Below are 72,089 nucleotides of genomic sequence, written 5' to 3' on the forward strand. Positions count from 1 at the left end.
GTATTTCTATGAGTAATTGTAAGGCTCTGATACCATCTGTCATAAACTTAGCTGGTTTTGCCTAAGTCGTGCGATACCCTTGTGTGTCCGTCCGTAAATGTCAGCCTCCTCGAAACCTCCTATGGCCCCTTAGGACATACAAAAGAAAAAAATAGGTTAGAGAAAACATCTCACTCGAGATCCACAAGCAATCGTTTCAAAAAACACTTTATAGCCAATGCAAATTACAAACAGACTGTACAAGCTCTAAACGATTGCACAACAAAGGGTCCAAAATGATCCACTACAGATCGAAAGAAAATACGATTGCTAAGCCTACTACCAACCCTTGACATGTTGTGCAAAGCATAAACAACTCAAAAATCATATACATACATAAGCATTACGTCGAACACCTCATTTACAATTTTGTCCGTGATATCATAATGGCTTGCTCTTCGTGATCTTCTAAGGTGGGTTGGAGAATAAGCGTAGTGTAACTTTTGGCTTATGTGAAACACAACATAGCACAAGCTCCATATTTCTGTTCCCCAAGTTTGCTTGTGGTTGTCTTTTTCGGATGATACTTCTCTGGTTTTCTGACTTTTAGTTCAGGCTGCAGGAACATGTAGTCTGGCACTGGTATTTCCTATTGTGGATCAGGGCCAAGCAAGATGCTGCAGGAACATGTAGTCTGGCACTGGTATTTCCCATTGTAGATCAGGGCCAAGCAAGATGTTGTCATTGTAGTTGATGATGATGATGATATTAGTGATGTTGACGACAATACCCACATTTCTGCTGGCTGGAGAATTTTGTCTTGTAACATGCATAATGCATTGATCTCATGTTGATGCAGTTGGAGTAACCTACAACATATTTTTATCTGCTATCTGCGAGATCAGGATTTGAGATTACAAATCAGTTTCTCTATAAACTTTGTACTTTAATCATCTTCAGTCTTTGGGGTCATCCTTTTAAGTCGCACGTCGAATCTGCAGCTTTGTTTGCTTCAATCTAGAACTCGTTGCCCTTAGTTTGGAGGACAAAATGACTGTACTACGAACACTTAGTGCTATTAAAGTATTGTTTGTCCACAGGAAAACTATTAGCAACATACTGTGAGATGATGGATGGATGGATGGTAACCAATTTGACCTAAACAGAGTGGCGAGGAAGGAAAGAAAAAAATCTTAAAGAGCACAAATAGTTGGGAAGACTATGGTTTCATCTTTGTTGTACAACATACACCAATGGAAGAACACGGTATACAACATCAGTTCTTACAATGAGGCAAGAAGACCACTGCAAAATGTACATCAAAATTCTATTTTGCTCTAATCATAGATAAAGTAAAAGAAAAATCTGTAATAAAACAAGAGTGGCAAATATTTCATGTTGATAAATTGCAGTTCAAACAAACTTCACATTTCTGCATTCTGATTGATCCACGAAAAAGACAGCCTTCTCCGAACAAGCAAGGAATATAATCTAATGCTGTCATGGTGTAATTCTATTCCAACATGCAGAACAACATAAACCCTAATGGAGAAAACCCTTGGCTAATTTTTTAGGTTCTAGCTTTCTAAACCTATCTGAGACTGCATGCCCTGACTGCAAATGCAGGCAAAAAATTGGTTAGCCTTATGTGAAAGGATGATTAAAAAATTCACAAAGATGATGATTCAGATGCATACCTCGGCCACTCAACCATTAAGAATTATGACAGAGGGAGCAAAGGGGTTAGATACTGTGGTTGCAATACTATCGATCACCTCTGTGGTTGATCTGAACTAGAGGCAGCTCCTGCAGGGGGCGGTGTCGACATGTTGCTCGCTGATCCATTCTCAGCAGGTGGACTGACACCCCATTTCCCTTCAGATTCCAGTGGCTCTAATACATGTACACCGCCATCTGTCAGACCCAAGGCAAATTGGTTTGGCTCTGAAGGATGTGCGGCAATCACGACTGGGTACACAGTTGTGCTGTCAAAGCAAGTAGGAAGTTATCAGAAATAGTGGATCATGTGGAAAACAGTTCAGCCTCAATCTGATGCAGAATCATATGCAGGTAAAACTGCAGATGGATTAAAAGAGCAGGCATCACACTTCTTAGCCACATGTTAACAGAGCATGCTTCATCATCGCTAGCAGTTCAAAATGAATCCAAAGTCAGAATCATCAACACCTGGACCAACTTTTTCGATCATCTTTATTAGTTTATCTTTTTTAAGCCTTTCCGAGAGAACACAGCCTTAGAAAAAAAAACTACAGAAATAGATAGATGGCAAAATGGCCAAAGGCAAACAAAATATAACATGGAGCACACTTTATACATAAATGTGTGTGTGGTGATTCTTGTTAAGGAGAAAATAACCAAGTCAATAAACAGGCTACATTTACAAATGATGAATACCTAAGATTGTGCACTTTGTGGCTTTTCTGCAGAGATTCATATCCACCAAACATCAACTTATAGCAAATGAAAAAAATAATTTTAACAAAAAATAATTTTTCACATACCTGACACTGGGAGGGAGATAAGCAGCAGGAAGGATCCGACATCTGAGCCTCAGGTTCATGGCATTGAATATACATACAGTGGCATCCAAGAAACTAACATATATCAACTGACTGTCACAAGACAATGTTGCATGAGATATGGGCGCAGAACCATCACGAGGAGCCCACTGAAAGATAAACCAAAAATTGTTATGGAGGTTAGCATAAACTTTCTCCCATATTCACAACCTGACATAAATACCTGCTTCATGCATTCTAGTTTAGTTGTCTCAAATATAGCAATCTGGGTCTCATGCACAACTAGGAAGTGTTTTTGATCTTGATGGAACTGCACACGTGTGTCTGAGATCGTTGATGGAGTATACCCAGAGGGAATTTGCAAAAATCTGCTTCTCTGTTTCTCCCATCCGTCAGTTCCCCACACACAAAGCTGCAACATAAAAAGGTACATTTGAAGAGGTTAGGCTGTGATAGAAAAATCATAGGTGAACTCATACCTCCATAAATAGAGCCCATCAAAGACAAGTTAAAAATTGACAAACTAGACATCAAATTATCTGCATCATGAAGAAAGGATCAGCCAATAACCTGAGCATCAGCTCCAGATGAAACCAGCACATTTAGAACATTTGAGAAGGCAAGGCCAGTAATTCTCTTTGAGTGGCCTCTAAGTTTACTCTTAACCTGCAAATGCATGAATTATATGAATAACATGCTTTCTCCATCAGACAGCATCACATGTTGCCTTAGTAGCAAAGTACCTCATCAACACGGACATTGTAGGTTTGAATTGTAGAATCATCCATTCCTATAGCAATTATATTATTGTCTTGAGGATGAAATGCAAGAAAAGTTGCTGCAGGTGGGGGGGGCATGAATGTCGTCATAGTCTGCATTGTACAACAATATTGGTCAATTTAAAATGTGAGCTAAGCTATTATACATCATGTAATCTTTACGTCTAACCTTAAATGTCATCATGTTGAATAGGGATATTTTCCCTCCTGAAGCTGACATGACGTAAGAATCATTCTTCGACAATGCAAAGCAGTGGACTGGTTCTTCAGGATTTGTGTCAGTTATATCATTAGTCATCAATATACCACTTGGTGGTTGCCACAGTTGAGGGGCAACACTTGCAGTTGCCTGTACAATGAAGCATTCATTTAGCAAAACTAACACCAGAATTTTGTATTTCAACTAGTTAAAAAGGTTCTGATAATTTATGGAGACATTTGTCATTTCCAGTACCTTTCCACTTGAATTGCGTTCATTTCGAGGCCACTTCCAGAGGAGATGAATTGCATTTGATGCTAAAGCCAAGATGGCAAAGCCAGAATTGGTGTAAATCAGTCTTGAAATCTGAAATGCAACATTCTATTCAGGACCTTGAACAAATATTTTTTCTAGCATGATTAGCAGAATACTTCGATTGTGAACTCCAAAGTTATAACAGAAGTCATCAGTCTAACATGTTTATTTGAGTGGTCTGAAAATTGTTGAGAAATGAAGAGCTACATAACCTCTTTACCAGTGATTTAAAAAGCGCTAGGCGCCAAAAGGCGCCAAGGTCCAAAAACGCCCGAGGCACTAGGCGCTCGCCCGAGCGAAGCGAGGCGCTAAAATATAAAAATATATAATATAATTAATAAATATAATTATTTAAAATTTTAAATAAAAATATGCTATCAAATTAAGAAAATCTAAGATACTTCCATGCAGGATCTTTTTTTTGATATCATTGGAGACTCTATTGAGATGCTCTCTACACTTGCCATTTATGTTGAAACCTAACAATAATTTCAAATAAATAAAAATTAATAATATTAAAATCAAATTAATATATTATTAATCTATTAATAAAAATTAATCATTTTAAAATTCAAATAAACTTAATATTAAGAGTATACTGAGCCTGACGGAGAAAGGAAGCAGTGGCGAGCGACGGCAACGGCAGCGACGAGCGGCGGCTGGAAAGGGAAAGGGAGCGGGAGGCGCGAGCAGCGGGCTCGCGGGAGTCGCGAGCAGAGGGAAGGCTCGCGGGAGGCGCGAGCAGAGGGAGGGCTCGCGATTGGGCTCGCGGGAGGCGCGAGCAACTGGAGGACTCGCGGGAGGCGCAAGCAGCGACAGCGACGAGCAGCGGCAGTGGGAGCGACGAGCAGCGAGATCGGGAGCGGCAGCGGCAGCGGGTTAGGGTTGGGTAAGGGTTATATCGGTTTAGTTGGTTCGATTGAACCAACTAATAACCGAACCGGGATCGAACCAGACCTAAAATCTTGGTTCGGTCGCCTTGGTTTACCTAGGCGCTCGCCCGAAGCGCCCAGCGCCTGGGCTCGGGCGAGCGCCCAGGCCAAACAGGCGCCGCCTGGGACATTAGCGAGGCGCTCGGGCCTCACCTCACCTCGCCCGAGCGCCTAGGCAAGCGCCTGAGCGCCTTTTTCAATCACTGCTCTTTACCATATTATCTTATATTCTTATTCAATACATGCAACATCAAGTCAGCACCTCTTTCACCAGACACTGAAATTCCAGACATAAGGGCACGTGGATGTTGAAAGAATTTTCCTTTACCCTAAAGTAGAGGGCTGCCAACCAATTTGTTGTTTAATACTTGTTTACCAAGACACTTCTTCTATAACCATCCAGTCTCTTTCTTACCCAGATTTATTTCCCATGTGGCACCACAAATATGATGCTTATAGATCTAATTACAGAAACTACTCTATGAGATAGGTATTTTTATATTTCACTTCCTAAAAATAAAAAATGATGCTCTGAAAACCATAAAGACATTTGAAATGACTTGGCTGTTCTCCTCTTAATAATGTTTTCTAAAAATCATGGATCTATGTTTTGACTGGACTAGTACAACCTTGGCTGTATGTACCAGTTCGATGACATGTTAGGCACGGACCATGGCACATGCCTCCCAATAGCATGAATGCCCAAATATTAAAAAAAATATGCTGCATGTGTTGGTACGCTGGCATGTAATGGACCCATACTGGTCCGAATTAATGGAATTGCAATTGGTCTAATACCCAAAACATCGAACCATGCTAGAAATATAACTCATTCATTATAGGTGTAGATTTGTCCTTGATTATAGGTTCTAGAATTAGTCTTTGCTATGACTATGGGCATGATCCTCAAGGAAAAAAAATAGTACACAAAAGACAGATCTTGAAAAGTAACTAACAACACATAAGTTCAGAAAAGTCCACAAAGCTTTAGCAACATTCTCCAAGCAAAGATAGACTTAATCGATAAAGCAAAAAGAATTGGAAATCCGAAAAGAGAAAACATGTGTTTCCATTTACAAAAGTCATAAAACCTAAACCTACAAAGCACCCAGCATAACCTGAATAAACACATTATAGCAACAGATAATCAAAGTTTTAATAAGACCATTAAACAAACCAGAATGTCACATCTCTGAGGATCACCTAGAACTATGTATATTTCACTGAAAGAGAGCTTCCATTTGATGTGACAACCATGAGATTTGTGGCAGTTGATAATTCAAAACTAGCAAAGGTAGTCCAGACAAAGTTGAAACAGAACATTATATCCTAAAGTTGCAGCAGTATTCAAAGACGACCACTATCAGTGCTAGACCAAGATTTTAGACCTTGAGGGTACTTCTTAGATCTTACTAGTCCAACTGGTATAATAATCCTTGAGATACATAGGACTCTACTACATGAGCGATAAAAACTGAAGAACACTCTTAAATCATATGGTATTCATAACAGAACTCAACTTAGGAGCTATCTAGACCAATATGACTAAAATAGCAACCTAAAGATCTCTACCATAACAACTAAAAATAAGGATTAAAATCATCATAAAAACATTAAAAAAATAGAGAATCCTGATATAAGCCCTACAGGACTCAACTTAGGAGCTATCTAGACCCAAACTTGACTTGGAAAGGGCTGAATAACCCCGATTTTGGTATCCATTCCTGCTATAAGGAAATTCACATTTCCACCCTCTTATATCTCGATTAGAAGTGGCATAGATGGGGCTTTTATTCCTATTCCAACAAGGATTGTGCTGAGTTTGTCTTTCTTGAGCTACAGAGCTTTCATCTCCTCCTAAGACTGTTAGGAACGAGTCGGCACTAAGAGGGGGGGGGGTGAATTATTGCAGCGGTAAAATCACGTCTTCAAAATCCTTCATACGGTTAAAACCGGTTTCGTAAAGATGTTAACTTTAAATTGTACGAAAACGTACTGAAGGAGGAATTCAGTTTGCAATAAAGATAAATAGCAAGAAGTAAATGCAAACCAGATTTTAGAGTGGTTCGGTCGTTGTGACCTACATCCACTTCGTCGATTCCTCTTCCGTCGAGGTCACCGGCATCCACTATCGATCTTCCTTTAATAGGTGAAGTTCAACCTCCTTCTTACACCCCTCTTCTTCTTTAATCGGGTTTAGGAGATACAAGCACTCACAGAATTCTAAACTTAGAATGGAGGAGGGAATTTCTCAAGAGGTTGCAGCAACGTTTTCTCACTTTTAAATTCTCTGTGCTTGTGTAAGTTAACCAGGGATGAGAGGGGTATTTATAGGCTTCAAGTTGATTCAAACTTGGAGCCTAAAAAGATCTCATCCCAGGTTACCTGGGTACTGACGGTACCATCGCCGTTCCTGGGTGGTACTACCGTCGCAGGATCTGGTACTGGGCGGTACCACCATCGAACAGGGGCGGTACCACCGCCCAGGAATCCTGGGGTGCTGTTCCCCAAGCAGTGCCACCACCGACCAGGGTTTCAGCACCCTTGTTGGGCCTTGAATCTGACCCAAACCAGTCCAACTTCGGGCCCAGTTAGCCCCTAATAGAGTTTATGGGATTACTTCCCAATCTCAACTCTAATTATGTGCTAACTACGATTCCTAAGACATATTTTAAGCAAGATAAGTCTGATTTCTTCCGGAGAGCTTTCGACGATCTTTCTAACGAACTTCCGACGATCTCTCGGCAAGCTCCTGACTTCCGGCAAGCTTCTTGGAGAGTTCCGATAGCTTCTTTAGCAAGCTCCTAAACTTCTCGGTTGGTTTCTACAGAACTTGGACGAAAGTCCGAACTTCCGACGAACTCTCGAACTCCCAACAAAATCGTGTTCTTGACTCCGGGACTTCATTTTGCTTTATGCCTTGCTATCGTAGTTAATCCTACACACACAAAAATACACTTCGATCTAGACAATTAATACTAAGCATTAATCATGTTGTCCGGCATGTCATTGGTCCCTCGACGCTTCGTCCAATTCTTCGATGCATCGTCCTCTCTTGCGGCCTATTGCCCAATCGATCAGTTGACTCCGCAACTCCAATATCTTTAACGCAATATCCGCTCTTTTTGGCACGATGCCTGAATCCATGGCCCAAAGCCTTCTGTCGATACGTCGACCGATCCTTCGACTCAACGTCCAATCTTCTGACACGTTTTCCTCCGGCCCAACATGATTCTTCCTGCTTTAATTGTCTCTCCTTGATCGAAGCATCCTGCGTCACTCAAAACGTATATTAAATCATAAACACTTATCAATTAGTTTCATCATCAAAATCTGAGATTCAACAATCTCCCTCTTTTTGATGATGACAACCAATTGATGACAGAGTTAACCTTAACTCCCGGAGTTTAAACAAACTCCCCCTATCAATATGCCATATTGATAGAACCTTGAATTCAAGCTGAATTCAAGTCGTTGCAAATTTCATCATGAATATTTGTAACACGTCATCATGCATAGCATGATCATACTTCTCCCCCTTTGTCGTCAACAAAAAGGAGAAGTTCCAACTATCAAGTGTTTGAGATGTAAGTTCAAATCATTAAATGAAAAACATAATATCAAGTTTTATCATCATACAATTTGTAAGCTAGAAAATTTAGCAAGTGTTACATCATGCAAGCTATCAAGTTTGAGATGTTCAAGAAAACAACTCTTGCTTTTTGAAATATAAGTTTTGTTTGATGTGCAAGTTCACTTTTTTTTTGCTTCTTGAGATAGCACTTCTTGGTGATATTCAAGATAGCAAGTTCTACATCATGCAAGCTAGTGAATCTTACAACATTTTAGAACATGCATAATCACCAAATCATCATAAATTTTAATGATGTGCAAAATTATAAATTTTGCAAGTTCGCATTTGTGCGTCTTGAGATTTGCAAGATAGCACTTCTTACTTCTCTTTTGATATAAGCAAGCTAGCAAGTTTGCTTCTTTTGCAATGTGCAAGTTTCCAAATTTTGCATCTTGAGCTAGCAATTTTTCTCCCCCTTTGTCATTATCAAAAAGAAGAGAAGAATACAGTTTTGTATCTCTTTTTCCCTTTACAATAATTTTCAAATCATGACAAAGGATGAATAATCAAAAAATCAAGTTATGAATGTCAAAACAATTTTTCATCATGAATATTTTATAATTGCATGCATCATCATCATAAGTTGAAGTATTGCATGCATAATATCGAATCATCATTCATAATTACATTAATGTTTCAATCATTATTTCAATATGTTTGTGCATCATTATGGTTTCAATTTACGACATGCACAATTTCAAAACTTTGCATATGGTGGTATCCTTACTTCATGCATGACATAAATAAATCAATCACCATGGGCATATCATACATGATATTCATGCATTCATGATACATCATTTTGGCAACAAATCATAGCATTTCAAATCATGATGATATCTAAATGTCAAATTATATTACATCCTATCATGTATGATCATAACTTCTCATTTGTTTGTATCAAAATAATATCAAGAGTGTTTTCATGCATAATTTCATATCATCACATGAAAAATATCAAGAAAATTTTGGTGATAAATAATGAGGACAAATTATGAATATCAAGAGACACCATGATTCATTTTAATAAATCTCCTCTTAAATAAATAATGAAAAGAATTATTAGGAGATCAAATGATATAATATCTTGATTCATGCATAAGAAATCTCAAGTTATAAATTTTAAAAAATCAAGATAAAGCTCATTCAAATTCAAATCATCAAAATTACTTTCAAGAGATTCAAAATGACATAACCAACATTATTAATCTCTTAGTGAAAAATCGATAAGATAGAGAAAAGAAATTTTCAAGAAAAATGCTTTTCTTTTTTTAGTTGTTTCAATTCATGTGATTTGTTTCATATAAGCATGCTCAAGTTTTTCATATGAAAACAATACATCATGGTTTAAAATCGAAAGAGTAAATCTCATAATAGAAATCATCAAGACCAATAAACCATAAATTACCCAAAAATCATCATTACTTCAAATCATCATGCATAATTTAAATATAAAATCATCAAGCATGATACTTACATTATTTCATATAAGCATGTCTTTCTTCATTTATGCTAAATCAAAACATGCAGCTTTCATTATGGTAAAAATCGATAGTCCATAAATCACTAAAATCATCATGCATAATTTCGAAATGTAAATTTATTAAGCATGATCATTATGTATCACTACTTTGGGCATGACATCGAAACATGGTTTCAAGTTTTCAAGGTATGCACAATTTCATATTAAGCATGATATCAAACCTCTTAACATTTTCATTAAGACATCAAGCATGATTTCAATCAAAATCGAAAATCATCAAGATACACATTATTTCTTTAAAACATCTAGCAGAATTTAAGTCTAACATTTTGTTCCTTTGTCATAACATATACAATTTTCATAATCATTACTAGAAGGACAAGCATGATTCCTATTTTATTTTTGTATTTTTCATTACATCATTAAACATGCAAATTTCAAGAAAAATAATTAAACTAAAGTAAAAATAACTCATTAAAAGCATCATGTAATTTCGAAATAAATTAAGGGAGTTTCGTTTACCTCGTCGTCAAAAGCCGTTAAGACGTAGTATGCCACCTTGCCTTTGTTGATTTTCTCATCATCTTCAGAGGAGCTCGATTTGTCCCAAGGAGCTTCCTTCTTCTTGCGTTCATAGCAAGTAGTTGCGTTCTTTTTGTTCTTTGATTTTTGTTTCATGAATTTTTTAAATTTCATGAGAAGTCTTATGCTCGAGTGGTCTTCGATTGTTCTTAGTCCGAAATCTTTCCTGTCCTTTGGAAGGTTGTTCTTGAATTCTTTAATGCACGTCATTTCATAGGTCATTAAAGACCCTATTAGTTCTTCAATCGGAAAGGTATTTAATTTTTTTGATTATTGAATTGTCGTTACTTTTGAATCCCAATTCTTATTAAGAGAACGTAAAATTTTGTTTACAAGTTCAAAATCCGAAAAACCTTCTACCAAGTGCTTTTAAACCATTGACTACATTCGTAAAACGGGTGTACATGTCTTCAATGGTTTCGCTTGATTTCATATGAAACAGTTCAAAATCGTGCATCAAAAAATTAACTTTAGAATCCTTAACACTACTTGTGCCTTCGTGTGTGGTTTCAAGAATGTGCCAAATATCGAAAGTCGTTTCGCACAAAGAAACCCGATTAAACTCAGTTTTATCTTAGGCACAAAATAAAGCATTCCTAGCTCTAACATTTAAAGAAAAAATCTTCTTCTCCAAATCATTCCAATCTTTTATTGGAAGAGAAGACCTTTTAAAACCGGATTTAACAATGTTCCATAAGTTTAAATCCAAAGAAAGCAAAATAACTCTCATTCGAGTTTTTCAATATGTGTAGTCCATCCCATTAAAAAAGGGAGGACGAATGAGAGAGTGACCCTCTTGAAAGCCGAAAAGAGTCATTTCTCTTTGGGTGTTAAACCAAATGAGAAAACGAGGCTCTGATACCAACTGTTAGGAACGAGTCGGCACTAAGAGGTGGGAGTGAATTAGTGCAACGGTAAAATCATGTCTTCAAAATCCTTCGTACGATTAAAACCGGTTTCGTAAAGATATTAACTTTAAATTGTACAGAAACGTAGTGAAGGAGGAATTCAGTTTGCAATAAAGATAAATAACAAGAAGTAAATGCAAACCATATTTTAGAGTGGTTCGGTCGTCGTGACCTACATCCACTTCGCCGATTCCTCTTCCGTCGAGGTCACTGGCATCCACTATCGATCTTCCTTTAATAGGCGAAGATCAACCTCCTTCTTACACCCCTCTTCTCCTTTTATCGGGTTTAGGAGACAACCCTTACAAGCACTCACTCCTCTATTACAGAATTCTAAGCTTAGAATGGAGGAGGGAATTTCTTAAGAGATTGCAGTAGCGTTTTCTCACTTTTAAATTCTTTGTGCTTGTGTAAGTTAACCAGGGATGAGAGGGGTATTTATAGGCTTCAAGTTGATTCAAACTTAGAGCCTAAAAAGGTCTCATCCCAGGTTTCAGCACTCTAGTTGGGCCTTGAATCCGGCCTAAACCAATCCAACTTCGGGCCCAGTTAGCCCCTAACAGAGTTGATGAGATTACCTCCCAATCTCAACTCTAATTATGTGCTAACTATGATTCCTAAGACATATTCGAAGCAAGAGAAGTCCGATTTCTTCCGGTGAGCTTTCGACGATCTTTCCGGCGAACTTCCGACGATCTCTCGACAATGTTCCGGCGGATTTCCGGCAAGCTCTTGGACTTCACGATGATCTTCTTGACGAGTTCCGACGAGCTTTTTTGGCAAGCTCCTGGACTTCTCGGTTAGTTCCGGTAGAACTTCCGACGAACGTCCGGACTTCCGATGAACTCTCGAACTCCCAACGAAATCACGTTCTTGACTTTGGGACTTCATTTTCCTTTATGTCTTGCTATCGTAGTTAATCCCGCACACACAAAAATACGCTTCGATCTAGACAATTAATACTAAGTATTAATCATGTTTTCCGGCATGTCATTGGTCCCATGACGCTTCGTTCGATTCTTCGGCGCATCGTCCTCTCTTGCGGCCTATTGCCCAATAGGTCAGTTGACTCCGCATCTCCGATATCCTTGACGCAATATCCGCTCTTCTTGGCCCGATGCCCGAATCTATGGCTCGAAGCCTTCTGTCGATACGTCGACCGATCCTTCGGCCCGACGTCCAATCTTCTGACATGTTTTCCTCCGACCCAACATGATTCTTCCTGCTGTAATTGTCTCTCCTTGATCAAAGCATCTTGCGTCACTCAAAACGCAGATTAAATCATAAACACTTATCAATTGGTTTTATTATCAAAATCCGAGATTCAACAAAGACAACCAGGGATCCTCCCAAGAGCTAGGTTATCCATATCCTAACAGCCTTCTTTAAGCAGTATTGGGCTGCACTAGAGTGCATATGGGCCAACAGGAGTTAATATGGGTTGCTTCAAGCTAAGTAATGTTGAATCCTGCATAATGCCTATGTAGGAGCACTACCAATCTCATGAATTTAATAATAGACAACTCGAGTGAACTTGGGCCAGAGGTAGCCAGGACAAAGTACAGGATTATTCGGTCCACGCTAAGCTGGGATCATTAAGTATGACCACTATGAATTCTCAGTGATGTCTTTAGCTTGATCAGAGTACAAACAGCAGTCACAGTAGAAGAATATGTTGACATCTTAATCACTATGTCATTAACTTATTTATACTAAAATGTTTTACAAGAGCCAGATCAACATGAATAGCATCTCAGGAACATTTTGAAAATTATGCAAAAAAGAGAAATCACATGCAATAGATAATACACAAAGCAAGCAAAAATTATGGCTCACAATAGATGATATTTTCAAACTATGTAACTGTTACATGTTCCTGGAAGACATAAAAATGGAGAGGGTGAAGTCAAAGTAAATTAGATGACCTGCTAATTCAGATATCATGAGATTTCCTAGATATATTAGAAGTTATTGAAGGCTTCTACAAGATGGCTGGCTATCTGATCTGAATGATCAAGAACAATGTAAGCATGAACTTTGCTAGAGAAAAAGATTGTGAAAGGATTTTGGAATTGAAAGCTAATAAAAACTAGCACATCAGATTTTTAGGAGGATTCATGGAATGACATAAAAAGGATGTCGCTAAGCATTTACCTTGTTTGCCTTTTAAAGTGAAGAATGGGTATCCAATGCAAGGAAGTTGCAGAATCTACCTATAAAGTGGGAGGAGTATGTTGTAATATATTTATTGTCAGATCACCTTGAACAAAAGATTGTAAGAGTATCATATAGTCAATTTCTCTGAATTAAATGTTTCCTTCCCATAAGAATTATTTCATGGTAAGTGCCTGAGGACTTATGTTGAAAAGATCATTGACCACAGTTAGAATAATTTGAGATGGCAGCTTTACTTATAATTTCAATGAAGGCTGGAGAAAGCTTGTGCCCATGGTTTGCTTTCTACAAGTTTTCATCTTAAATAGATGTATAAGATCGGAAAGGACTACTCCAACCATATGCAAGTAAAGCATGTGGCAGTTAAAGCCTAGATCCACATCATCAATAAAAACAAATTGATGGAAACATAGCAACATCAATAAAATGAAAAATTATTTTACTGATTGCCTCACATAGCAAACAAAGCAGTCAATTTTCAAGGATAACTTTAGAGGCTAAAAACATGCGCATTATAGATTGATCCACTACTAAAATTAAATCCTCTTGTTATTGAAAGCATGTGATACTCAAAATAGCCCATCAAAAACACTACCAAATATGTCATCTTAAATTTGTCCAACAGGTAGGCATTTTTTAACCTTATATATGACCAATTGAAATATTCAAAAATCTGCAGAACATGCCAGGTAACAAAAAGGACTAAGTGCACTTTGAACCATTCACAAGAGTTGCCTGAATAGATATAGTATTTCCATCAGTAGTCACAATATGAATAAATATAAAAGAACTTTCCCAGAGAAACTTTGACATAGAGATAAAACCTTGCTTGTTCTAAGATTATCCACAAGCCTTAAAGATCGACACTGAGTTGGTTCATTAAGTTCAGAAAGTATCCAGATCTTTGATTTGTCCATCGATTCATCAGCAATTTTAGGTTTTACATCCACCAAGTTTCTGCAATCACCGCTCTGTCAAAATCAGATACAAAGTTAGCACAGTCATAATGTATAATAAATTCACTAAAAAAAATAACGTAAAATAAATTCCTGATTAAACTGGGTGAAAACATAGAAGGCTTCATGAGATTAGAATGATGCTTTTAGAAGAAAATTGCATATTAAAGAACAATTCACACACCATTCCAGCTATCGCCATAGGTGGTAGAGCAGTTCTATCAGTTATTCCAGAAGTCGTTGCAACAGCAGCAGCAGACAATGGGCTTATTATCGGCTGTTTCAGATAGCATAGATAGCATCATATCATTTGCACTTTATGTCAAGAACAAGTAGTTTGACAGGAAAGGGCTACCTTTGTTACTGTCTCTGAAACAGTTCTGGAAGTATCAAAAGAATGATTTTCAAGTGTGCGCAACAGACGAAGCCCATCAGAATTTGCCAAAATTTTAATTCCATTATCATGTGTAGAGACAGCCAATAGTGTTCCCTCCTTGTTAAACCGTATCCTTGGACTTGCCTAAGGTTAGAAATTGAAGATTTATAAATAGAGCATATTCTAAGAGAGTTTTCTTTATGATGCCAGCAAAAATACAACGTACTGGTAGGCCACCATCAGCATCAATCGTTGTTAATAGACTAGTATTATCCATATCCCAGAACTTAATCAGAAATTCATCGCCAGCAGCCAAAAACCGATTTCGTGTGGTATCAAATTGCACAACACCTAGGGAACGTTTTCGAAATCCTTGGTATGTCCTCTTCACGGCTCCTTCACTTTCATTCCACTCCACAATGAACGTTTCCCCTTCTTTACTGGTCCCACATGAAAAGAGCCTACAGACAGCAAGAGGAAATTTTCAATGAGAAATACAGATCCCTAAAATATTTATTCTTCATTTTGCTAAAAAGCCACCAACTCTGAAATATACCTCGAACCATCAGCACTATAGGCCATTGTGGTACACCAATGTCCAGGAGCATCATAATCCACCCTCGATCCTAAATTGTCATACAACCATGCTTTTATTTTTCCATCTAATGCTGTTGAAAAGATGAACTGTATGATAAAAGAAAGAAAAAGATCAATAAGCTTTCAACGACTCATTAATAAAAACTTCCACAAAATATCAATATGCCGTGAAGACAATTTGACTTAAATTAAAGCCTAAATAGGTAAATTACCTGAATGTTCTCCTTGTGATGTGGGCAAACAGAATAAACAGGTGATTCATGCCCCTCAAAGGTGTAATGTTTTGTGCCACTAGTTGCATCCCACACCTAACGTATCACACAAATACACAAAAGCTTCAAGCAACAAGTGTATATAATTCAGAGGTCAGAATTCTTCATATACCAACCTTAATTGTTTTGTCATCTCCACAGGTTATAATTGAAAGCTGTTTATTAGGATGAGCAAATGCAACATCATTGACACCGCCAGTATGAGCATCAATCTGTGAAATGAATGTTGGAAGAAATATAAATAAAAATAAATAGAGCAAGAAGTGTATTTCAAGATGCATTGATTGCTTTATAACCTCCAAGTGCTGTCTGATATCATCAGCACCATGATAAGAAAATATTTGGACAATGTGCCTTGAATAAGCAACACCTACACAATGTTGAGGAAGGATTACTGTGACAAGTCCCTGATAGTCTTCTATTTTCTTGGTGCATGGAATTAGTATATAAGATACAAAACAAAAAATACTTGTTTTTACAAGCTTACCAAACAAGGAGCCATCTGGGCTCCATATGATGCGATTAACTGACACAGCAGGATCCTTAACCAAAGAAGCCTGAGTAGCATAGAGCCAAACTTAGATTCATTCTGCATCACAAAAGTAATAATGCACCAGAGGACCATATAGCAGTGCTTTGCATCAGTAAATGGAAAGCCAAACCTGAAGGGACATGGAGCAAGATCCAATTTCCCAAACCTTAAAGTTCTTAAGGATTAACCTCTCCCTAGAGCCTACATCCCATAATGCGATGTCACCCACATTTGTACCAACTACAAAACGACAACATGACAACAACACAAGAAAGACCAGCCTCAGCAAGTGATGGCAGATAAATAAAAGCTAATACCTGAGGAGAACAAGATAACATAAAAAAGGTCCTAAAAAGCACACCAAGAAGAATAGTCTGCTGGATTGGATGAAAATCCATGCTCATGGGGTTTGAGCCTTGACTCAGCGTTCGTGCAACCATCTTTGGCAAGTCCTCCAGGGTGTACATAGCCTGGTTATGATTTTGAGGATAGGAAACTGGCAGTATATTCACAGGCAGGTTTACCTGAATTAAGAAGTAACTATTAAAGAGAAACACCAAGCACCATTAAGCAGGATATAGAAGAAACGCCCAGCAGACCTCATCAGATATTCCAAGAGGCCTTGTTCGTTTTGGCACATGATCAGAATCTCCATACTCGATAGAAGGGTTGGCTGTCGGAGGAGTCCTCGGATGCTTCAAAATTGCAACTATCAACAGAGCAAAATAATTATACAAACAGTGGCATTCCACAATTTTCTTCTATCACTAGCCAGTATAATCCACATACTACCAGGATTTGTAGGTGCACTGAGTCCAATAGCTCCACCAGCAACAGCTGGAGGATTAGACATCCAGCCAGCAAGGGGCGTAGGAACTGGTGCTGGTGCAGGTTGAAAAGGCTGAAGAGGAATTATTGAACAATCGTGAGATATCTCATGAAAAACATGCATGCAAATTAAAGTTAGATAAATTACCCCATGAGCACCCAATGGAGGAAAACCTCCTGCTTTCGGCATGGATCCAAGCAGTGGACTGTTTGCTGGTGATGGTGCAAGTGCACCGTTTGGTTGTCCACATGAATGATCAACAAATAAAGTTTTAATGTCTGGATTTGGCCTAGGGTTTTTGCATAGCTGATGCTGCCAGTTTAAACTGCCAGATCATAGAATGATAAGAAAACTTTAATACTCATTAACAAACCCCATATAGTAAGATAATTGAAGCCAACTGAACCAATTTTCAAGAACAAATCAATTGAGATATAAATTAGAAACAAGCTTCTATATGCATCATGCCAAGTTCATGTCATTCACTAAATTTTTAGGATTAGCTTCCTACATGCACCTATGGCTATTTCAATAACATTGTTGTCCTCTAAGTATACTGAGAAAACAACGCTGCCATCTTACTCTCTGCTAAAGACCTTTACTCGCTGATGGAAAAAATTAAGAATATAAAGTTTGATACCGGGGAGGGTAAAATGCAGAATGGATTTCGAAAGGAAACCGATGCAACAGTTTCTCAGATAGAAAATGTCATAGCAGACAAAGAACGAACTCTTGAAGAAAAGTCGCAGTACAGTTATATTTGCTGGAATGAGTGTTCTAAATAGAAAAGGCATAAACTCACAATAAAACTTAAAGAAGATCGAAAAATAGTTCATCACCAAGTTAAAATCACAAAGGGATACAGAAATTCACCACCTCAAGGATTATAAACGAGGATACATAACAGAAATCAAAAGACTCACGACTCAAGGACGCATCCAAGAGATACAGAGTTTAAGGGAGTTCTCCAAGAGAGCTTCTGCCAAGATATTATCAATTTCTAAAGTTCTTTCTAAGTCCTAAACACCAAAATAAATACTAGTGCATGAAACAACCCTTCATGCATAGGGAATTTCGAAATTAAGTGTTTACATCTGCTAACCAACTCCTTTAATGCATTCCTTGGTCATGAAGACATGTTCACAGCTGCTAACCAACTCCTTTAATGCATTCCTTTGTCATGAAGAAAAGCATCTTGAAACAGCTTTAACTTTGTGCAGGGAATATGCTGATGAGCTGTCATATTTGAGTGGGCTGAGTTAAAGATTATGAGGCATCATTGTTGGCTGAAAAAATACCATATCATAATCAAGGTTCATATGATCAGATTGTAGTAAATTAGACACTCCCATGTCAATCTCCCCCGGTTGAAAAAGACTTGTTCTCAAGTCCTTGTTTGATTCATCAACATGATTATAAAAAGGACTTAAATCAGCCACATTAAATGTTTGGGATACTCCGTAATCTTCAGGTAGCTCAATTTCATAAGCATTTTTGTCAATTCTCTTAAGCACCTTGAAAGGACCATCAGCCTTTGGTTTTAGTTTTCCAAATTTGCCTGGTGGAAACCTCTCATTCTTTAGATGAATCCAGACCAAATCACCAGCATTAAACTCGGCATGTTTTCTGTGTTTGTTGGCAGCATGCATGTACCTCATTTTGCTTCTCAATGGTTGCTTTCACACCCTCATGCAGCTTCTTTATCTGCTTAGCTCTTTCATCAGCATCTCCAGTAAATTGTTTTGTTATAGAATGAGGGATTAAATCCAAAGGACTAGCAGGATTAGCACCATAAACAATCTCAAAAGGACTCTTACCGATACTATGATAGATAGAACGATTGTAGGCAAACTCAATTTGTGGAAGAATGAGATCTCATTGCTTAATATTCTTGCCAGCATAGCTTCTAAGCAAATTTCCCAAGCTTCTGTTCGTTACCTCAGTTTGCCCATCGGTTTGTGGATGATGCGAGCTGCTGAAATTCAAAGAAGTACCTAGCTTCCTCCAAAGAGTTCTCCAAAAATGACTAACAAATTTTGAATCTCGATCAGATACCATAGTTCTTGGAATACCATACAATTTAATAATCTCCTTAAAATACAAATTAGTAATATGAGATGCATCATTCGATTTATTGCAAGGAACAAAGTGAGACATTTTTGAAAATATATCAACAACAACCATGATAGAATCCTTGTTCCTTTGAGTTCTTGGCAATCCCAAAACGAAATCAAGACTCACTTCCTCTCATAGAGCATTTGGCATAGGCAATAGAGTGTACAATCCAGAATTTTAACTTCTTGTTTTTGCCAAATGACACACTCGACATTTCTTTACATATCTTTCCACATCTCTAAACATCTTAGGCCAATAGAAGTTTGATTGAATAAGAGCTAAAGTCTTATCTCTACCGAAATGTCCACCCAAAACACCACCATGAGCTTCAGCTAGAATTACTTGTCTCAAAGAACAAGATAGAACACATAAAGCATTAGCTCGAAAAAGAAAACCATCAAGGATAGAAAATTGTTGAAAGGAACCTGATTTGCAATTCTGCCATATTGAGCCGAAATCTACATCATTCTCATAGAGATCTTTGAACGTCTCAAATCCAACAACTTTGACTTCCATTGCGGATAATAAAGAATGTTTTCTGCTCAATGCGTCAGCAACCACATTTTGAACATCAGATTTGTGTTTAATTGTAAAGTTATAAGATTGCAAAAACTCTACCCAAGCTGCATGCCTCTTGTTTAGCTTGTGTTAATGATTTATGAACTTTAATGCTTCATGATCTGAATATAACACAAATTGCTTGGCAAGAAAGTACTGACTCCAATGAGATAAAACTCGATATATGGCATAGAACTCCTTATCATAGGTAGAATATTTCCTTCTTGTATCATTCAGCTTCTCACTAAAAAATGCAATCGGCTTTCCGTCTCGACTCAAAACAACACCAATTCCCACATTAAATGTATCACATTCAATCTCAAACAAATTGTCAAAATTTGGTAGAACTAAAATAGGAGCTTCGGTCACCTTTCTTTTTAAAAGCTCAAAAGCATCATTGGCCTCATTAGTCCAATTGAATTTATCATATTTCAAACATTCGGTGATTGGAGCGACAATAGAGCTAAAATTCTTGATGAATCTTCTGTAAAAAGAAGTTAAGCCATGGAAACTCCTCACATCATGCAATGAAGCGGGTGTTAGCCAACTGAGAATAGCTTCTACCTTACTTTGATCCATCATGATTCCATCTTTTGAAACAACATACCCCAAAAACACAACACTAGATTTAAAGAAATCACACTTCGTTAGATTAGCATAAAGCTTTTGCTGCCTCAAAATAAAAAAGATTTCTTTCAAATGATTCATATGCTCCTCTTCGCTCTTGTTATACACCAATATATCATCATAGTAAACTACAACAAATATTCCAATGTATGGCTTAAGTATGTGATTCATAAATCTCATGAAAGTGCTAGGAGCATTAGATAGCCCAAATGACATAACCAACCATTCATATAAGTCTTCTCTAGTTTTAAATGTTGTTTTTCACTCATCTCCTGGCCTCATTCTTATTTGGTGATAGCCACTCCTCAAATCAAATTTAGAGAAAATAGAAGCACCACATAATTGATCAAGTAAATCATCTAACCTTGGAATAGGAAAACGATAATCCATTGTGATTTTGTTGATAGTGCGACTGTTAATGCACATTCTCCAAGAACCATCCTTCTTAGGCATTAACAAGGCGGGAACTGCACAAGGACTCATGCTCTCCCGAATTAACCCATTTTTCACCAATTCATCAACTTGCCTTTGAAGTTCTTCATGCTCCTTAGGACTCATTCTGTACGCTGCCTTATTAGGTAGAATAGCCCCCGGAATAAGATCAATGTAATGTTGAATGTCTCACAAAGGTGGAAGGCCATGTGAAATCTCTTCCGGTATAACATCTTGAAATTCCTCTAGGATTGGTTGCATGATTTCCGGTGTCTCCTTATGTTGTTCGTTCTCCTCTACTACCATTAGGGCCAAAACATGACCACCCTTATCTAATTCACATTTGCATTCACCATAAGACATAAAAGCACTAACTTCCTTCTTTCGTGCACTGATTTCGGAAAGTTGTAATGGAGCTAAGATAATCTTCTTTTCATTCACCTTAAAAGAATAAGTATGTTTATAACCATCATACAACACCTTTCTATCATAATGTCAAGGTCTTCCCAACAACAAATGACAAACATCCATAGGAGCAACATCACACCACACTTCGTCTTTATAATACTTGCCAATAGAAAATGAAACTAAACATCTTTTTGTTACCTTGATGTCATTTTCTTTTTGCAACCAACATAATTGGTATGGATGTGGATGAGAGATTGTGTCCAACTTCAGCTTCTGCACCATCTCCAAAGAAACCACGTTCTCAAAACTATCGCTATCGATGATCACCAAGCACACCTTGTCAAGAGAAGTGCATTTTGTGTGAAACACGTTTTTTCGCACCCAACTTTTATCATCGGCCACATAAGACACTTGCAAGCTACGTTGCAATACAATAGACAAACCATGATCTGCATAAGTAACCTCTTCCTCATCTTCATCATATTTTGGTTCGTCGTCAGCTTTGTCTTCTCCTCCATCACTATGATCTTTAACCAAAGTTACAATCCTCCTATTTGGACAATCTGAAGCAATATGCCCAAAACCATGATATTTGAAGCATTTTCGACCACTTGGGGTAGAAGAATTAGGCATTTTTTTATTGCCAGCAGATCCTTCCCTTTTCTTGCACCTTCGATATCACCTTGCTTTGGACAGTAGGCTTGGAACTTCCTCCTTTTGTATAGCCTTCTTTTGAGCCGTACCAAGAACTCTTTTTAAACTTATGTTGCTTTTCAACTTTTAATGCCAGCTTGCTCACATCATTTAAAGACCAATATGACTGCAGTTGAATAATTTTAGCAATCTCATACTTCAGACCTCCTAAGAATCTTGCAATGGTTTGCTCTTCTGGTTCCACAAACTCTCCTTTTAACATTAGGTTACGAATTCTGCAATGTACTCTTCCACACTAAGATCTTTTTGTTTAAAATCATGGATTTTGAGAAAGATCTCTTGCCGATAATTGTCAGGTAAATATTTTCTCTTCATCTCCCTTTTCATTTTTTCCTAGTCACGATCTTACTCTTCCCCTCACGTTCTCTTTGTTTCTTCATATTTTCTCACCAAAAAGATGCATTCCGTCTAAGTTTTAGTGCCACAAGTTTGACCTTCTTTTGTTCTGGTGGTTCATGAAAATCGAAAATTCTTTCTACTATATTAAGCCAATCGATAAAGTCATCAACATTTATTTTACCTTCAAACTCTGGAATCTCCAATCTGGGGTTATATTTATTCTGTCACTCGTCTTGGACTCTATTTCTTGTCCGACATCTTCTCGACTCCCTTGGGAGAGGAGGTGTATCTTCATCAGAAGTATATTCATGGACATCATTTTCATGCTGGTTTTGTCTACTTTGAAGTTCTTCGATTATTTCATTCTTTTCTTGTAGACTACGCAACAATCTTCGTAGCTGCAACCTCAACGACTCGGCATCATCTTCATGGTCGTAACCTTCATCAACTATATCTTTTCCATTCCGCCTTGTCATGATCTCTAGCCTTTAGCTCTGATACCAAACTGATACCGGGGAGGGTAAAATGCAGAATGGATTTCGAAAGGAAGCCGATGCAACAGTTTCTCAGATAGAAAATATCATAGTAGACAAAGAACGAACTCTTGAAGAAAAGTCGCAGTACAGTTGTATTTGCTGGAATGAGTGTTTTGAATAGAAAAGGCACTAACTCACGATAAAACTTAAAGAAGATCGAAAAATAGTTCACCACCAAGTTAAAATCACAAAGGGATACAGAAATTCACCACCCCAAGGATTATAAACGAGGATACAGAACAGAAATCAAAAGACTCACCACTCAAGGACGCATCCAAAAGATACAGAGTTTAAGGGAGTTCTCCAAGAGAGCTTCTGCCAAGATATTATCAGTTTCTAAAGTTCTTTCTAAGTCCTAAACACAAAAATAAATACTAGTGCATGAAACAACCCTTCATGCATAGGGAATTTCGAAATTAAGTGTTTACATCTGCTAACAACTCCTTTAATGCATTCCTTGGTCATGAAGACATGTTCACAGCTGCTAACCAACTCTTTTAATGCATTCCTTTGTCATAAAGAAAAGCACCTTGAAACAGCTTTAACTTTGTGCAGGGAATATACTAATGAGCTGTCATATTTGAGTGGGCTGAGTTAAAGATTATGATGCATCATTGTTGGCTGAAAAAAATATCATATCATAATCAAGGTTCATATGATCAGATTGTAGTAAATTAGACACTCCCGTGTCAAAGTTTATAGCAACTTTCTCAAATCAACAAGATAATTTAGGTAACATTTACTCGAGCAAGCCTATTCTCCATGCACTAATCTATTGCCTAGTATTTCATGCCATATACATCAGACCTTCTTTCACTAGTTTATTTAGACCCAAGGTACGTGAGTCACCTCAGAGACAATTCATAACTTAACCAATTTATAGTAGCAAGTCTGTCTATAGTGTGCTTGTTCTTTATTCTGGATACAGCAACAATAAAAAATTACAAGGGTGAAGCTTATTTTGCTCGTTCTAGATGCAAAATGAAAAATGACATATGACAGATAAAAAACATGCAGACGTAACTATGGTAAAAATGAATATGCAGACACAACTGTCATCCAACATAAAGTGTGTAAAAAAACAAATAGTATTATTTGCTCAACTTAGTCAAGAGAGATTCCTGAACAGAAACAAAGATTTCTTTCTAGATATTAAATGATGAACCTACTTTTTTCTGAATAGATTGTTTGATTTATTTAGCTGAAACAATTTTGAACTTCACTAAATGATGCTTCAATAAACAGATCCTTCATCCCCCTCTTCAGTAAAATATAAGCACCAACAATAGAAATCGGTGTAATCAACAGCACAGAAAAATTATTAACTTCTTATAATCATACCTCTGGTTAATTAAAGTGCGCAATCTAGAACTCTTTAGGTTCGGCAACTGCAGTTTATCTCGGAATAGTGGGTTTGCTTCAATCAGCTTCTTAAGCTCAACAAGCATTATTGTCCGAGCTGATTTTGTATCCCCATACTTCGAAAGTTGCTCATTTTCCCTGAAAATCAAGCACATTAGGCATGGAAAAAGCAACAAACTATGACAAAAGAGCAACACTAGCTGAATATAAATTGCTAAAACCTCAAACCTGAAATTCTCCAAAGTTAAAAGTTGTGTGATTTCCTTAAATAATTCCTCGTTGAACGAGGCAAAGACCTTCAAATCCTTCACAAGGATTTCAACAGCTTTTGCTCGGTCATGTCTAGCAACCAAAAACAAGGAACAGCTTTCAAAGCCTACACTCCAAAACAAACAAAGCAAAAAAATTAAAAAGAAACCAGAAGCCTACTTGTCCAATGCTTCAAGGTACTTCTGCTTCCGGATTTCAAAAAATATCTTCATGGAGTACCGGTTGTCATCAACCTTGGTAAAGCCAGAGAGGTAACGCTCAACGTTATCCCAATTTCCATTATGCACCTCATCCTCAAAATACTTCATATTGAAATAGAAGCCAGAGTCCTGCTCAAGCCTGAGTTTAAAGCCCATAAAAAGAAGTGCAAAAGAGTCGCAAGATAGATAAGAGAAAAAGATAAATAAGAGAATAAGCCAGTGATCAACCAAAAATTAAGTTTTAACAAGGAAACCAACTTGTGAACTGTTTCTTTAAACTTCTCCTCATCGAGGAACTGCAGTATCAGAAACACCAGCTCTCTACTGAGAGATGACATCGTCTTGCGCCGTCTCCACCTCGAAACCCTAAATCATTAAAGAAAAGGGAAACAGATAGCAAATAAAATAATAGATATTCCCGTGGATATCACGAAATTGAATAAAAGATCCAATCTTGGAGCACATCTCACAAACAAAAACGAATAAGGATCCAAAATGGAGCCCATCGATGAAACCAAAGTTTTCCCAAACGAAAAGAAAACCCGAGACGCCTGCATGAAAGCCGCCAAAATCCCTTCTATGGATTCGAACAAGATATCTAGATGAAACAACGGAATAAAGAACCACAAGCTTAGGGTTCGACAGATCGGCGAGGCAAGAACAGCACCAAAGAGCGTAAATCGAAAAGAAAGGAGAAGCAACGGGAAAAATAAGGCGGACGAGGGGGAAAAAGGGCCAAAACTAAGTCTTTTGCACGGCTCCTCCAACGAAAAGGGGAGAGATCTGGGCAACGGTCCGAGCTCACCTCCAAGAAGAAGACGGGGGAGATGACGACGACGAGCGATCGGAGGGAGGAAGCGAGACCAGAGACCAATAATTTAGGTAGAAACCTGCAGAAATCGAAAAGGAAAGCGGAACAGAAACAGAAGAAGAATATTGGCCCAGTTTGCGACACGGATGGGTCGATTTATAGGCAAACGTAGACAAATCGGAGAGGTTGAACTGCTTCTCTAGGATAAGTAAGTTGGCGTATCAATGAGAACCTGTTTCACACACATATGGCTAAATAGGCCATGCATAGAGGGTCCCACACTTCGAGGCGACGACGAGTCTGACGATATTGAACGCAGTGGAATTCGCGAGGTTGTGATCAATCAGCCGATTGGATGATATATTTCAAATAGAATATTTCTTCGAGACATGAGAGAATGACGCGTTTCGACCACGACGAGGTGCCCAGCTCGGTGATCGTCACGAGAAGACCCGCGGCGGCGTCGAGCAACCCGGCCGGTCCCTCCACCGCTTCTGCCGCCTCACGGCTTTCTATCTCAGCCCAACGGCTGCTCCTCCTCCCCCGGCCACCCGTCCCCTCCGGCGTTGGGGACGGCCCCCTCGATGCGGTTCTCGCGGTGCTCGGGACTTCGCCGCCTCACCGTTTTCTAGCTCCCCTCAGCGGCTGCTCCCCCTCCCCCGCCGCCCATCCCATCCGGCGTTGGGGGCGGCACCCTCAGGTGGTTCTCGCGGCGCTCGGAGAGCTCAACGTCAGAAGCGCGCCACGCCAGGCCGAGGTCGCACGCGCCCCCTGAGCTCTCCGGCGCTGCGTGCTCTGGGGCGACGCTGGCGGTTCATCTCCTTCCGCTGCCAGTGTCAAGACTCCTCTCCATCAGCTCCTGAATCTTTCACAAGAAGTATCTCAGAAAGACACTTTACAACATGAGCATCAAATGGGGATCAAGAAATTTATCATGCAACGATATGCAGCTGAAAAGACAGCAAGGAATCGTCCAAGAGATTGCAAACTTCCAATGACAACAAAAAACATGGCGACTTCGAACACCACATCCACTCGCCTGCAGGCACTCTAGCTGAACACCTGCGGCTTGGCGCAGTTCTTTGTGCACTGCAACCAGCACGACAAGAGTCCCATGATGCCTCCGCCTGGCGCGCTGGGCTGGCAAGCATCGCTCTCTCGTCGCTGCAAGGCCCTCAGGAACTCCTCTGAGCTCAAGTTCCCATCGCGGTTTGTGTCGAAGACGTGGAAGATGACATCCACCATGTTTTCCGTCAAAGAGATGCCGCAGACCTATGTCGATGTAAAATCCATATTTACACAACTTTCGTCCGGCACAAAAAAGGAAATAAAACATTAGATTGGTGCGCATCATATGACAGCAACAATGCTTATGCAGTTGATGATCTTTTGGAAATAAGTCAATAGAGTGATCGGACCATATGCAATGATTGTAAGAAAACCTTTAGATGATCGAGGCAACAAAAGACAAATGGTTGAGTCAGTCCTGACACTATCTATTACTAGCAAGGGTTGGTCTGAACTCTGAACAATACATTTTATGTTTCAGTTGCATTAGAATTTGTTTAGCTACAGGAGACATTTTTAATACTAGTAGTACACATATTTTTGTGTAACTTTTTTAGAATTTCTAATAAGAAGAAATACAAAAGCTAAAAAAACAAAAAACTGTTAATACAAGCAGTCATATGAATGTTTCCAAAACTACCAGAATATATAACCTTGTGTGTACCTAAGTCTGGAAATTATTGTTGTTACTTAAGAGGGATGAGAAGAAAGGTCCATAATTTGTCCATACTAGTTGACAGACCTGCTCATAATCCTAAACAGCCAAAAAATTTTCGAAGCACACAAAGAGAATAGTTGATCTTACATGAGATGCAGCTCGTATAAAGTCCTGCTTTGTCAACAAGCCATTCATTTTCCCATAACTAAAGATAGCTAGAGTCAACGGTCTCAATCTTCTACGCAATTCTGCAAAAGCTTTGAATTCCTGGAAGTTACAGAATTAAAAGGTAAATTAAGGATAAAAAGGTTGGTTATCTAAAGAAGTAGAAGAAAAGACTCTTACTTCAAAGGTGAAGTGCAAATCTCTAAGCGAAGGGCTATCGTCCAATTCATCCACTCGATCTAGTAACTTGTCTACATGATTCATGTCTGCTGAAGCAACCATTGACAGAGCAAAATCCTTGGCAGAAATTGTTCCTCTTGACTTTAAATCATAATGAGAGAACTCTAAGCGCACAATCTATTTAAGCAAAAGGATACAGACAGCAATGGAAGTTAACTGCTACAACAAATTGTAAGAAGAAAAAACATTGATCAAGAAATAGTAGCAGTTAAACATATATGTTAGCAACAAAAATATGCATAGTACCTGAAGGTAAAGGTTATAATGTATAAAAAAGAAGGAAAAATGTCAAGATAATTTTAAAGCATTTCACAAGTCATCTAAATGCATCCTTCCTACTGAATAAACAAAATCATGCTACAATGTACCTAGAATTGCAATGATTATTTAAGCTAAAAAACTAGAATAATAGACCAAGGACTAGAAGAACTGATAGTGCAAAGCAGTCTTGCAAGCAGATTTGCCATAAACAGTAAATACTAGACAAAATTAATTTATTTCAGTTAATACCTGAAATCAAATTTTACTGGTTTTAGTAGTTATGAAGTCAAATAAATTATTACTCTGAAGATTAGATTCTCAATTTTTAAATTAATATAACTGTTCGAACAAGTTCAAGCCAATCTGCACACATAGCTCTTAATCAATGGTAGCCAAAAAAATTTCCAGAATCAAAATCCTCCAAGATGTTAGACATTCAAATTTCCAACCATCCCACCACTTTCATTGGCATTGCAAATAGAGTTACCACATTTGTTTTATTAACAATATCAAATGCTCTATAATTATTTCTCAAGAAACATTTTGGAAGACCAGTTCATCATTTAATGGAGACTAGAAGGCTTTGGACTGAGAAACCTTCAGAAACTAGTCATTTTGTTGTTATCCATGTGCATGGATGTATATGCCTTCTAACAATAACTAGTGAGGGAAAAACATAGATAAGCTAAGAAAATATTGCAAAAGTACTGACTAAACTTACTTTATAAAATTTGGCAATATTTTCAATCATATAAATGGAAACACTTCACAGAAGATGCGGATACTGAGTTTTCTATTAAAGAAATGCTGGTATCACTCCCAGCCTTAGTGTGCGATGGTCAGTGCAACAACAATCATTAGCACCTTAAAGGTAAAAAAGGAACAAACTGGAAACCATACTTAATCCCAGTTTCAGCTACTGGATTTAAGTAGCCTATTATAATTGATGCAGGAGAATTAACTAAAGAGAACTCCTGAGGCTCCATCTATTAATCACAACTTCCTGCTGTGACATACAGCACAACCATTACCATCTCCAAAAATTTCTTTGTTATCTTCAAGTGATGTAGATTCAGACTTTAAAAAAGAGTAAAATTTCAATACATTGTTAATCATTCTGGAATCATGGATTTAGCATTCAGCCAATTCAGACGCATGTCAATGACTCAACATATCAGGACTTCAGTTTGGACCTAGTACATCCTGAAACCGAAACTTTGAGAAATAAAAAAAACAGGTAAAATTTGCTGGAACAAGCCAGGGGCAGGGACCAACTAGGTTATGCTGAAACAGAACAGCAATCTTGCCAATACTTGATCCAGCAAACTAAGTTAATGGTGTCTCTATAATCTGTTGTAGAAGTCGATTTGAAGAATGTTTAAATTAAGACGACCCTGGTGTAGCTATCTTAAATCAGATCCCAACTCTCAACCGTTTAGCATGAATTATGCACATTTTATTTGCAGCTCATTAATAGTGGTAAGTGCCTGGCATATGGAAGTTATTTTCCATATCATGAAAGACTCAAAAGTTAAAGATTAACATAGACAATTGCTAAAGGCTAACTATAAAATATTGGCATTTTATAATTCTTTGCCACCTCCATTGCTCAACTTTTGGGTGCTTTATGTAGGTTGTGGGATGTGATGTCAAAGCAAACACCATGAAATTGGATCAAATCATAATGCAGGTTATGTAAAAAAGAAGACATATCAAGTCAAAAGCCTTTTGCGCATAATGGCAGTTGCACAAAAAGCTTTGCAGGCAACAGACGCAAATATTGCTTAAACTGTAACAGAGAAAATTATACTTCAATCAGGTGATGCCATGAAATGATACTATGTATCAGCTTTGGGAACTAGACCTACAACTATAGATGTGATAGAGACAAAACGAATTAATTTTCTGAAAGAAAAAGTCAATACAACCATTTTGATGTTTATTTCCAACTTATAGCAATACAAATATGAGCAACAAAATATTAACCACAGGCAGAAATATTATTCCACCACACTCATTAGTTTAAGAAACTGTATCATTCAGATGTTATGCATTGAAAAGCAGTTAATTAAATGATTTCTCGACAAAACAATAAACAATTGACAGAAAAAATTCAGGAATGAACATATTAATTTCTGATAACTAAATGTATAAGAACTTTCAACAGGAAAGATAACCACAAAAGTGTCAATTATTGTATTTTTAAATCAATGAGAGAAAAATTGGGGTACCTCATCATGCAAGTCCCTAAGAAATTGAACAAACTTATCAAGTTGGAGACATCCTTTCCCATCTTTGCCAAAAAAGTACTCAACCAGACCTCCATTCTCAATAGAGCCACCAACTTTTAGACCAATGCGTAGTCCATTATTATGAGAAGCCCCTTGTCTGTTATAAGAACGCATTAATCCCATCACTTTCTTGAACTCTTCTCTTTCTATCTCTCTGAAAAAAGATGCAATTAGTGTCTAGAACTCTAGATAATAGTACCATGATTATTGGTTAAGTTTTTCCATACCCTTCATCAACTAATTATTAGTGAGGATTGTATAGCTCATAAAAAGGGGCTCTATCTAGAGGAACAAGTAGATTTAACTGCATGTAAATGATCCAAATTTAAACATAGTATGAAGTTCAGATTAGGGGGATTATATACATGACACAGTATAAAAAATGCAAATGGAATTTTCTGCTATAAAATATGACTTCTTAAGCAAAAAAAATAAATTTTGAGGCAGAGATGATAGCATTTTAGTAAACTAGATCTGTTTGCAAGCTATTTATCTAGAGAGAGAAAAAAAAATTTTTCCTTCTCTCTTTATAGAATGACATGAAAAAGGTCACAGTTATTAAAACAATGATCTATCAATTCCCATGGACCTTTGACTAGATTTACGAACCAAAGAAATTTGTCAGGTAAAATATGTTATTAATTACCAAATAATCTAAGAATTCAGATCAATCTCAGTTCATTAAAATTAACTTTGTTAGATTAGTAATTACTGAATGAAATTTAACCACTTAGGAATGCAAATTTTGCATTGAGAATATTGTAATAAAGAGTCTAAATTGTACAGCACAGTTTTGAGTGATTCAGAACAAGGATGCCTCAATATGAAGCAGACTGAAATTGTTTGAAGGCTTAGACCAATAGATTAAATTAAATTTTATGAAGACTCTATTTAGAGGAATTAGACAACCAATTCCAAGATGAGCCCATTCTTGCTACCATGTAATAACAGAAATATCTTTTCGTGATAAAATCTGTTAGGAAATTTTTAGTTTCGACTAGTTAAACAAACACACAAACAAAGTTACAACCAAGGTATGCAATATTGTACCGTACCAGAGTTTCGATGTTCGATCGGTATGGTACGATATTATATACCGAGCGGTATACCGTTCGATATACCGCTCGGTATATATATATATATATATATATATATATATATATATATATATATATATATATATATATATATATATATATATATATATATATATATATATATATATTATAATAATAATAATTTTATAAAAGGCGATGTCGCATCGCCTCGGCTACGTCGCCTTTTCCTTCTCCCACGCGGGGCGATGTGCCGAGGTGACGCGACGTCGCCTCGTTTATATATATATATAAGGTTATATATATTTATATATAAATATATATATTAATATATATATATATATATATATATATATATATTTCGTTCCGTCCGGTAATGGACGGTCTGTGTACCAGTCAGCTGACGGACCGGTACATACCGCCCGTACCGGACGGTATTATTCGAAATTGCATACCTTGATTACAACTATATTTTTTGTGAGAATCCATCCTTTTAATAAAAGAAATCATTATAGAAAAGGATTGGTATGCAACATTTCTGCCATGTGCTTGCCCTAGGACAGCAAGGTCTGCTGACATCACAATTTTAGCCCCAAAATGCAGCACAAAACATGGCCATGCCATCCTGCCAGTATGATGCAATCAAGGTAGCTTGCATCAGAGTGGCCATGCTGTTCAAAAGCTGCTCTAAGAGTATAAGCATGTTATACCAATGAAAAGAGGCATTTGATACACCAACTACATTTGAAATAACAAAAAAGGGTTGTTTCTTTTATCTTTCTTGAAAACACAGAGAAAAGGTTGGTTAATGACAAAAATAAAATGGTATAAAGAAAGGGCAAAAAATATTGGTGCAAAAGAAAGGCACAATAAATAATATAAGATGAATAAAACCTACCCGTTGTTGTCAAGATCAAACATTTTAAAGGCCACACTGAAGCTTGATTCAGGAATGCTAAGCAAGGTCACAAAGAATATATATCTGGAAAGAAGATAAAATGAAGGGTGAGAATCCAAAATGTTGTTTTATTGTGCTATAAACAAGTTGGAAGTCTTAGATGGAATAATAGGATATGAGTCCACCATTGTTGTTTTAAGATGGAATAATCCAGAATGCTGTTTTAAAGAACCAAATATTTTTTACTTACTCTGGGAAGGATATGAGTCCATCGTTGTTAGTGTCAAAAAGCATAAAGAACGTAGATGGAGCACAACGCAATTCTCCAGGATCATGTTCCCCTCTCAAATATCCGTCTCTAACAATATCGGAATCTGATGGAGGAAAAACAGGAACAACTGCTCTCATCAAATCTGCAGGTGTCATGCATACTTCTCCTTCTGGGTTCTTAGATGATGCAAAATACTCAAAAATCTGCAACAAAAAAAAAGGTAACAATTAAACAGCTAATCCCATACTAGTGGATTGTATTAGATCAAAATATCAGAAAAATAGTATGTGGCATGGACACAGCAACAAAGACAAACCCATACCATAAATTCAGAACAGAAGAAAACAAAATATGAAGGAAGAAATTTAGACATGGATAATTTAAGTAAATCAACATATCAACAAGCACCAAATATTTAGCACATATACCTATATGAAAGACAGTGTAGATATTTTAAATGTACTTGTACATGTATGTATATGGAGACCAACATCACATGCAAACACGTATACATATGTTCCAGTTAGTACAACTATGAATACATTTAAAAAGAATACCTTTTCAGGAGAACTTCGCAACCTTATCCGTTTCTCATATTTAAAAAACACCCTTCTCCGGTATGAATCTGCACAAATTAACTGACAAGTGCTCAGTCTACCATCAAATATTGAAAAAAATCATGCACAAACAGCTTCCTATCTCCTTTTTGTGTGTGTATGTGTGTGCCAGGCAGCAACACAAGTTATCGAACTGCTGCTAATTCATTTTTATTCATGTTGTTGCAATTGCATATATTGATCCATGCAGCACTTGAAAATAACAAGGCAAATGAAGATCCCAAACAATAAAATAGCATTCAGAATGTATGAGTTCCTTCAAAACTAAGACATTTTCTGCAACTATATTTGTTTGACTCTGTCAGTTAAGGTTAACCCAAACAATTTAGAGTGGAAGTTACCATGCAGTACTCATCAAGAGAAAATTGTCTGTACTTTGTACTAAATATGATTTTAGCAACTATACTATGCATGAACTGGATGTCTAACTCTTCACCAAGTAGAACTGGAGTATTAATAAAAACAATATCCCACATATATGGAATTTCACCAACAAACTTGGTCAATCCTTTGCCCATGAAAACTTTGCATGTGTCCTTGTAATGAAAGTACATCCATCCTCAGGACCAAGAGATACAAGCTTTAATCTTAAAGCGAAGAAATCTAGTTTGAATGAACAAAGCCACTATTTACTTCTGATCTCTCTTCTCTGATTGGACTAAATCTATTCCAGAAAGTATCTGTAATTTCTTATTCACATCTGTTTCACCAACCATCCATTAACTTCAAAATGTGACATTCATAATGATGATGATGAAGTTCAACTTTGAATCATCTGTTACTTTATAAGTCCTTTTTTACTATATCATTCCTACAGTTATCTGTACACTTTTGGCAGTCAATATATAAGAGATATAAAGATCACTTCAACCAGACATCTCCCATCTCTTGTCCACAAATATCTTCTTTTTTTTCTGTAAGAAACCATTATGAACTAAATTTTTAGAACCTCATCATGCTTAAATTTAATTTCTATCTAGATTTTGCAATGTCAAATTAAAAGAAAAGGTGCATTGTAATAATAAGGTTAGATATGCAAGCAGACACACTTTCCTAAAGTAATAGCTTCTTGAATTTATTTTCTGAACTACTACTGTTTTGCAAGTGCTTCTAAGACCCATCAACCAAGCTATCTTCATGCTAACATGCATATTGGAAGATAGTTCTATGCAGAAGCTTACAATGTTTTGTCAAGATTAGGTATGAATTACTACAAATTAAAAGCCCAAGCAAATTGTTTTAGATCACATTTATCTGTGCAACATGTTCTCTATTAATAGGCCTACCAGGCACTTCTTACAAAACTGACTTCTTTGATCGTTACAGAAATCACTTTGTACTTCCCGTAGCTGCTTCAACCCAGACACAGCTTATATCATTTATAATTCAGGCTGTTACACCCTTCTAGACAAGGAAAACTTCGTTTACATAAAGTCCATGTGTGAAGCATTATCATATACCATGGCAATGTATTTACTCTTTTTTTTGGCAATCATGTCACAAAATACAGCCCTTTAATGATCTGAGCCATATTTGCAAAATACATTCAAATATAACAGGTCCATTGGCCCTAAGCTAGTTTATGCAACATCTGTTAACTGTACTGTACAAATTCAAATCAGACTAGCTAAAATGCACTTGTTCAGAACAACAACCACAGCTTTATTTTATCATCTCAAATATGAGTAAGGGTAAGCCATTCGCGACATCCATGAGAAAAGGAGGCCCTTTCCTTGTAGTAGCAATTAAAAAGACAAGAAATCAATTGGAAATTGACCAGCTAAAGTATTCACATGCACTCACATGGCCAAACTCCATTTATTCCTCTGATATAAGTATTTAATATTCTCACTCAAGGAACAAGAAGTTGTAACGTCTAACCACTGCATTAGATGTTGAATAATCAAAAGCCAACAACATCTCGCTATATCTGTCTTGTCTACATCCTCGAAGTAACTGTACCAACTACTTCTCATATCTTGAAAATGATCAAGGCGAACATCAATTTAAAGCCACCTTTTACAATCCGAAACACAAATTAACATCCCAATTATAAAATTCCCCTCTAAATTTTTAATTTTGGCTAAAAGATCAATCGGTTCCAGTAAACAACATCTCGCGACGACGTGACGAAAAAAGGACATATTTCCAACATGAAAAGAAAAGAATAAAATTCAAATGACCCAAACGAATAAAAGGAAAAAACGATCGAGAACGCACCTGCGAACAGAAATTTGGACTTCTTTTCCATCTTCGAATCATCCGTTGCTATCGGGTGCTCGGGCTCGCTCCGCTCCAGGTTGGAGTCGGCGAAGGAGAGGGAGGAATCGGGGAACGACGAGACCGAAGTAAGCATCCACAGGCCGATAGCCGATCCCCCGATGGCGAGTACCCCCGCGACCGCTCTCCCGAGAGCGCCGAGGTCACGCTCCTTCTCGGCTGCCGCGAAGCTGCCGAACCACGCGGAGACGCCCCCACGGCTTCTGATTGCTGACTTACGGAGGGCAGATGCAAGGAAGAGAGACATTGAAGCTCTTGATGGAGGACGAGATGGAGACGGAGATGGAAACGGAGATGGCGAGGGCTCGGAGGAACGGAGGGGGAGAGACGACAGACACGGAGAGGGAGTCGCAAGCGAGAAGGACGGTTCATTCGGAGAAGACCGAGTTATTATTAGAATATATTTACATAAAAATAATATATAATATATAAGTCGAGGTGTTTGTTTTATGGCCCCACATGATTTATTTTGAGCTCTCCAAAGACGTGTGGAGGTGCAAATAGGGGTTGTCCGTCCCACTTGGTATCGTTTCTTTATTATCGGTGTGGTGGCATATTATCAATGGCATGGTATGTTGTTCCCTGCACTGTTTGGATGATTAAATCCCAGATGTGGATGGCGTGTTATGCCACGACACCAACCACGACCGTCTATTGCAATCGTTATAAACTGCTTATTGCCGATTGCAATGGTTCACGACGACGACCGTCCGATTCTAGGTTTGAAAAATGAAATAAACAATTCTAGTTCGAATAGTCAATTTTATAATTAAAAAATTAAATTATAATTTTTAATTAAAATTATAAAATAATAATTGTTCGTGGGCTTCTCCCTCTTTTGTTAAGTTAATGTTTATATAAATTATATTTGTTTAAGATATATCAAGATAAGAATTTAATTGATTTAGAATATCTATCTTAGATAAATTTATTATGAGTCCTAATACACTTAAGTGTCCTGAGTCTAGACTATAAATAGGAGTACAATTTTTTTTTTATAGGGCACCAAGTTAGATTCGAGGGGAGCAGCACATGAGCTGCAAACTATTGGTTAAGGGGCTGTAATCAGATTTCATTAATGAAGTTTTTTTATGTTTTGAGCTATTTTGATTCTTCAATTGGTGTCTAGTTTTTATCTCCTCTGTTTTTTGGTTCTCAACAAGTAATATCATAGCCATAATATTTTTTATTTAAGATGATAAATAATAATGTTACATGGTTGCTACCATGTGATTATTATCATTGTCGGTCCTAACTAATTTTTAGAGAAGATAATTATTTGACACGAAGTAAAAAAAATTATTTTTATCATTGCCGGTCCCAATTTTTAGAGGAGATAAAATGTTAATCTTAATAGTGTGGGAGATTATCGAAAAAGAGTATGGGGTAGCCAGAGACACTAAGGAAGATCAAAGAAAAGATTTACATACTCTTTGTTTCCTTCAATAAGCAGTTGATTCCAACTGTAACAAATTTTAAGGAGGCTTAGGAGATTTTGGAGCAGTAGTATCGTGGTAACTCTTAAGGTATTAACCATTAAACTCCAAATTTTTCAAAGAAATTTTAAGAATTTATTTATGGATGAAAGTGTTATGGAGATAATAAATTAGATGAAAAGATGTTCCGAATTAATTTCTGATAAAAAATTATTGAAAAAGTTTTAAAAAGTCTCTTAGATATATGTATATATGATCATGTAGTTGCTACTACTAAAGAATCAAAAAATTTATATAAATTATATATTGGTGAATTATTTGGTTCTTTACAATCACATAAGTATAGATTAAATATATCTTAAAATACTAATATTGAGCATATCTTACAAAGTAAATTAAATATTTCTCAGAAAGAAAAAAATAATGGTACAAGAAATAAATCATACAATAAACCTGATGATCAATCAAACAAACATCGATGGTAACAATCAAGATTATTATAAAAGGAATATTCAGTGATACTATTTAAAAAAAGTAGGGTCATACTGTAAATTTTTGTTATTTAAAAAAGGCAACATTAGCAAGCTGATTTTGTAGGGAGAGATGATAAATCTGAAAATTTAGTTTTTGCTTGCCAATCTATTAATGATGCACCAAATAAATGTTATTTTATGATCAAGGTGAAATATGGTGATGAACTTTATTTTAATACTTTAGACGCATACAAAGATCAAGATACGAGTAGACTGAGAAATAAGTTTCTTATTTTTTTTCACTGGATGATGATAATTAGTTGATATTAGTCTAACTTATATTGATAAAATGATGATATTATAGCACTAGATGATGATAATGAGTTGTATGATATAATCATTAATCATTGCTTGAATCCTCTTACAATTAATGTTCAATTGAAATCTAATGCTATTGTTGAGTAAGATTTAAATATGGACAATATGTAGCATTGGGAATAGTAGCTCATCGATGTCTCAAATTTCAATTAGATTTTCAGAGAGATATACAATAAGAAAGGTGCAATATTTATTTGAAACTTTTTGAAAGATGTAAGTTTGCTGAAGTTATAATACCTATATATTTTTTAAAAAAGGTAAGACGCAAAATTGATTCAGAGAGATCAAAGTTTTCAAAGAGATGTATTGATAAATCCAATTAACACTGAAGCAACAAATTTAGGCAAAAAAATTTTTCTCGTAAACCTATAATTATTACTCTTAAGAACTCGATCCACTATAGATGTTCAAAATATGACAAGCTCGGATGATATAACAAAAGAGATCGCTCTATAAATATTTTTAGGCCATCAAAGAATTTATTATTTTGAAGGGATAAACTTGTGATTAGATATATTAACATTATGGGAGGAGTGTTAAGATGATGCTAACATAAGTTTTATTTGTTTAGGAGATATAAGGTAAGAGCTTAATTAATTTATGATACTTATTTTAGATAAGTTTATGATGAGTCCAACCAAATCTCTTTTAAGTGTCATGAGCTTAATTAATTCATGATACTTACAAGTCAGATCAAGGGGGAGCAATAGATGGATGGGTTGGAAAGTATAATCAAAGTTTCATTACTGAAGTTTTTATGTTTTGAGTTAATCTGATTCTTGCATTTGTGATTGGTTTTTGTCTCCTCTAGTTTCCAACATCCTCTTCTCCGATAACGAGCTCGGGGTAGACAACATCACCCGCTTCAACCACGAGTTTCTCCGAAGCATGGGCGTATCCGTAGCTTAAGCACAGGCTCGAGATACTCAAGGAGGCCATCAGGAACAAGGACAAGAGCGCCCCACGTCCCGTGGCCGGGTTCATCGCCGCAAAGGATCTGCAGCTCCTTCCCCGGCTGCCACGATGGCTCAGCCGTCGTCGCCACCCGAGGCCCCAGCGTGGTGGCGATGGGGGTTGGAGAAGGAGCTCGTCGACGAGGAAGAGCGAGCTGGTGTAGTCGAGGCGAGGGAGGTTGATGGTAATGGCACTGTGTCGTGTAGCTCTTCGGATAGAGTTGCTGAAGGTATAAGCTGGGACTCCATGTTTCAAGACTCGAGACCAAGTTGAATGAATCCACCAAGTGTACTGCGCTCTCTTACTTTCTTTCTCTTATGTAAAGAAGAAAACAGATGTTGCAGTTGTAATGAAATATCATACTCATATAATTGTTTGGCCAATATAATGATCGATAACTCCCTCCGAGTTTTAAGTTAACTAATCTCAAACGTTTACTGAAGACTGCCATAATTTATTGCAAGTTCCTAAACCACTCGAATTCTGTCTTCAACTTAATGTCACTTTCACTGTTTATTCTTTAAAAAAATATAGATCAAATATCATACTCATCATTTATATTTATATTTATATATATATATATATATTCCTAAAACTTAAAACTTAAATGATTAGAAATTGGTCCGGTGTATATTTAGATTGTAACAAAAAAAAAAGCATGTATTTATTCTCAGAAGTTCTTATTATTATTATAATTTAAGGCTTACGATCATTTGTTCATTATATGAGATTTTTTAGGCCATAAGAAATATTTGTTTAAGTTACCAAAATCTACATGAACAAATAGTAAATCATGAGAGTATAAATTTTATTTTAATATATTTCACTTAAAAGATACAATAAACACTTTTAATTTTATATCATTCTATTGTTGAATCTCGATGAAATCAATTGATAAATTATTGATCTAATCGATATGTTGAGAAGAGTGTTACAGGATTAACTACGATAATAAATAAGACATAAAATAGATATTGGGCTGGAGTCAAAGATCGGATGACACATCGAAGATTCAAACGATGTGCCGGAAGCTCGCCGAGAGTTCGTCGGAAGTTTGCCGAGAGTTTGTCGAGAGTTCACCGAGAGTTCGTCGGGAGTTCGCCGAGAGTTCATCGGAAGTTCACCAAGAATTCATTGGGAGTTCGCCAAAAGCTTACTAAAAGTTCACCGGAAGTTCGTCGAGATTTCGTCAGAAGAACAATTGACATACCGGACAAAGATTGCTTTGTTAATGCCTTAATCATCGTAGTTAGAACTTAGATTGAGTTAGGATTAGGAGATAATCTCACTAGCTTAGTTAGGGGTCAATTGGGCCTGATTCAAGGCTAGTTTAGGCCGGATTGATGGCCCAAACAATGACCTGGAGCCCAGTCAGGCGGTGGCATCGTTAGAGCTGGCGATGGAACCGCTTGAGACTCAACCTCCCAAGTGGTCTAGGCAGTGGTACCGTTGGTGGTTAATGCTACCAAGTGATAGTACTGCCCTATTAGGTAGTGGTATCGCCAAAGCCCAATCTCTGAGGCTCTGTCAGGTAGTAGTACCGTCAAACTAGGTGGTGGTACCACCTAGTGTCAAAGTGTTAGGCGGTGGTACCGCCCAGTACTAATAGTGGTACCACTAGTACTTTGGAAACCCTAGATGAGACACTTTTTAACTCTAATTTTGAAGTCATTGGACCTATAAATACCTTTTTTCTATATGAGAAAGCAACAAAGTATGAAAAAATCTTGAAGTGTTGGGGTGTGAAAGTGCTAAGTGTCCTTCTCCTCCCTTTCTAAGTCTTGTGATCATTCAAGTAAGGTGTGAGGTTTGTAAGGGTTGCCTCCTAAACTTAAAAAAGGAGAAAGTGTTGTAAGGTGGTTAGTCTTCGCCTACTAAAGGAAGACCATTAGTAGACACCGGTGACCTCGACGAAGGAGGAATCAGAAGTGGATGTAGGTCACAACGACCGAACTACTATAAATCTGGTGTGTTCTTTCCTTACTACTTACTTTCATTACTTAGTTGTACTATGCATTGTTCATTTACTTCAAGTTGACATCTTCTCGATATGATTTCTTCATTATGTTTATATCAACTCGGAGAGATTTAGAATTGCAACCATAATTTTTATAGCTGCACTAATTCACCCCCCTCTTAGTGTCATATTGATCCTGACAATTGGTATCAGAGTAATGTTACTCTCAATTTGGTTTAAAACCCAAGAGAGATGATTTTTGCCGATAATCATGAGGGTCATTCTATCATATGTCTTCCCATGTTTAATAGAATGAATTACACATATTGAAAAACTAGAATGAAGATTTTCTTGATTTCTATGGATTTCGACTTATGGAATATCATTAAAAACATATTTCAAAAGTCTTCTCGAACGATTGTAATGATTTGGAGAAGAAGACTTTCTCTTTGAATGCCAAAGCTATAAATACTTTATTTTATGCTTTGGATAAAAATGAATTAAATCAAATTTCTATTTGCGAAGTGACTTATGACATTTGGCAGATACTTGAAATCATATACGAAGGCAAGAGTAGGGTTAAGGAGTCAAAAATCAATATTTTGGTTCATAGTTATGAATTGTTTCGTATGAAACCAAGCGAGACCATTGAAGACATATACACCAGATTTACAAATGTCGTTAATAGTCTAAAAGTACTTGGTAAAAGTTATCCTAATTTTAAACTTATTAATAAGGTATTAAGATCCCTTCCAAAGAGTTGGGATCTTAAAGTAACTACAATTCAAGAAGCTAAGGACTTGAACAACTTTCTGCTTAAAAAACTTATTGGGTCTTTGATCACTTACAAAATGACATGCAATGCACATGAAGAACTTAAGAACAACTTTCCAAAGAATAGGAAGGATTTGACACTTAGAACTCAAGAAGACCACTTGAGATAAAACTCAAGTAATGATGATGATGATAACTTTGTTAGGATCAAGAGCGGCACTAAGAGGGGGATGAATTAGTGCAGTAGAAAAATTATAACTTTCAAAAGTCTTCGTTTCGATTAAAACCGATTCTGATGAAAATCGTTTCGTAAGGAATTCAACTTGAAAGCATATGGGAGTGTAGAGAAGGCAATATAGCTTGCAGTAATGTAATTTGCATAAATTGAAAAGCAAATCAGAATTTAGAGTGGTTCGGTCTTTGTGACCTACATCCACTTACAGATTCCTTCTCCGTCGAGGTCATCGGTGTCCACTAATGGCCTTCCTTCAATAGGCAAAAATCAACCACCTTTTACAGCTTTTTCTCCTTTTACCAGGTTTAGGAGATAACCCTTACAAGCCTCACCCCTCTTTCTTGGAGGTTTACAAAGCTAAGAGAGGGAGGGGAGGACTTTTTCTCACTTTTACAATACTTTAACACCCCAACAATTCAAGAATGATTTAACACTTTCGTGCCCTTTCATACAGGAAAGGGTGAGGTTTTTATAGGCCCCAATAACTTCAAAAATGGAGCCAAAAAGTATCTCATCTCGGATTTCTGGGGTACTAGTGGTATCACCGCAATTACTGGATGGTGCTACCACTTGTAGTCTGACACTAGGCGGTACCACCGCTCAGTCTGGGCGATACCACCGCCCAAACCACCTAGGAGAATGGGTCTCTCGGGTGGTGCCACTGCCAGCCAAGATTTCAAGTGTTGAATGGGTTGCTCAATTCGGCCCAATTCAGCCTTGTTAAGGGCTCAATTGGACCATAATTAAGTTAGTGGGATTATCTCTCAATCTTAACTTAATTTACGATCTAAGTATAATAATTAAGACATAATCATAGCACTTCTTGTTTCGGTGCGTCAATTGCTCTTTCGGCGAGCTTCCAGCGAACTTCCGGCAAACATCCGACAAACTCTCGGCAATGTTCCGGCGGACTCCCGGCAAGCTCCTAGACTTTACGACGATCTTCTTGGCAAGTTCCGATGAGCTTCTTCGGCAAGCTCCTAGACTTCTCGCTTGGTTTCAGCAAAACTTCCGACGAACGTTCGGACTTCCAACGAACTCTTGAACTCCCAACGAGATCTCTATCTCAACTTCAACACAACACTTGCTTTATGTCTTACTACTATTGTAGTTAATCTTCCATACTTTTCTCAACATATAGATTAGATCAAACAATTTACAATTGACTTCATCATTAAAATCCGAGATTCAATCATCTTTCCATTTTTTATGATGACAATCAATTGATGATGGAGTTAACCTTAACTCCTCCTATCTATATGCTTTACTTGAGAAAAGACATTCTTGAATTCAATGCCTTTGAATTCAAGAATCAAACCGATAAGTTAAGTACATTAAGCTTATCAACATGCACATCATGATTCCTATCATGATCTAACATTCTCAAAATATTATGCAAAGTATTTATCAAAATGATGTCAAGGCATGACATCTATTTTTAAGTATAATATTTCAAATATGAAAGATGATAAAGATAGCAATACATCATTCTATGGCAAGATATTAATTATAAAATAGTAAGTTAAGCTCTAGATATCTTATCATAATGAAAGAAATTGATCAAACAAACATTTCAAGTATATATGATGAAATACATTGCATATATTTGTCATTAATTTACCATATTTTGGTATTATTTCTCCCCCTTTATCATTAAAAAAAAGGAGAACAATTCAACAATGCAAGTGTGGTAAAAAAATATTCAAGCAAGTTTCACACTCAAAAGTTCTCATCATTAAATGTTATCAACATTAAAGCAACAGATTCCATCAACTTCTCCCCCTTTGTCATCACAACTTTGCATGAAGAAGATGAAGGAAGGTAAGAAGGGAATCCATTAAGAATTAAATTTATGAAATGATTTGAATCAAGTCAAAAATGATAAATAAGTTTTCGTTAAAACATGCTTTCATTTTGACAAAGAGAAGGGATTCATGAATAAGGATCAAGATATCCATACGAAATCAAATCTCCATTCTTGCAAGTGATTATCGTGTACTGAAATTTATCTTTCAAGAATCAAGATATTCATGTGAAATCAAATCCCCACTCTTGCAAGTTATCATCTCATACTAAAAATTCATAAAAATTCTTCCTTCATGGGAAGAGTAAGGAAGAATTCATGTAAAAGAATCATCGTATGAAGGATAAAAGAAATTCCATGAATAAATCTTTATAATGAGAGGAGCATCACATCACATCCATTTCTCATTAAAGATTCATAAGAGTGAAATCCGTGAAAGATGTATTTATCAATGAAATCCATGAAGTGATTAAGTGTATCAAAAATCATTAAGTGATGGAGTAAGAGTATGAAGTAAACTTGATACCAAGGAAGATAAAAACGAAAGAGTCATGAAAGCCCCCATGGAATACATTAAGAGAAAGATAGTCCAGAAAAGATATACATTAAATTCATGCATTCAGACAAATTAACATTCCTAATTCTCTTCTAATAAAATCAAATTGTTCTTCACTTAAAGGCTTTATAAAAAAATCAGCTAATTGATGTTTCGTATCAATAAACTCTAAGATTACATCATGATTATTAATATGATCTCGTATAAAGTGATGCCTAATATCAATATATTTAGTTCTAGAGTGTTGAATGAGATTTTTTATTAAACATATTGCACTTGTGTTATCATATTTTATGGGAATATTTTTAAGATGAATCTTATAATTCTCTAAAGTATTTTTCATCCACACAACTTGTGCACAACATACACTAGTTGCAATGTACTCAGCTTCAGTTGTAGATAGTGTAACCGAGTTTTGTTTCTTGGAAGACCAAAAAATAAGTGCGTGTTCTAAAAATTGACATGTTCTAGATGTGCTTTTTCTATCTAATCTACATCTAGCAAAATTTGCATCAGCAATTAGTTCAAAGTTCTCGGATTTTGGATACCATAATCCTAGATTAGTGGTACCTTTAAGATATCTAAGAATTCTCTTAACTACTTTAAGATGAGATCTCTTAGGATTAGATTGAAACCTAGCGCAAAGTCCTACACTAAATATGATATCCCGTATAGTTGCGGTGAGGTATAGTAAACTTCCTATCATACCCCTATAAGCTTTTTGATCAAAGCTTTCTCCACTTTCATCAATGTCTAACTTAGTGGAGGTACTAATGGGAGTATTGATAGCCTTGGAGCTGTCAATATTAAACCTTTTTAGCAAATCTAAAGTATATTTTGTTTGACTAGGAAAAATACTATTACTTAGTTGTTTGATTTGTAAGCCTAAAAGGAAAGTTAATTCCCCCATCAAACTCATTTCAAATTCAAGACTTATACTTTTAGCAAATGATTCACATAGAGATTCATTCGTAGAACTAAAAATAATATCATCAACATAAATTTGAATAATAAGAAAATTATTTTCTAAATTTTTGTTAAACAATGTAGTATCGACCTTACCTTTAAAGAAATTATTTTCGATAAGAAATAAGCTAAGTTTCTCATACTAAGTCCTTGGGGCTTGTTTCAATCCATAGAGAGCTTTAGTCAATTTAAACATATGATTAGAAAAATTCTTATTTTCAAATCTGGGAGGTTGTTCAATATAAACTTATTCGGAAATAAAGCCATTAAGAAAAGTACTTTTAACTGTTACTACTAGCATAGGTAAGGAGCATCCTTATGGCTTTTAATCGTGCCTTAGGAGTGAAAGTTTATTCATAATCGATACCTTCTTATTAGTCGAAACCCTTGGCCACTAATCTAGCCTTGTTTTGAACCATGATACCAAATTCATCTTGCTTGTTTCTAAAGACCCATTTAGTACCAATAACTAAATAATCATTTGGTCTAGGAATAAGCTTCCACACCTCATTTCTCTCAAATTGATTCAACTCTTCTTGCATTGCAATGACCCATGAATCATTTTTCAAGGCCTCGTCAATACATTTATGTTCAATTTGGGAGAGAAAAGTAGCGTTGGTACAAAAATTCTTAAGAGAAGAAAGAGTTTGAACCCCTTTTGATGTATCTCCTATGATTAGCTCATTAGGATGAGCATCTATATACTTCCATTCCTTGGGTAAGGATGTTTCGGAAGAAGATACATCCAAGTTGCTAGATGGAGAAGAGGTTTCATTTAAATTCAAAGCATCAAAATTAACATCATCATTAAAATCATTTTTCTTGACTTCAAAAACTTCATTGAAAACAACATGAATAAACTCTTCTATAATCAAAGTTCTTTTGTTAAATATCCGAAATACTTTAGAAATAGAAGAATAGCCAAGAAAATTCCTTCATCGGATTTTGCATCAAATTTTCCTAAGGCATCTTTTTCATTCAAGATAAAACACTTACATCCAAAAACTTTAAAATATGAAACATTGGGTTTTTTGTTGTTCTATAACTCATAAGGAGTTTTGGCGAGTAATGGTCTTACTAGAACTCTATTCATGACATATCATACCATATTTATAACTTTGACCTAAAAATATTTGGGTAGGCTATGTTCGTTTAACATTGTTCTAGCTATTTATTGTAAGTTTCTATTTTTTCTTTCTACAACTTCATTTTGTTGAGGATTTCTTGGAGTAGAGAAATTATGGTTGTATCCATTGGGTTCACAAAATTCTTGGAAATCATGGTTTTGAAATTCACCACTGTGATTACTTCAAATTGACTTTACTTATCAAAAAAAAGATTACTTCAAATTGATGAAATCATAAAACCCTTTTCATTTTGAACAAGTTTACAAAACTTATAGAAATGCCTAAAGCAATCACTTTTGTATGTCAAAAAGTAAGTCCATGTGTATCTACTATAATCATCCATGATGACAAACGTGTATTTGCTACCTCCTAGGCTTGATATAGCAATTGGTTTGAATAAGTCCATATGAATTAATTGCAATGACCTAGAGGTGCTTATTTGGTTCTTTGGTTTGAAACTACTTTTTATTTACTTTCCTAGTTAACATGCATCATACACATTATCTTTAATAAACTTAATGTGCGAAATTCCTCTTACAAGTTTTTTAGATGAGATTTGAGAGATTAGTTTTATGCTATCATGACCTAATCTCCTATACCAAAGCCAAGTATCGCCATTCAAAACCAAAAATCACATTTTATTACATAGATCATTAATGTCGATAGTGTATATATTATTTTGTTTTAAGGCAATCATTGATGCGTTTTTGTGTGGTTTTTCAATAATGCAATTATTGGATTCAAATCTAATGATGTATCCTTTATCACACAATTGACTAATACTTAAGAGATTATGCTTTAAGCCATCAACCAATAACACATCTTCAATAAAGAAGTTGGATTTGTTACCTATGGTTCTTTTTCCAATGATTTTACCATTGTTATTATCTCTGAAGGTGACATATCCTTTATCTATACTAGTGAGCTTAGAAAATTGAGATGGATCTCCGGTCATATGCCTTGAGCATCTACTATCAAGGTACCATCTCTTGCTCCTAGCTTGTGATGGTATATTTTTCTTAAAAAAAGGATAATTTTTAGGTACTCATTTGACCTTGGGTGCCTCAAAAATCGATCTACATAGCTTATCATATTGTATTGAGTCATTTGAGGTTCTTTTAGGAACCCAAATCAATTTATGTGGACTACATTTCTTGAATGGACAATAATAAGCTACATGCCCAAATTTGTAATAAAAGTTGCATTTGTTTCGGGGTGAAACATGCAAAGTAGGGCCTTTAACAAAGGTGGTTGGATTTTGGTGAGAGCTACTCACAAATCCGATTTCGCCTTTTCTATGAATGTGACCCTTGTTGGCAAGGATCATGTTCAAGGACTTGCTACCAACCTCAAATTTTTCTAAGGTTTCTTTGAGTAGCAAGTTTTCCTTTCTAAGTGTTTCTAGTTCAACACATTTTGTACATGGAGCTAAACTATTATTGTGCTCAACTTTTAATCTATCGAAATCACTAACAAGAGAAGCATGCTTTTTTTTAATAATTTATATTTTTTACTAATTAATTTTTATTCATCAAATAAATCATGAAAAGTATTTAATAGTTCATCAAAGGATAAATTTACATCAAATGAACTACTCACCTCATCTCTAATAGCCATTAGTGTATAGTGAGCAACTTGCTTAGTGTTGGTTGGCTCCTCTTCTTTGAATGCACTTGAGTCATCCCATGTTGCTTTAAGAGCCTTCTTCTTTGGTTGCCTCTTCTTGACCAAGAGATATTTGCTCTTGTAATGTTTCGGCTTCTTGCATTCATAGCATATTACTTAATCTTTCTTGGGTTCGAATTTATTTTTAGTATCATTTTTAAATTTATTTCTTTTTATAAATTTTTTGAATTTCCTTGTTAAGAGTGCCAAGTCTTCATCAAGGTTCTCATCACTTGAGTTTTCTTTCAAGTGGTCTTCTTGGGTTCTTAGTGCTATATCCTTCCTGTTCTTTGGAAGGGTATCCTCAAGCTCTTTATGAGCTTTACAAGTCATCTCATAGGTCATTAGAGACCCAATTAGTTCTTCGAGAGGAAAATTATTTAAATCTTTAGCCTCTTGAATGGCCGTGACTTTAGGGTCCCAACTCTTTGGAAGGGATCTTAAAATTTTATTAACAAGTTCAAAATCTAAGAAACCTTTACCAAGTCCTTTTAGACCATTGATGACATCCGTAAATTGGGTATACATATCTCCAATGGTCTCACTCGGTTTCATTCGAAACAACTCATAAGTATGCACTAAACGATTAATTTCTGACTCATTCACTCTACTAGTGCTTTCATGAGTCACTTCGAGTGTGTGCCAAATATCAAAAGTCATTTCACAAATTGACACACGATTGAACTCGTTTTTATCTAAGGCACAAAACAAGGCATTCATAGCCTTGACGTTTAAAGTGAAAGTCTTTTTCTCCAACTCATTCCAATCGTTCATTAGAAGAGAAGACTTTTGAAACCCATTTTCTATAATATTCCATAATTCAAAATCTAATGAAATTAGGAAGATCCTCATTCTAGTCTTCCAATATGTGTAATCTGTCCCATTAAACATGGGCGGACGTGTAATTGAATGACACTCTTGGTTGCTGGCAAATACCATCTCTCTTGGGTTTTAAACCAAATGAGAGTGAATCGGGCTCTGATACCAATTGTTAGGATCAAGAGCGGCACTAAGAGGCAAAGGGGGGGGGGGGGGGTGGTGGGGGGTGGGGGTGGGGTGTGAATTAGTGCAGCAGAAAAATTACAACTTTCAAAAGTCTTCGTTTCGATTAAAATCGATTTCGATGAAAATCATTTCGTTAGGAGTTCAACTTGAAAGCATATGGGAGTGTAGAGAAGGCAATAAGAAAGTAATGTAGCTTGCAGTAATGCAACTTGCATAAATTGAAAACCAAACCAGAATTCAGAGTGGTTCAGTCTTTGTGACATACATCCACTTTCGGATTCCTCCTCCGTCAAGGTCATCGGTGTCTACTAATGACCTTCTTTCAATAGGAGAAGAACAATCACCTTTTATAGCTCTTTCTCCTTTTATCGGGTTTAGGAGATAACCCTTCCAAGCTTCACTCCTCTTTCTTGGATGTTTACTGTTGAATCTCGGATTTTGATGATGACGTCAATTGTCATTTGTTGTCTAATCCATATATTGAGATAAGTGTGCAGGATTAACTATGATAAAAATAAGACATGCAGCAGGAGTTGCGCTGGAGTCAAGACTATGATCACATTGGGGGTTCAAGAATTCGACGGAAGTTCGGACGGTCGTCGGAGGTTCTGCGGGAACAAATCCGAGAAGTCCAGGAGCTTACCAAAGAAGCTCGTCGGAACTTGCCAAGTGGATTGTTGCAAGTCCAAGAGTTTGCCGAAAGTCCGCAGGAGCATCACCGAGGGTTCGTCGGATGATCGACGGAAGCTCGCCGGAAGAAGCGATTGACGCACCGGAGCAAGTTGTAGTAAATGTCTTAATAAATTCGTAGTTAGCACGATGATTAAGTTAGAAATAGGAGGTGATCCCATTAACTTAATCTTGGGGCAATTGGGCCCTTGACAGACCCAAATTGGGCCGAATGGATCAGCCCATTCGGACCCAGATTACTTGGCTAGAGGTGGCACTGCTTGGGTCGACAGTGGCACCGCCCAGGGCTCAGTCTCCGAGCTCTGGCTGGGCGGTGCAACCGCCTCTGACAGAGGTGCAACTACTTGAGCTCGGTCTCCGAGCTCTGGCAGGAGGTGCAACCGCCCCTGACAAGAGATGACACCGCCCAGAGGCTCAGTCTTCGAGCTCTGCTAGGTGGTGCAACCGCCAGACCCCGGAATTTCGGGAATTGACAGTTTTGAGCTCGGAATTCAAACTGGGTTGGGGCCTATAAATACCCTACCCTTTCAACAATGAAAGAGTAACCAAAACCCACCGAAATTCTGATCTTACTCTGTGATTTTTAGAGCTCAAAAGTGTTGTATGAGTTAAAAGTTCTCCTTCTTCTTTTCTTCCAAGTTTTGATCTGTCAAGAGAGGAAAGAAAATTCTGTAAGGGTTGTCTCCTAAGCCCGTCACAAGGAGTGAAACTGTAAAAAGGTGGTTGGCCTTTGCTTATTGAAGGAAGGCCTCTAGTGGACGTCGGTGACCTCGTCGATGGAGGAAGCCAAAAGTGGATGTAGGTCAAGATTGACCGAACCACTCTAAATCTTGGTTTGCATTTACTTTAAGCATATTATCTTTACTGCAAACCTCCTCAATAGCTTACTGCCTTCTGCGCATTTATGATCATGTTTCAAAGTTTAGTATTTTCCAAATCGACGTTTAGACGTAAATCAATTTTATCATACGAACATCATATTTAAGTTTACGCTTACATTCTAATTTCCATCATAACTACAAACTGCCTTCATAGACTTGCTTTAACTACATCTTGCTTGATCACAAGTTAAAATGATTTACGAATCGGCTTTTCTACCGAAATCGCTCTTATCGTACGAACGCAGTTTTAATCGTCGAAAGTTTTTCGCTACACTAATTCACCCCCCCCCCCTCTTAGTGCTCTTGATCCTAACAATTGGTATCAGAGCGGGGTTAACTCTCAAATGGATTAAAACCCAAGAGAGATAGCATACGTCGGAAACCAAGATGGCCATTCTATTACACGTCCACCCATGTTCAATGGGACATACTACACCTATTGGAAGACCCGAATGAGGATCTTCCTTATTTCAATGGATTTTGAACTTTGGAATCTTGTCGAAAATGGATTTTCGAAGTCTTCTCTTCCAATGATCGATTGGAATGAATTGGAGAAGAAGACTTTCACTCTTAATGCAAAGGCTATGAATGCCTTATTTTGTGTGCTTGATAAAAATGAGTTTAATCGTGTTTCGGTTTGTGAAACCGCGTTTGATATTTGGCATACACTCGAAGTGACTCACGAAGGTACAAGTAGAGTGAAAGAGTCAAAAATCAATCTTTTGATACACTCTTTCGAACTTTTCCGAATGAAACCGAGCGAGACTATTGGCGACATGTACACTTGTTTCACAGATGTCGTCAATGGTCTAAAAGGACTCGGCAAAAGTTTTTCGGATTTTGAGCTCGTAAATAAGATTCTAAGATCCCTTCCTAAGAGTTAGGACCCTAAAGTCACTGCTATTCAAGAGGCTAAAGATTTAAATAACTTCCCTCTTGAAGAACTAATCGGGTTATTAATGACCTATGAAATGACACTTAGAATTTTAGATGACCTAGGGAATTTTAAATAACTTCCCTCATGAAGAGCAAGAAGACATCCTTCCAAAGAACACGAAGGATATGACACTTAGAATTTTAGATGACCACTTGAGAGAAAACTCAAGTGATGAGGATTGTGACGATGACTTGGCACTTCTAACAAGGAAATTCAAAAAATTTATTAAGAGAAACAAGTTTAAAAATGACATAAAAAATAAACTTAAACTAAAAAAGGACCAAGTTATTTACTACGAGTGCAAAAAGCCGGAATACTACAAAAGTGATTGTCCCAAAGCCAAGAAGAGAACATTAAAGAAGAAGGCGCTTAAAGCAACGTGAGATGACTCGAGCGCGTCCTAAGAAGAGGAGTCCAACACCAAGCAAGTTGCTCATTACGCCTTAATGGCCATCGGAGAGGAGATAACAAATTTAATTGATGCAGATTTATCATTTGATGAGTTATTAAATGCCTTCCATGACTTATTTGATGAATGCAAGATTATTAGTAGAAAATACAAATTACTAAAAAAGGAGCATGGTAGTCTTACTTGTAATTTCGATAATTTAAAAACTGAATATCATGATAGTTTAGGTTCTTGTATAAAATGCCATGATCTAGAAACTATCCAAAAGGAAAACTTACTATTTAAGGACACCTTGAAGAAATTCGAGGTTGGTAGCAAGTCTTTAAACATGATCCTTACAAACAAGGGTCACGTTCCCAAAAGAAGTGGAATCAGATTTGTGAGAAATCCTCACCAAAATCCAACCACCTTCATAAAAGGCCCCATCCTACATGTTCGACACCAAAGCAAATGCAACTTTTGTTGCAAACATGGACACAAAACACATTATTGTCCATTCAAGAAAATTAGTCCGAACAAATTAATTTGGGTTCCTAAAGGAACCATGATAAACTCTATGCAACATGACAAACAATGTAGATCCGTTTTTGAGGCACCCAAAAGTAAATGGGTACCTAAAAATTATCCTGTCTTGTAGAAACATAAACCATCTCAAGCTGGGAGAAAGAAATAATATCCTGCTCTTTGGATTCTCGATATTCATAACTCGAGATCCAAAAAGAACACGCGATGCTCCCTAGCCTAAATAACAAAAAGAGGATTAGAAAATTAAAATTACAAGAGCAATACATATACAATCCTATTTGATCCCTCAGAATTGGAAACCCATGATTCTACCTTCACATATCATCTAGATTTCTGAACCCATCAAATTGACTTGTTCGTTACTTTCAAATCCAACTATATCATGAACTTACATCTTGTAAGCAAAGTGTGTCATGGACTTGCAAAGCTTACCAACTTGGATAATCTGTCATAAATATGCGTACGACATTTGAAGTAGAGTATGCATGTCACTAGATCTATCTTAATTATGCAAAATTTCTCATCTTAAAATAAAATTTTTACGTAATTACGTAAGTAAAGTTGACTGCTCCACAAATAAAAATTCTTCTCAAGTCAAAAACATTCAAATCAGACCACACAGTAGTCAAAACGAGTGCTCACTGCCTGCAGGCAGTGGCACCGCCCCAATTGGAGGTAGCACCTCCGGCTATCACGTATTGCAAGCGGTTGCACCGCCCAGCCAGTGGTGCAGCTGCCCGCAATCCTGCCCCTTTTTAAACTAAGCTAGGGCCGACGATGGAACCGACCCTAACTCACTCCCTTCCCCTCTTTACTCTTCCAAAGCTTCTCCACCTCCATTTCTCCCCTCTTAGCATCCCAAATACTCCTCATTTCGAAGCAAAATATCACCAATCTCTCCTTCTCTTGAAGATCTCACTTAAGGTATTATCTAAGAAGCCTCTAAATTCTGTTTTTGATTCATTTACTCTTGCTCATTACTATCCTCTTAAATAACAGTAGTTATGGGTTCTAGAAGATCCTTAAGGGATAAAGGGAAGAGGAGATTAGTGGAAGACTTTGATCTTACCCTTTTCGATTCAAAATATCATGCTAAAAATTTTTCCTCTTTCGAATTTAGAAGTGTCAATAAGGGAAAACATGTAGATTTAGATGAACTAAGAGACTTAGAGACAATCCAATGGTTTGCAAACCCAGATCTACTCCCTATTTTATAAATTAGTGAACCCATCTATCCAAGACTTGTTAGACTGTTTTACAACAATCTATAAGTAGATGAAGAAGAAAGAATGTCTACCTATCTCTTAGGACAACACATCTCCATTACGGATAAATTCATTTGCGACATGATAAGCATTCTCGTAAAAAATAGAGGACTTTATTTTAGAGGATCGTGGGACAATAAAACAATTGGGACAACATATGTTGAAGCCTTAGGAACAATTTTCGGTAATCCCAACTTAGTGATAGTTCCTAAAAGCTGTGAATATCTACTACCACTAAACACTAAAGTACTTCATCATATCCTAACTAGCATCATTCTCCCTAAACAATACCATCATGATGAAATAAGTCAAATAGAATTAAGAACCATGTATTGGATCATGAAAGGACATAACATCTGTTTTGGATACCTTATTCAACAAAACATGATAGAACTATCTAAGAGAGACATGATACTTCCATATGGTGGTATAATCACTAGAATACTTAAAGCCTACGATATTCCAATCCCACCCGACGAACAAGTGATGAAAGTAGATAGGTTTAGCATAATAAACAAAAATCTACTTCACCGATTGAGATGTGTTTATAGAAATGGTAATTGGGTTAGAATGCCTAGAACAACCGATCCCCCTCAACCAGAACCAGAACCCGAAACACTAGTCTTTAGGGGTACTCAATCTCCTCTAATATGTCCCTTTGAGGAAACACATCCATTTGAGCAAGCTCCTGCATCATCTATCGAAGACATTGGGATTTGGATGGACCGATTTGAACAAAGACAAGATCGGCTTGAACACCGGTAAGATCAAATCCTATCTGAGCTGCAACAAATTCATCGACAATTTGACTCCTTGTTTAGGCATTTTAATTTTCCACCTCCTGAATAAGCTTGTATATGTACATGTGGACGCTATCATCTCTTGTTGTAACAATTACGTTGTTGTAAACTCTTTATGATCACAATGCCTTGATAGCTACTAATCTCTGATATGGTTACTTAATTGGTGAGAATATGCAGGGTTACTTTGAGATGTTTAAATCTCATTATCGGATTTCACGGTGAAATTAAATGTTTCTATAATGCCTACTTTGAAAACCTCGTGTTTTGGTAAATATGATATGAGAAAGTAACATAGCCATGAAAATAATGAGAGTGGAGAAAGCTTCGATCAAAAAACTTATAGGGGTATGATAAGAAGTTTACTTTACCTCACTGCAACTAGACCAGATATCATGTTCAGTGTAGGACTTTGTGCTAGGTTTCAATTGAACCATAAGATATCTCATCTCAAAGCAGTTAAAAGAATACTTAGATATGTTAAAGGTACCACAAATCTAGGATTATGGTATCCAAAATCCGAAAATTTTGAGTTAATTGCTTATGCTAATACGGATTTTTCTAGGTGTAGACTAGATAGAAAAAGCACATCAGGAACATGTCAATTTTTGGGACATTCCCTTGTTTCCTGGTCATCTAAGAAACAAAACTCGGTTGCACTATCAACAACCGAAGCTGAATATATTACAGCTAGTGCATGCTGTGCACAAGTTATATGGATGAAAAATACCTTAGAAGATTATAAAGTCTATCTTAAAAACATTCCCATTAAATGTGATAACACGAGTGCAATATTTTTAACAAAGAATCCCATTCAACACTCAAGAACAAAACATATTGATATTAGATATCACTTTATATGAGATCATGTTACTAATCATGATGTAATCATAGAGTTCATATATACTAAGCATCAACTAGCTGATATTTTTACAAAACCTCTAAGTGAAGAACAATTTGATTTCATAAGAAGAGAATTAGGAATGTTGATGTGTCCAAATGCATAAAGTTGTTAAAATTATTATTCGGACTTTATTGATTGAATGATCAAATCACTTAATTGCCATTACATGCCTAAAATAACATGTTGGAAATTAATACAAAAATTTTTATAACAATGAGCATGTCTTCATGATTGTATAGTCTTGTCCGATTGCATGAAAGTATTAAATTAAATGTTCAGTTCCAATCGGATTTCATTAATACATTATTCTCTTTCGGACTTAATAAACATATGTATACTTTGATTCACATCATTGATTTTTGACAAATAGAATCATCTAGCAAATGCATATCTTTTAGACTTATCATGTGAAAAATATTCCCTTTGAGAAATAGATTTGATGATTCCTTCTTATAAAAGGAAGATATTTTTATGTGCAAGGATTTGATTCACATAAATATCCTGATCCTTGTAAACCATGCCTTAATATCCTATTGATTTGAACTACACAAATGGCTTTCCTCCTTCATGCAAAAAGATAATAACAAATAAAAAGGAAGAAGTTTTCACTCTATAATCTTCATGTCATGTTTTTCTTGAGATGTTTGTATAATTTATATCCTATCACTCTATATAGATAAATGACATGAACCTACTTATGGCATCGCACGTATATTTAAAAGTTGTTTATATCGTTCTCCTTTTTGTTGATGACAAAAGGGGAGAAATATATAAATTGATGCTATAAATGCCATATTATGTTGAAAAAAGCAGATATATGAATTGATGCTATGATTATGTCATGCTTGCATCATTGAAAATATATGAATTAATGATAACTATGATTGCCATATTAGCAATATGCCATGTTTGCATCATGTTAAGATATCAAGAACTTGCATCGTAGTCCTATATGTTGATATCTTACCATGTAATGAAATGCTATGATTGTTAAAATACTTGAAATGTGTGCACATGTTAAGATATCAAAATCTTACTTCGAAATTTTACATGTTGATATCTTACCATATGATGAATTACTATCATTACCATCATTCATATTTGAAATTTGAAAATGGATGTCAAGCCTTGACATCATACATCATTTTCAGAGAGATACATCATGATGGGAATCATGATGGGAGTATTGATAGGGTTAAATGATTTTAACTTATCAATATGTCTCTTGAATTCAAAGGCTTTGAATTCAAGAATGACTTATCTCAATTATGACACATAAATAGGGAGAGTTAAGGTTAACTCCGTTATCAATTGATTATCATCATCAAAAAAGGGGAGATTGTTGAATCTCGGATTTTGATGATGACATCAATTGTCATTTGTTATCTAATCCATATGTTGAGATAAGTGTGTAGGATTAACTATAATGAAAGTAAGACATGCAGCAGGAGTTGCGCCGGAGTCAAGACTATGATCACGTTGGGGGTTCGAGAATTCGACGGAAGTTCGGACGGTCGTCGGAGGTTCTGCGGGAACAAATCTGAGAAGTCCAGGAGCTTGTCAAAAAAGCTCGTCGGAACTTGCCAAGTGGATCATTGCAAGTCCAGGAGTTTGCCGGAAGTCCGCAGGAGCATTACCGAGGGTTCATCGGATGATCGACGGAAGCTCGCCGGAAGAAGCGATTGACGCATCGGAGCAAGTTGCAGTAAATGTCTTAAGAAATTTATAGTTAGCATGATGATTAAGTTAGAAATGGGAGGTGATCTCGTTAACTTAATCTTGGGGCAATTGGGCCCTTGACAGACCCAAATTGGGCTGAATGGATCAGCCCATTTGGACCCAGATTACTTGGCCAGAGGTGGCACCGCCTGGGTCAGCGGTGGCACGGCCCAAGGCTCCGTCTCCGAGCTCTGGCTAGGCGGTGCAACCGCCCCAGTCAGGCGGTGGCATTGCCTGAGCTCGATCTCTGAGCTCTGGCAGGAGGTGCAACCGCCCCTGACAAGAGGTGACACCGCCCAGAGGCTCAGTCTTCGAGCTCTGCCAGGCGGTGCAACCGCCAGACCCCGAAATTTCGGGAATTGACAATTTTGAGCTTGGAATTCAAACTGGATTGGGGCCTATAAATACCCCACCCTTTCAGCAATGAAAGAGTAACCAAAAACCACAGAAATCCTGATCTTACTCTGTGATTTTTAGAGCTCAAAAGTGTTGTATGAGTTAAAAGTTCTCCTTCCTCTTTTCTTCTAAGTTTTGATCTGTCAAGAGAGGAAAGAAAATTCTGTAAGGGTTGTCTCCTAAGCCCGTCAAAAGGAGTGAAACTGTAAAAAGGTGGTTGGCCTTCGCCTATTGAAGGAAGACCTCTAGTGGACATCGGTGACCTCGTCGATGGAGGAAGCCAAAAGTGGATGTAGGTCAAGATTGACCAAACCACTCTAAATCTCGGTTTGCATTTACTTTGAGCATATTATCTTTACTGCAAATCTCCTCAATAGCTTACTGTCTTCTGCACATTTACGATCGTGTTTCAAAGTTCAGTATTTTCCGAATCGACGTTTAGACGTAAATCAGTTTTAACATCATATTTCAGTTTACGCTTACATTCTAATTTCCATCATAACTGCAAACTGCCTTCATAGACTTGCTTTAACTCCATCTTGTTTGATCATAAGTTAAAGTGATTTACGAATAAGCTTTTCTACCGAAATCGCTCTTATCGTACGAACGCAGTTTTAATCATCGAAAGTTTTCTACTGCACTAATTCAAACACCCCCCGCCCTAGTGCTCTTGATCCTAACATTTACAAAGCTAAGAGAGGGAGGGGAGGACTCTTTCTCACTTTTATAACACTTTAACACCCCAACAATTCAAGAATGATTTAATACTTTCGTGCCCTTTCATGCAAGAAAGGGTGGGGTTTTTATAGGCCCTAATGGCTTCAAAAATGGAGCTAAAAAGTGTCTCATCCCTGATTTCTAGGGTACTGGTGGTACCACCACCATTACTGGGCGATACTACCGCCTGTAGTCTGACACTAGGCGGTACCACCACCTGACAAAACTTGGAGACCAAGCTCTGGTGATACCACCGATTGATAGGGGCGGTACCACCGCTGGCAGGATTAACTACCAGCGATACCACCGCCCAGTCTGGGCAGTACCACTGCCCAATTTGGGAAGTACCACCACCCAGACCACTTGGGAGAACGGGTCTCCCGGGTGGTGCCACCGCCGACCAAGATTTCAGGTGCTGAATGGGTTGCTCAATTCAGCCCAATTCAGCCATGTTAAAAGCCCAATTGGCCCCTAATTAAGTTAGTAGGATTACCTCTCAATCCTAACTTATTTTATGATCTAACTATGATAATTAAGACATAATCATAGCACTTTATTGTTCCGGTGCATCAATTGCTCTTCCAGCGAGTTTCCGACGAACTTCCGGCGAACATCCGATGAACTCTCGATAATATTCTGACAGACTTCCAGCAAGCTCCTGGACTTTATGATGATCTTCTTGGCGAGTTCTGATGAGCTTCTGTGGCAAGCTCCTGGACTTCTCGGTTGGTTTCGGTAGAACTTCCGGCGAATGTCCGGACTTCCGACGAACTCTTGAACTCTCAACGAGATCTCGATCTTGACTTCGGTATATCACCTACTTTATGTCTTACTACTATTGTAGTTAATCTTGTATACTTTTCTCAACATATAGATTAGATCAAACAATTTACAATTGACTTCATCATCAAATTTCGAGATTCAACATACTTGGCACTTCTAACAAGAAAATTTAAAAAATTCATAAAAAAGAACAAAATTTTTTTTTGATAAGTAAAAGTAAATTGATTTTGTGTAAAGTTTCTACAAATAGCTTTGTCTATACAAGTTATAGACGAAGCTAGGTAACTCATAAAGTACTTATGTGGTAGTTATGATTACACATGTTGTAGACTATAACTCTTAACTTTGGCCAATAAATAAAATTTAAAGTCCAGATATGCCAAGATTTCCTGTGGGTATAGCTTTTGACATCATGCCCAAGATCTTTAGCTACTAGCAAAATTGAATTTGATAAAAATATTTTTTTCTCTCTATGTAAGGTGCTCCATTTTGAGATCGTTCTCCATACATGATCTTGAGTCTAATAATCTCTGTCAAGAGCTGAGCATTGTTTGTGTTTTGACACTCAAAGATTCTGCTACATCTTTCCTTCTACATCCACTAAATAGCGCATCTGAATATAACCTTTGTCAATTGTGTAAGAGGCCCTTTTCTTGAAAAACATTGCATGAGGTCAGCTAATTCTTGATGCAAGTTTGGTTGCGGCATTCTATTGAGTTCGAATCGCTGGAGAATCTCCTTCCATATCCATTTAGTATAGTCACAAGCAAAATAGAGATGGTCAACAGTTTCTTCTTATTGCATGCAAAGGGAGCATCGGTTAACATGATGGATACCTCTTCTTTTCATATTTTCTATTATAGGTAGTTTATTCAGAAGGGCCTGCCATGTACATAAGGAATGTCTCTGTGATCCCGATCGATCCCATGTCCAACTGCTTGGGAGCCACTTGTTATTTCTTTGCCTAATTTGATTCCATGCGGATGTGGCACTAAATTTACCATTGTCATGAAGCCAAATAAGTACATCTGAAGGGTTGTTCCTGATTGGAATAGCTATGATAGTCGACTAAAGTAAAAACATTTCAGGAGAAATAGGAGTAGGGAGACACCAGATACCATTAGCAATGAACTCGAAAACCTTCCAATCTTTGGGAGCCCCAAGGTCTTTTCGTATTCTGTCACCATATAATTGAAATATACTTTTCCCATTCACCCAAGGATCGTACCACATATTAGTATTAGTTCTAGTAGAGATTGCATAAGAAATGTGTTTGCTTAGCCAATTCCTTGCCTTTAAAATTCCTTTCCAGGCTGCAAAGTGGTATGTTCTTGTTGAAATTTTCCAAATCGATTCCTTTGAAAGATACCTAGCATAAGGAACATTTATTTTGTAAAAGGTCCCATAATTGCTTTACCAAACATGCTTTATTCCAATCTCTAGTATTTCTCAAGTTCAGCCCCCCTTCATCTTTCGGTTTGCAGATGCTATCCCATTTTACCATATGTATTGTCTTATCATTTGTGTCATTCTAGAAGAAGTTTATTAATAACCATTCAATATCTTGGAGAAGTCCAATAGGCAGAAGAAATGCATTAAACCAATATATAGAGTAAGAGTACAACACCGAACGGATGAGTTCAAGTCGTCCTGCTTTTGAAAGAAGCAAATTTTTCCAGAAGAAAATTCTATTCTTTATTTTTTGTAGGATAGGCTGACAGTGGGTTTTGTGAATGCCAGTGGATATGAGTGGGAGACCAAGATATGTAACTGGTAGATTTCCCTGACTAATCCTTAGGGTATGTGCAATAACATTTTTGTCCTCAATGCAAGGGCTCATGTAGACTTTACTTTTCGCATGATTTAACTGAAGGCCAGAAACTATACCAAAATCTTTCAGAATAGTAGCCAGGTTTCTTACTGAAGTTAAATCATTCTGAAGAAAGATAAGAAGATCATCTGCAAAGATTATATGTGATGTATGAATAGGGCCAGCATAGGGTACCTTAATACTGCCATCAGAGACCGCATATTCTAACATATAGCTAAGTCCTTCCATTGCAATTGTAAAGAGATATAGAGAGAGTGGATCGCCTTGTCGGATGTCATTCTTGCTCCCAAAAAAACCAATAGGTGAGCCGTTGAAGAGTATTGAAAACTTTGGTGTTTCTAAGCAACATTGAATCCAATTAACCCATTGCTGAGGGAACTTCATACCGTGGAGCATCTTATAGATAAAGTTTCTATTAACTGAGTCAAAGGCTTTTCGTAGATCAGCTTTCAAACAGATTTTTGTCCCTTTTGCTTTTGAGTGCAGATCCTTGACCAAGTCATTAGCAAGCAGAATATTATGATGTATACTTCTCCCTTTGATGGAAGCAGCCTATTTTGGACTAATTATCTTGTGTATTACCTTTTGTAATCTATCTGCTAACAGTTTGGAGATGATCTTGTAAATAAAGTTGCATAAAGATATGGGTCGATAGTTCTCTAGTGAATCAGCCCCTGCATTCTTGGGAATTAAAGAAAAAAGAACAAAACTAAACATGACATTAAAAAAAAAACTTAAAAAGGACCAAATAATTTGTTATGAATGCAAGAAGCCAAGGCACTTCAAAAGTGAACGTCCCTAAGTGAAGAAGAAGTAACAGAAGAAGATGAAAACGCTAAAAGCTACCTAGGACGATTCAAGCACATCCGAAGATGGAGAGCCAACCAACAAAGAATGTGCTAACTATGCTTTAATGGCGCTTGGTGACGAGGTAAGTAACTCAATCGAAGCCCATTTATCCTTTGATGAATTGTTGAATGCTTTTCATGATTTATTTGATAAATGTAAATTAGTTAGTAAAAAGTATAAATTATTAAAAAATTAGCATGCCTCTCTTGTTAGTGAATTCAATAGATTAAATATTAAGCATGATAATGAAATATTGTCTCCTTATACAAAATATGAAGAATTAGAGACGCTTAAAAAGAAAATTTTGTTACTACATGAAACCTTAGAAAATTTTGAAATAGGAAGCAAACCTTTAAACATGATCCTTGCAAAAAGGGATCATGTTCATATAAGAGATGTAATCAGCTTTGTGAGTAACACTCACCCAAAGCCAACCAACAAAGAAGTTGCTAACTATGCTTTAATGGCGCTTGGTGACGAGGTAAGTAACTCTATCGAAGCCCATTTATCCTTTGATGAATTGTTGAATGCTTTTCATGATTTATTTGATAAATATAAATTAGTTAGTAAAAAGTATAAATTATTAAAAAAGGAGCATGCCTCTCTTTTTAGTGAATTCAATAGATTAAATATTAAGTATGATACTGAAATATTGCCTCGTGCAAAATATAAAGAATTAGAGACGCTTAAAAAGAAAATTTTGATACTACATGAAACCTTAGAAAAATTTGAAATAGGAAACAAACCTTTAAACATGATCCTTGCAAAAAGGGATCATGTTCATAGAAGAGATGTAATCAGCTTTAACTTGTATAGACAAAGCTATTTGTAGAAACTTTGCACAAAATTAATTTACTTTTACTTATAAAAAAAAAGATGTAATCAGCTTTGTGAGTAACACTCACCAAAAGCCAACCAACAAAGAAGTTGCTAACTATGCTTTAATGACACTTAGTAACGAGGTAAGTAACTCAATCGAAGCCCATTTATCCTTTGATGAATTGTTGAATGCTTTTCATGATTTATTTGATAAATATAAATTATTTAGTAAAAAGTATAAATCATTAAAAAAGGAGCATGCCTCTCTTGTTAGTGAATTCAATAGATTAAATATTATGCATGATAATGAAATATTACCTCCTTGTACAAAATATGAAGAATTAGAGACGCTTAAAAAGAAAATTTTGCTACTACATGAAACCTTAGAAAAATTTGAAATAGGAAGCAAACCTTTAAACATGATCCTTACAAAAAGGGATCATGTTCATAGAAGAGATGTAATCAGCTTTGTGAGTAACACTCACCAAAAGTCTGTTAGGATCGGAGCGGCACTAAGAGGGGGGGGTGAATTAGTGCAGTGGTGAAGTGCGATAAACTTTTCATGATTTAAACGCTTTTCGGAAACTTTATACGATAAAAGCAACGTTTTCGTTTAAAACCATTTCGATTGCGTTTTAACTTGAAGAGATAAGTAAGACGGAGACAAGGCAGTATAGCATTAAAGTGCAAATGGTTTGCAGTAATATAAATGACAATAAGTAAATGCAAACCAGAGATTACGTCGATTTTACAGTGGTTCGGTCAAATGACCTACATCCACTTGCGAGGCCCTTCTTCGATGAGGCTCCCACCTTCCACTAGCATATCTCTTGAAAGGAAAGGGTAAATACCCCTCTTACAACTTTTACAAGCGGTTCACTCTCTTATAGATTTTCAGCAAGAAAGAAGGAGGTGAACACTAGCAAATTGAAAACAAGACTAGCAAAGACTCTTCTAAGACTTTTCTCTTAATCACTTGCTACTCAAAAAGTTGTTATCTCAGCTGAGATTTGAGGGGTATTTATAGGCCTCAAGAGGATTCAAATTTGGGCTCCAAAATTTGAATTCTCTTTGGGTTCCCGATGCTGGCGGTGCCACCGCCTGTCACTGTCAGACATTGACAGTGCTGGGCGGTGCCACCGCCCAGCTCTCGGGTGCTGGGTGGTGCAACCGCCCAGTCTGGCGGTGCCACCGCCAGACTCTTCGGTTCACTTGTTGGGCTTCAAATTTAGCCCAAACCAAGTCAAATTTTGGGCCCAGTTGGCCCCTAACCAGGATATAGGATTATCTCTTAATCCTAATCCTAATTACAAGTGAACTACATAACAAAACACATCCTAAGTAAGTTTTCAACCACGAACGTCGAGTCTTGTTCCGGCGAGGTTTCCGACGAACTTCTTCCGACGGACTCCCAACAAGCTCCCGAACTTGTGATGACTTTAACGAGTATCCGAGCCTTCTTGGTGATCTCCGTGAATCTCCGACGATCTCTTCGGCGAACTTCCGAAAATTCCAACAAGTTCCCGATTTCTTCTCGGTTGGTTCCGACGGCATCTCCGACGATTCTTCGGACTCTTAAACGTCCATCGAACTTGACTCCGGTATTCTTGCTTTGTGTTTTCTGGTTATCGTAGTTACTCCTGCACACTTAACTCAATAATATGGATTAGATCAATTAACCCATCAATTGATTTTATAATCAAAATCCGAGATTCAACAATCTCCCCCTTTTTGATGATGACAATCGATTGATGACGGAGTTAAACATAACTCCCCCTATCTATATGCCATATTATGAGAAGGTAAAAACACTTGAATTCTATCCCATTGAATTCAAGCATAAGCCGATAAGTTCTATCCGTAGAACTTATCGTTATTCTCATTAAGCAATAGTAAATACAAAACTTCAATGAAAATCATTTTCAAGTCGAATGATAAGAGACAATTTTTACTACGGTAGGATTTAAAGATTTTCAACATGAATTTCATGATATAAATGTAAGGCATGCTTTCAATATGATCATTCGATCTTGCGATATTCTCAAAGATTTTGCAAGGCATATAAGACATTCATATCACACAAGCTTTTGTAATTCATATAAGTCATGCTATTAAAATGATACAAGTCATCACTTTTCTCCCCCTTTGTCATCAACAAAAAGGGAATGAGACTTGAAGCACATAATTTGTCATACAAAGATTTTATCATTGATCATACATCATTCATCTATATTATCATTGATTATACAAAGATTTTATCATTCAAAATTAAGTATGCTAAAATATTTACGCAGAGTTCATCTTAAAGGAAAATTCAGCATTCATCCATATTATCAAATCTCTTCTTTCTATAAATAACAAAAATTGTAGATTTACAAAGAAGAGATTGGGATAAGAAAAAAGTTTCAAGTAGTAACTCCAATAAGTCAAGATCATAATTCGAATACAAATCCATTCAAATTCAATTCGTCAACTTGAAACTCATAATCAAGCCATCAAAATCAATTTCGAGATTCAAAATATCATGAAATCATTAATCTTGATCAGATGGGAGCGGTGTTTGACTCAAGATAGGATAAGATAATTTAACAAGTCATTTAGAATCGAAAGAGAAGGATCAAATTCACCGAGGAACGGAGAGAGAATGAAAAACTTTACGGAAAATCCATTCAAACAAGTTTATTCTTAGGGACAATTTAACATACCTAATTCCCTTCTAATGAATTCAAATTGGTCTTCATTCAAAGCTTTTGTAAATATATCTGTTAATTGATGTTTTGTGTCAATGAATTCTAGAACAACATCATTGTTAAGGACATGATCGCGTATGAAATGATGCCTAACGTCGATGTGCTTAGTTCTAGAGTGCTGAATTAGATTTTTAGTAAGACATATGACACTAGTATTATCACATTTTATGGGAATATTTTTAAAGTGAATTCCATAGTCTTCTAATGTATTTTTCATCCAAACAACTTGTGCACAGCATGCACTTGCAGCAATGTATTCAGCTTCCGCCGTAGATAGTGCAATTGAATTTTGTTTCTTGGAAGTCCAAGAAACAAGTGCATGTCCTAAAAATTGGCATGTTCCAGATGTACTTTTTCTATCTATCCTGCATCCGCCAAAATTGGCATTTGCATAAGCTATTAAATCAAAATTTTCAGATTTTGGATACCACAGTCCTAGATTTCGAGTTCCTTTAAGATACCTAAATATTCTTTTAACACTTTTAAGATGAGATAATTTAGGATTTCATTGAAACCTAGCGCAAAATCCTACACTAAACATAATATCTGGTCTAGTTGCGGTGAGGTAGAGTAGACTACCTATCATTCCCTTATATGTTTTTTGATCGAAATTTTGATTATTTTCATCCATATCTAACTTGGTCGCAGTACTCATAGGGGTGTTTATTGCTTTTGAATTATCCATGTTAAATCGTTTTAACAATTCTAATGTATATTTAGATTGGTTAAGAAATATATCATCACTAAGTTGTTTGATTTGTAATCCCAAAAAGAAAGTTAATTTACCCATTAAACTCATTTCAAATTCATGACTCATACATTTGGCAAATGATTCACATAGTGATTCATCCGAAGAGCCAAAAATAATATCGTCAACATAAATTTACACAATAAGAAAATTATTTTCAAAATGTTTAATAAACAATGTAGTATCAACCTTGCCTTTAGTAAAATTATTTAAAATAAGAAAGGAACTAAGCCTTTCATACTAAGCTCTAGGAGCTTGTTTCAAGCCATAGAGGGCCTTTGTAAATTTGAATACATGGTTAGGAGGAAGAGAATTTTCAAATCCGGGAGGTTGTTCGACATATACTTCTTCGGAAATAAAACCATTCAAGAAAGCACTTTTGACATCCAATTGAAATAGTTTAAAATTATTACTACTAGCATAGACAAGGAGCATCCTTATGGCTTCTAATCGAGCCACGGGAGCGAAGGTTTCTTCGTAATCGATACCTTTTTCTTGGTTGAAACCTTTGGCCACTAATCTAGCCTTGTTTCTAACCATGATACCATTTTCGTCTTGCTTGTTTCTAAAGACCCATTTAGTACCAATGACTAAATGGTCACTAGGTCTAGGAACAAGCTTCCATACCTTATTCCTCTCAAATTGATTCAATTCCTCTTGCATTGCGATAACCCAAAAATCATCTTTTATGGCCTCATCAATGCATTTACGTTCGATTTGAGAAAGGAAGGCGGCGTTAGCACAAAAATGTTAGGATCGGAGCGGCACTAAGAGGGGGGGGTGAATTAGTGCAGCGGATTAAAACTTCGATTTTAACAAAATCTTTCGTACGATAAGAACGGAACTTGAAAAGTTTAACTTGAAAGCGTATTCTTAAAGTTGCACAGCAAGGGTAATAAGGAACTAAAGCAGTAAGAAGATTTGCAGTAATGTAAATGACAATAATAAAATGCAAACCAGAGATTACGTCGATTTTTAGAGTGGTTCGGTCAAATGACCTACTCCACTTGCGATGCCCCTCTTGGATGAGGCTCCCACCTTCCACTAGCAAATCTCTTAAAATGGAAGGGTAAACACCCCTCTTACAACCTTTTACAAGCAGCTCAACCTCTTACAAATTTTCAATAAGAAAGGAGGAGGAGAACTCTCTAGCAAATTAAAAACAAGACTTGCTAAGACTTTCTAAGACTTTTCTCTCAATCAAAATGCTTCTCAAAAGTTGTAACCTCAGCTGAGATTTGAGGGGTATTTATAGGCCTCAAGAGGATTCAAATTTTGGGCTCCAAAATTTGAATTCTCATAGGGTTCCCGGTGCTGGAGGTGCCACCGCCCAGCCAGGCGGTGCCACCGCCCAGCGCTCGGGTGCTGGACGGTGCAACCGCCCAGCCCAGGAGGTGTCACCGCCCAGCTCTCGGGTGCTGGGCGGTGCCACCGCCAGTCTAGGCGGTGCCACCGCCTAGGCCAAATCAGCTCACTGGTTGAGCTCCAAACTTGGCCCAAACCAGTCCGAACTCGGGCCCAATTAGCCCCTACTTGGGTTATAGGATTAACACCTAATCCTAACTCTAATTAACATGATAACTATGAATTTAAAGACATTTTATAAGCTATTACAAAGTCCGTAAGTCAAGACTTCTTCCGGTGAGCTTTCGACGAACTTCCAACGGTCTTCCGATAAACTCTCGGAAACCATTCTGCGGACTCCCGACAAGCTCCTAGACTTCACGATTTGATCTTGGTGAGTTCCAACGAGCTTCTTCGGAAAGCTCCGATCATTCTCGGTGAGCTCCGCGAACTTCCAACGAACCTTCCGGCGAGCTTCCGAAAAACCCTTCGGCAAGCTCCCTACTCATTCTTGGCTAGTTTCGGCAACATTCCCGACGAACCTTCGGACTTCCATCGAACTCTCGAACTCGCAATGAATCCTTCGTGCTTGACTCCGACACTTTGTTTTGCTTTATGTCTTTGTCGTTATCGTAGTTAATCCTGCACACACAAGCAAAAACTCTACTCCGATCTAGACAATTATTATAAAGCGAATTGACATTCTGTTGCCCGGCACGTCATTGGTTGGCGCTTCGTCCGATTCTTCGGCGCATCATCCTCTCTTGCGGCTTGTTGCCCAATCGGCGGTTGACCTCCGCAACGCCGATATCCTTGGCACAGTTTCGCTTTCCTTGGCCCGATGCCCGACGTTCGAAGCGTTCAGCCATCCAATATCCTAACGTGATCTCTTCCAGCGCAACGTCAATTCCTCCTGCGTCAACTGTCTAAACCTGATCGAGTAGACCTGCATCACTCAAAATACAGTTAAACATCTAAACATAATCAATTAGTTTCATCATAAAAATCTGAGATTCAACAATCTCCCCCTTTTTGATGATGACAACTAATTGATGAGTAACGGAGTTAACCTTAACTCCCGGAGTTTAAACAAACTCCCCCTATCAATATGCCATATTGATAGAACCTTGAATTCAAACAGAATTCAAGTCATTGCAATATTCATCATGAATACTTGCAACACATCATCATGAACATATGCATAAAACTTATGCATCATATGTCATGTCATCAACATACTTCTCCCCCTTTGTCATCAACAAAAAGGAGAAGTACCACAATCAAGTGTTTGTTATATGGGTTCAACTTATTGCATGAAAAACATAATATCAAGTTTTATCATCATGCAATCTAACGATTAAAGATGTGTAAGTTTAACATGCTTGGTCTTCTTGAGATAGCTATTGATTGCTTCTCTTTAGACTACTAGCTAGCAGTTTTCACGATATGCAAGTTGCAAGCTAGCAAATTTTTGCTTCCTTTGCAATGTTTGAGCTAGCAATTTTGCTTCTGTAGCAAGTTAGCATATTTTGCATTTTGAGATAGCAACTATTGGCTTCTCTTTAGACTATAAGATAGCAATTTTTACACTATGCACGTTTTACTACATACATCTAGCAAAAAAAATTACGAAAGCAAATACAAGATAGCTTTCTTGTGTAAGCTCATGATTCTTGCTTCTTATTGCAATGTGCAAGTTGCAAGTTTTGCTTCTTTTGCAATGTGTAAGTTTTCAAATTTTGCATCTTGAGCGAGCAATATTTCTCCCCCTTTATCATTGTCAAAAAGAAAAGAAGAATACAGTTTTGTTGTTCTTTTTCCTTTTACAATAATTTCAAAATCATGACAAAGGATGAATAATCAAGTTATGAATGTCAAGACAATTTTTCATCATGAATATTTTATCATTGCATGCATCATTATCATAAGTTGAAGTATTACATGCATATTTTCGAAAACCTTATATTTCATTCATGCACGATATTGAATAAATCGATCGACATTATGAGGATATCATACATGATACTAAAATTTTTAACTATTTATCAATATTTTGATCATGGTACCAAACAATCATCATTTAGAGCATTCATGATACAAAACATTAAATCAACATTTATCATTTTAGCAACAACTCATAGCATTTTAAATCATGATTTATATCATATGCAATACATCATATGCAATACATAACATCAAAATTAGAAAGCACAAGTATTGCATGCATCATTGTAAATCATAAATGTTTCATGATGGTATAAATTTTGTCAAATTATATCCTACCATGCATGATCAAAACTTCTCCCCGTTTTATCATTGAAACCAAGAAAGAAGTAGGGAAGAGCATAACATTTGTGTAAAATATTTCAATCATTTCAAGGTATTTATATCATAGATATAAAGAAATCATATCATCAAAGATAAGACCATTTGAATACTAAAAGACATGATTCATTTTATCAAATATCTTCCTTTTATAAATAACAAAAATTGTAGGTGTACAAAGAAGAGATTGTGATTAAAAAAGAATCTCAAGTAGTAAATCCAAGAAATCAAGATCATAATTTAAATACAACCTCATTCAAATTCAAATCATCAAATTCATCAAAATCTCAACATTACTTTCAAGAGATTCAAAATGGTATACATAGATTTATCATAATAATCATCAAGATCAATAAGATAGAGAAAATTAAATTTTCAAGGAAAAAATATTTTTCTCTTTTTAGTTGTTTCAATTCATATGATTTTATTTCATTTATGCCAAATAAAAACATGTATCATGTTTAAAACCGAAAGTGTAAGATTTATTACAACAAAGATCAATAAGGCACTTCCATTATAGTAAAAATCAATAATCCATAAATCGCAAAATTCATCATGCATAATTTTAAAATTTATTAAGCATGATCATTATGCATGACACTAAAACATGGTTTCAAAATGTTTAATATTTTCATTGCATAATTTAATCATTATGCATCATCATATTTTCAAATTCGAACATGCACAATTTCAAAACTATATCTTTTATTTTTCATGCATGATACAAATAACTCAAACATCAATATCGGCATATCATACATGATATTCAAGCATTCATGATAAATCATTTTGGCAACATGATCATAGCTATTCAAATGATAGTATCTAAATGTCAAAATTCATTACATCCTATCATGCATGATCATTAACTTCTTATTTGAATTTCATGCATTATTTTGTTTCATCACATAAGGAATATCAAGAAGAGTTATTGGGTGATGAGATAAATATTTCATGAGTACAAGGAATTGCATGAAAATCATATCATGAAAAGATAATAATAGAAGACACATTTTGTTTTGAAAAATCTCCTCTTAAATAATCAAGAAAAAATCTTAGGAGATCATGATATAGATAAAATTTATTCAATCTTAGAATAAGATATTAATTCAAGCATATAAAATTTCTCAATTCATTATGAATCATAAAAAGAATTGTGGTTCCGAAATATCACGATTCATTTAGAAAAAATTTCTCTTTAGTGCACGATAAGAAGAAATATAACAATGATACCAATCATAATTCATTTGGATAATAGATGCTAAAAAGGAACATTGAGGATACAAGATCTTGATTTTTATAGAGTAAATCTCAAGTTATAAATATCAAAAAATCAAGATAAAGCTCATTCAACTTAAAATCATCAAATCAAAATCATTTTCAAGATATTCATAAAAAGATGATAAAATAGATTCATTAAACCAAGAATTTTCAAGAAAAATACTTTTATCTATTTAGTTGTTTCATATAAGTATGCCTTTGTCCTTTTTGTGCCAAAAAATATATATATATCATCAATCATTTAGGATCGAAAAACAAATTTCTTCATAACAACCATCAAGATCATTATGTATAACTTTTAAAATCTCATGCATAAAATGGTATTAAAACATTTAATATTTTCATTCCATCATTTTGCATTTTTATTGAACATAATTTTGAATGATTCTTATAGATAACTAAAACTTCTTTAGTTTTAATTTATATGATTAACTTTATCTTAGCATGCTCAAATTTTGTTCATATGTCAAAACCATACATCATGTTTGAAAACCAAAGACAAGGTTAAAAAAAAATCATCAAGCCTTCCTTTCAAAAGTCATGCATCGTCATTGAAAATAAATATAGAAATCGTCAAAAGACACATTCTTGCTTCTCAAGCACATACATAAGATTAATCTTACTAGGTGTATAAGCATTAGATTTATATCTAACATTTTATTGCATTAACATAACACATGTAATTTTCAAGAAAATTAATCCTAAACTAAATTAAAAATAACTCATGAAAGTATTATATAATTTCGAAATAAATTAGGGGGATTTCGATTACCTCATTTTTGAAAGTGGTTGAGGCGTAGTTTGCCACCTCGCCTTTCTTGATTTTCTCCTCGTCTTCGGAAGAGCTCAATTCATCCCAATTTTTATTCTTCTTGCGTTCAAAGCAAGTAGTTCCATTCTTTTTTCTTTTTAATTTTTGTTTCATTTGTAGTTTAAGTTCATCATCACTTGAGCTTATGCTCGAGTGGTCTTCATGTGTTCTATGTCCGAAATCCTTCCTGTCCTTTGGAAGGTTATTCTCGAGTTTCCTTTTTGTCACATTGTTCATTTCGTAGGTCATTAGAGACCCAATAAGTTCTTCGAGCGAGAATGTTTTAAGGTCCTTGGCCTCTTGAATGGCCGTAACTTTTGGATCCCAACATTTTGGAAGGGATCTTAAGATTTTAGTGACTAGTTCAAAATTAGAAAAACTTTTACCAAGAGCTTTGAGTCCATTGATGACATCCATGAAATGGGTGTACATGTCTCCGATGGACTCACTTGGTTTCATCCGGAAAAGTTCGTAAGAATGCATAAGAGTATTGATTTTGGACTCTTTCACTCGGTTAGTGCCTTCATGAGTGACCTCTAGAGTTCTCCAAATATCAAAAGCCGAGTCACACATCGAAATGCGATTAAATTCATTTTTGTCAAGCGCACAATATAAGGCATTCATAGCCTTTGCATTTAGAGAAAACATCTTCTTCTCCAAATCATTCCAATGGTTCATTGGAAGAGAAGAAATTTCAAATCCATTTTCGAC

At 36.5% G+C, this 72,089-nt stretch overlaps 2 protein-coding genes across 5 annotated transcripts; both read right to left on the minus strand.

Annotated features, from left to right (window-relative positions):
- Positions 1 to 1,292: 1,292 nt before the first annotated feature.
- LOC103988836 (protein TPR3) lies at positions 1,293 to 25,663 on the minus strand. Of its 3 annotated transcripts, XM_009407488.3 has the most exons (27): positions 25,455 to 25,662; positions 24,908 to 25,015; positions 24,609 to 24,788; positions 24,408 to 24,521; positions 24,159 to 24,317; positions 17,236 to 17,413; positions 17,052 to 17,160; positions 16,859 to 16,968; positions 16,621 to 16,783; positions 16,390 to 16,499; positions 16,215 to 16,284; positions 16,024 to 16,097; positions 15,844 to 15,939; positions 15,668 to 15,763; positions 15,415 to 15,542; positions 15,085 to 15,319; positions 14,838 to 15,002; positions 14,667 to 14,759; positions 14,351 to 14,497; positions 3,753 to 3,863; positions 3,468 to 3,647; positions 3,263 to 3,391; positions 3,090 to 3,185; positions 2,743 to 2,931; positions 2,502 to 2,668; positions 1,677 to 1,964; positions 1,293 to 1,593 (listed from the first exon to the last, which is right to left on the minus strand). In XM_009407488.3, the coding sequence occupies exons 2-26, from the start codon at positions 24,985 to 24,987 to the stop codon at positions 1,751 to 1,753; spliced, it is 3,393 nt and encodes a 1,130-aa protein (XP_009405763.2). In that variant the 5' UTR covers positions 24,988 to 25,015; positions 25,455 to 25,662; the 3' UTR covers positions 1,293 to 1,593; positions 1,677 to 1,750. The 3 variants fall into 3 exon arrangements, with proteins under 3 accessions (XP_009405763.2, XP_009405760.2, XP_009405761.2); XM_009407485.3 differs by having other exon boundaries at positions 16,024 to 16,284; positions 25,455 to 25,663; XM_009407486.3 differs by lacking the exon at positions 25,455 to 25,662 and having other exon boundaries at positions 16,024 to 16,284; positions 24,609 to 24,778.
- Positions 25,664 to 26,363: 700 nt separating this feature from the next.
- Positions 26,364 to 35,663, minus strand: LOC135585067 (calcium uptake protein, mitochondrial-like). 2 transcript variants are annotated; one of them, XM_065157599.1, is made up of 8 exons: positions 35,205 to 35,663; positions 32,925 to 32,992; positions 32,347 to 32,570; positions 32,097 to 32,180; positions 30,084 to 30,297; positions 27,532 to 27,708; positions 27,334 to 27,453; positions 26,364 to 26,732 (listed from the first exon to the last, which is right to left on the minus strand). In XM_065157599.1, exons 1-8 carry the CDS (start codon positions 35,509 to 35,511, stop codon positions 26,511 to 26,513), a joined length of 1,416 nt encoding a protein of 471 aa, XP_065013671.1. In that variant the 5' UTR covers positions 35,512 to 35,663; the 3' UTR covers positions 26,364 to 26,510. The 2 variants fall into 2 exon arrangements, with proteins under 2 accessions (XP_065013671.1, XP_065013672.1); XM_065157600.1 differs by having other exon boundaries at positions 27,532 to 27,672; positions 35,205 to 35,649.
- Between the last annotated feature and the right edge of the window lie 36,426 nt (positions 35,664 to 72,089).

Source organism: Musa acuminata, chromosome BXJ3-6 (genome assembly GCF_036884655.1).
Source record: "Musa acuminata AAA Group cultivar baxijiao chromosome BXJ3-6, Cavendish_Baxijiao_AAA, whole genome shotgun sequence".
In the NCBI taxonomy this organism is placed as follows: Eukaryota; Viridiplantae; Streptophyta; class Magnoliopsida; order Zingiberales; family Musaceae; genus Musa; species Musa acuminata.

Bases quoted from the DNA above. Each gene is read 5' to 3' on its own strand.
- LOC103988836 (XM_009407485.3), bottom strand. From the start codon at position 24,987: ATGTCATCTCTCAGTAGAGAGCTGGTGTTTCTGATACTGCAGTTCCTC. The intron at 3,392-3,467 runs GTTAGACGTAAA...TGTACAATGCAG, and splicing joins TCAACATGATGACATTTAAG to ACTATGACGACATTCATGCC. The intron at 1,965-2,501 runs GTATGTGAAAAA...TTGCTTTGACAG, and splicing joins TATCTCCCTCCCAGTGTCAG to CACAACTGTGTACCCAGTCG.
- LOC135585067 (XM_065157599.1), bottom strand. From the start codon at position 35,511: ATGTCTCTCTTCCTTGCATCTGCCCTCCGTAAGTCAGCAATCAGAAGC. The intron at 32,993-35,204 runs GTGCGTTCTCGA...TAATTTGTGCAG, and splicing joins GTCCAAATTTCTGTTCGCAG to ATTCATACCGGAGAAGGGTG. The intron at 27,454-27,531 runs GTAAGAGTCTTT...TGTAACTTCCAG, and splicing joins ATTTGCACTTCACCTTTGAA to GAATTCAAAGCTTTTGCAGA.